Raw genomic sequence first — 72089 nt, 5'->3', positions numbered from 1 at the left:
TTGTTGTGATATTACAGGTCAATGCAATGCTGTGAAAGGCCATGTATACTGAATTCCACAAGCCACTTGCTCAAAATGAGAGACCTATGAAAATAGTTCTTATAAGAAAAAAAATTACAGGACCTATTGCACTTTTATAAATGCAGTTCTGACCTTGGCAGGAAATTTCCGTTTGGTGAATTACTGTGAAGATGTCCTTTGATCCAAAAACTTGACAAAGTTTTTTGCTTATGCCAAGTAGCAGATGCATGGGTTTCAGAGCAGAAGCACTCATCTTTTCTCCCTCAGAAGTTCCACATGGGCTCAGCATATTTTACAGCAATGAAGAAAAAGGAATACATTTTTACACATTTGTTGGGTATACTAAACTCATAGCAAGCAAGACTCCTTTGCATCAGCAAATTCTTTACCACTGATTTTTCTGTGAAGTTTTATCCATTTTATAGCTGATTTACCCTTTTCTTTTAAGAGCACTTAAGCAATATCAAAAAAGGTTTTTTATGGTCTTTTATTAAAAAAAAAAAGTGAACAAAATGTTAGAAGAATGGTTAACCTTTTAAAAGTTAAAAGGTTTAAAAGTTGTCCTAAAACAACAACAGATCATTTAGGATTAGGAATATTTTATTGTACTTCTGATGAAGAAAACGGCATAACAGGACACTGTTTATACTGTTTAAGCAGTGTACTTATGCCTCAAATTACATTCCTCTGGGGAATCTTTGTGGATCTATATTTTGTCTTTTCTCTGGTCCATTTCCATAGCAACATATTTGTTCCTACAGAAATCTGGGTGAATAATTTCAAATTGAGCCTGAAAGTTTTGAAACAAGGTTTCAGTTCTCTATAAAATAACTATGAACAAAAGAAATTTTAAAAAAATGAAAAAATAAGCATAATTTGCCATTGTTTCTTTTACCCTACTCTAGGCATGATTAGCTCTGAACAATCCTTTGATCTCTTTCCCGTGATGTTCAGACTGGGAGCAGGCTTATCCACATGACTTCAGCAGCTGTTATAAAATCTGGTGGGGAATTTTTCATTCCAATTTCAATGGCTCACTGTATTCACTAATTATGTTGTTATATACACACACATTCCAAATCTTTACCCAGAAGTTGGGATCTACACTTAAAGAAACTCCTAATAAATAAAACTCCCATGGAGGGGGGTGGGGATGGAGAAGAACAGGGCGAGATGACTTTAACATCACTTTCAAATTAATAAAGTTCATTTTAGAGGATCTCTTTAAACTCTAGCCACTACCACTTCCTGTTCATATTTGTCACCGTCCACTCTTTCATCTCAGGGAAAGATTTTATAGCTGAAAACCATTTATTGCTACAACATAATAGTTCTAAAATAAGTTTTTAAAAAAAGATAACTGCTCTTTAGCATTAACACTAATGAAACAATTGTTTCTTCATTTCTTCAAATGCATGCACTCAGAGAAATAAACAAAATCTTAAAGTCTGTTGGTTTTGTTTTTTTTTTTTTTAAGAGGATATTTCCATCAGAACTGCTGGAAAATGAAATGAATTTTTTAAAAATCAAAGGAAAGAAAACTAAGAAAAAAAATATCCCTAATTACATATTGTGGGTTTTTTATCATGACTTTTCATAGAGCATAGGTCTCTTAAGTCTAGTTGTAAAATGATCCAGCTGGTTTTTCAGTCAAATAATTTCAGGAATTCTCTTGGAATTGCCAAATTTGTCTGACCAAAGTTACCTTTCCTGCAATGCAAAAAATAACAAGACTGAAAATCCTATGTGTAAACAGGCACATAAAAGAAAGGACCCCTGTTTTACTGGATTGGTCAAATGGTGTAAACCTATTAAATCCAGCTCAGATTATGCCATTCAGACAACTTAGAAAATTACTGATGCAAAGACCGAACAATTTTGCCACATTTTGAGGCAGACCCAACATCTGCATCATCTGGAGATAATGATGCTTTCATTCTCTATGCCAGCAATTCAAGCCTTACATCTGATACTCAGAAAGTTTTCACAGATGGTCCATTCCAACCTGCTCTTTTTCTGCTTTCCCTGGGTTTGTACTTTTTTTAGGCATTTCCCATCTGCCTGCTTTAAAATCTTTAAATAGGTGGAATTTCTGGTGAAAGGAATGAATACTTTTATTCTGCCTCCAAATTCTTTCCCAATGATGCCACATGAACATTAGAGCTGGCACGCCCATACTTTGGAAAGAAGCATAAAGTTAAGAAGAAAAATATGGACCTGTTTTATATAATAGTGAGTCACTGCTGCATTTTAGTCACAGGCTACAGACAATAAAAGAGAAATGAAGTGTCAATGATTGAATTGGGAGTAATAGACAGAAGCTTTCTAGAGACAGCATCATCTCTTTTCAACTGAAATAAAACATGTTCATTTACAGGATAGGTGCCCTGCCATGAGCCAATGGAGACAGCTTTAAAAACCTACATAGCCTAAGTGAACAGCACATACAACCATGGAAGTGGCTCCTGAATATCACTCAGAACAAAATGCTTGACTCATACAAAAATAACTGAGAAACAGCTACAGAGTAAAGAAAGATGGTATCAGTAATTTTTAATAAAAATGTTGAAAGAAATAAATTCCTGTTCCACAGTGGGAAAAAAATATGCAGCAGTATCTGTAACAATTGATTGTTATTAATAAAGCCTACTTTTCCATGTTCAGCTAGGTAAAAAAGGAACACAGAAAAGGATGGCAGCTTTGTTTGGAATTAACTCTGGTTTTCTATAAGAAAAATGGTGTGTGTAACCATCTTCAGACTTCAGATTGCAATCCACTTGGTTTCAGTGAGAACTAGAAAGAAAATCAGCTCCTGTGTAAGCTGGATGTCCAAAATTATGCTGGTCAGTTCCAAAGTACTTTGAATCCAGGCCTTTTTTTGAAAATCTGGGTTCAGTATATCACAGTCCACTCATATTTGTAATTCAGTACTTCTGTTGGAAAACTACATTAACATCTGCAGAAAGAAAGAGAAGCATATTCACCAGAATTGGAGGTACTGAAAACAAATTATTAATCAGGTTTGGGCAGTGTTAGTGTTTTCTGCCCTAAATTCAAGCCAATAAATATATCCTGTCGTGTAAAATCTGTGTACCATGCCACAGTGAAAGCCATGGGCATTCATCAGCTCTGTGGAATATAAATTTAGAAAACAAGACAGTGAAGTACTGAAGTGTTTTTATGTCACACAAAGATAGGAGCATTAACAAGCAAGCCAGGAATAAAACTGAAATGAAATGAAGAAATGTGAGAAAAAACATCAGATTCTTAAATTACAGTAAAAGCTGGAGGATAGATGTGTCAATGGGATGTTATTAAAAGGCTAAAGGCTTTTTCTCAACAAATATCTGGAGACTCCCCATCTAATAGCAAACAGTCATGGATAAATAAGTTCTTCTCTCCAAATCCATGAACTGTCTCTAAATGTGTGGAGCTATCATAGGAAGCCCCCGGGAATACTGTATGTGCTTTTGGTCACATAATAACAATGTGTGGTTATTCTGGTATCTGTGTCATAGTTGAGGTTGTATGAAGCTACAGAGGATAAGATTTAAACAGCTCGTGAATTGAGCAAAATAAACCAGATTACTATTTATCAGTCTTTGGGACTGCATATATTTTGTATATTCTCATCTCTCTCTAAATAAACATTGTGTCCTGTGAAGGACACAGTGGAATGTCATGTTAGAACAGGTTTTTTCCAGAAACATCTTCCTATATATCTGTTAAAGAAAGACAGGCTAGAGAAATGTGCTTTGCTCTTGGAAGATAATGGGAAAATAACTAGTGTTTTAAAACCTGTAGAAGCGAATTCCACCTTTCTTTCACATACATAATTTTTACCTTCAAAGAGTAAAAAGCATTTTATGGAGCCAGCAAAAGGGCACAACTTGCTATATCATTTGTGTACGAGACAGGTAACATTCCCACTTACCAAAATCGTAAACTAGAAGTTGGGGCAATGCTCTAGAATTGGAAACTTGTTAATCTGGGATGTGCCTTAATTACTACATTAGCTTTTCCACCTTGGGTTGGAGAACATTTACCCAGAATGAACTACCCAAGCCTAGGTATTTCCAGAAAATATTCTGGTTTCTAAAGAGGAAAATAATCACAGTTAAGTTCTTGATGGCTCTATGGAATTAAGAGCATGTTACTGACTGCTAGGATCGGACCAAGCTAACTGGGGATAATATTAACAATCAGAAATTAACATAAGGAATTGAAAGCTGAGATGCTATAATATTAATCAGCCAAATGTAAATTTGCATCAATTAGCAAAAAGGATGAACCCCTTAGACTCCTTAACTCTCCTTCAACTCCTCTTGGTTGGCTTTATCGCAGACTTCTCCCAGACTTCTCTCTTCTTCTTATTCAACATTAAGTTGATAGTATGGTTCAAAGTGATGAACATTAGCTATAACATTAACATTTCATACTAAACACAGACACAATCATTAACATAAAATAAAATTCTTTATGTGCACCTTTATATACAGACAAGTAGATTTTATGTGACAAATATATAAGCAGACCAAAATAATAACCATAAATAAATAACCATAAATAAATAAACATGCCAATATAATAACAAAGTTACCTGCTTACAAATTATATCCCTGTCAGCATTCCCTAAGGCCTACACATTTGACTTAGTACATCATGGATCATGCCTTTCTCCACAAATATTCTTCCTCAGCAGTTGTTCCTGAAAGGCTTGCCTAGAAATGTGGATGTAATTTCTGCTTTTTCTATTTCATCACCTCCTCTGCGGCTCTGGCACTCTGTTGTGTTTTGTTTACTGAGTAGGAACACTTGTGCTTTAGTTTTTCCCTCCATTTAATACTGCTGTATAGCAGGCTGAGGGTGTTGTCTAATTTGAAAGCCTTGGCCACTAAAACGTGGCTGTCAGCAGCAGTTGCTAAGAAACTACAACTTAACTGCTTTCAAACATGGTATTGCTAAAGTGCAATTACCCACACCTGCTATTATTATTTATATGAGCTAATGTGTAATTCCTTCTTCACCATACTGGACACGTCCTCTCTTACCTCCCATTTCAATAAGCCCCTTCTTTCTGGTAACTTCTGAGATCATTCCTCATCTCATCCAAACAAACATTTCAAACCACCCCCATATCCCAAATATTCCCTGAGCAGGGAAATGGGCCATAAAATATCTTAGTGTAGCTCAGAACGAGAGCACATAAATGCCCAGCTGGTCAATGTCACTTAGAAAACCATGATTACAAGGCAGAGCCTCAAAATAAGTTTTCCCCCAAGAGAGATCGTGTATTTGAATAGGAGTGGATGGGCATTTTTTACTTCAGGAAAATGTTAATGAAGTAATAAAATATTTAACTAAAAGTAAGTGGATCATTTAATAACTCTGTTTCTATTAAGTCATCCTTCAATGTTTTGATATAGGAACAAAAATGCCAGCAATAAGGAATATACATTCTAGGTGTTGTATGGGTGGAAACTTTTTTCCTTACCTTTTTTATCTTGTAAACATCTGTTGGTGCCTCTTGAATAAAAATGGCATCTTTTACAGTATTTTGGCTGTATTCCACATCAGCTCAGCCTATTCTGTTTACTAAGTAATTTCAACCATGTGAATTAGATGTCGCCTTCTTTGCTTTCTGGAGGTGAATGCAAACCTCTTGGAACCAGTCAAGCAGAGATGTGAATGACTGGAAGTCTGGGCCAGATAATGGGAGTGAAAAATTCAGATGTAAAGAATTTGTAAAGCTTGATGCTTGCCCTTTGTATGCAGCAGTGCATGAGAGTAAGGGGGAACAGCCTCAGGAAAAGCATGGAAACACAGGTGGGAACAGACAGCCTTGCTCTCCACAGGTGGGAACAGACAGCCTTGCTCTCCTCTTTCCTTCCACTCTGTTCCCACTCAGAGAACAGGCTCTGCAGGGAGGCAGCTGTGTTAGCCCCAGTCCAGCTATGCTTTATTGCAGCTGTAAATCTTCTGAAGAGACCCTTGCTGCCACATGAAGATTCAGAAATACTGGAAGTCGGGCTTATGTATGTCTCCAGTCACCCACATGGGCTCACAAAAAATAGAGAATATGAAAAGGAAAAAAAAAAAAAAAGAGTAGGGAAAAGGAAGAAAAAAATAATCTTCTTAGCTAATAAATACACTCAGACAGATCTTACACCTTCACAAACTCCTTAAAAGAAAGTAATATATTCTAATGTAAATCTTGTTAGTCACTGAATCACTAGTCATTTCAGTTAAACTACTTGATCTACTTGATTTTTAACATCTGGTTCACAGTCAGGGTACAATTCCTTGTCTCAGTGCTGTATTTGCGTATTTGTTCTGCACATATGTAGATTTTTGGCACTTTAATTTTGAACATTTGATCCTCTCTGTGGGGTGGTGAGACAATGTATCCTGCATTAGACTGAAGAGGTAAACAACATGATTTGTAGCTGCATGTGATTGTTAATTATGCAAAGAAAAACTTTGGGAACAGTACAGTAAACAAATGAGGTTATTTGTAAATCTCTCACTCTCTAGTTTTAACTTTCAAACTACATAATACAAATGCAGTCATATTTTCCTGTATAAAAATGGCAGTAGCTAAAAAAAAAAAAAAAAAAAAAGGCAAATTCTGAATCAAAAGATATCATTGTGCAGTTATTTAGAAAAACAAAGATGCATTTCTTTCCCTAAAGGAGACCCTTAAGCCTACTGTTTCTTTCGGAGTGTTTTATTTTCACTAAAAAACATTTTGATATCTCTAGGTAATTTCAGAACACATTGTTATATTTCAACACATCTACTCCATAATTGCAGCAATGTAAGCTCAGGATAGTTCATTTCATGAAAAACCAACAACCTGCCATTTTCACAAAGCTCCGATTTAGAGTGGAATGGGAATAATAAGTTGGAGCAATAATTCCTGAAGACACCATTTGAATGACCACCTTCGGAGACGCTCAGGAGGTGTTACTCCGTGGGAGAGGAAGGGGATCAGCAGTCCCCACTGCCCTGCTGTGGTGGCCATGGAACAGAGGATGCACGTGCTAAGGAACCACCAAGGTTTTCCAACCTCCACTCACATCAGCACAAAAATTATCATTCATGTTCTGAGCACAACATGAAGGCACTAGATCGAAAGCCATTTTTATGATAAATTTGTGGATAAGAGTAAGACATTGGGGTTTAAAGTGTGCTTTTAAGAGCTCTTTGAAGGGAACAGAGTTTGGTGGTAGGGCAACAGACTGCAGACAGTCCCAGGTGTACTCCTGTATATCCATATATATCCAGCTTTTTAAAGATTTTTTTTACCTCCATTTTTATTTGTTTTACTTTTTGATGGATTAGAAATTCATTCTTCATCTCATTCTGCTCGCTAACCGAGGCAGAGACAATAAAACACACTACTAATAATTCTAGGGATTCAAACTGCAGCCCTTGGCTGCCACCTAAAGGTCTGCTATGCTCCCTTAGAGGGATACCACCAGATTCCATTCCCGTGTTTGGAATAGAAAAATGCTTGACTACTACCATTACAGGCAACCTCCATGGTCATTATTACTAAAAGAGGTTTAGGGGAAAAATATTTGTTCTAAAAAAAAAAAAAAACCAACCCAAACCAAAAAGCCACACCAAAAAAACCCAAAAAAACAAAAAACCAAAAAAACCCAAAAAACAAAAAACCAAAAAAACCCAAAAAACAAACAAACAAACCCACAGTAGAGTAGTTCAACAGCACTACAGAAAGAATGTTTTCTTGTTTTTGCGTGCATCTTCAGTTTGAAATACAACCTAAAATCTTAAAAAAAAACCAAAAACAAAGCAGGGTACTTGGTTTTGACAAAAGAAGACAGCCAGAACAAAGAAACAATACAAAGTGCTGAGCAATGAACAGCTCAAGAACAAAATAAAGAGGTGGTGTGCCCAGCCACCATTTGGGTAACACAGTGAGGGCAGAGGCAGTTTGTGTAGGTCTTATGCACTCCGCCGAGGAGAGACTGATCTCTCCAAACACTTTGAAAATTCAGGCTGCTTAAAAATAGCAAGAGCTGACATGGAAAAGAAAATCCTGGCCAGGGCTTCTTTTAGCACCAACAGACAAAATTCTGCCTCAATTCTCCAGCTAGGTACAACTATTTGATTGTCATCAATGAACTCAAAATCACTGTTCCTTATTCACAGTGTCTGCACTAGCTGGGCAGTACTGAATTCTTTCAGAGGTGTTTTAAATCTATTATAAAGTTTTCATCTTCAATCAACTATCAGTTTTATACAATTAAATAATTTGTTGGGAAACCTTTTTTTAATGTTTCTAGAATTTTTAGTATTGCATGGTAAATGTTACTTTGCTCCTTGTACGAGGGGACTTTTTTTTTTTTGGTTAGACTTTAGGCTATTGGGTGTGGATCTGAAAGTGAGTGCTCTGAAATGATGTGGCCACCAACCAAAAATGGAAAACTAGCAGAGAACCAGTCTACAGTTTGAAATTAACCTTTTGTATTACTAATGAACTTTTTATGATTTCTGTAATACGTTCATCGTATATGTCTTACATCCTGGAGTACAAACAGCAAACAAAAGAATACATTAAGCAGGAGGTACTTCAAGATAGAAAACTACCCTATACTATCATAGGCTCAAAGAAATTCTGGACAACGAAAACCTATTATTTCCTATTTCTGATCTGTTTTGTTATTGCTTCATCTACTCCTCTTACAGGAATGATACCTCTCATGTTCTTACAGGGATATGGATTGACAAATTGACAATGATGGTCTTGATTGACAATGAAAAATAAACCAAGAATCTACAGAGAACTAGGGTTTTCCACTACACATGGGAAGAAGCTTAGTGACAGCATCATCTTGGCCTCCATTGCAAAAATGAAAACACACAAGTAACCAGTAAACTCCCAACTGTGCATTTTCAAGCTGTGATCACTGTGTATTTGCAGTATTCCCTGGGGGACAGCTAATGATTAAGGGCTAAATATCTAGTCATTCTCTTCTGCCCTTTTGAGTGGCCCATGTGTTTATGTCATCTGTGGCATGCAGTTACATTTGAGGTTATTACTGGATCACATCTCTTGTGATCATAACCTCCCATGGTAGTTATTAGGATAGTTTGTGTGTAGGTAAGGAGCATGTCACTGATGTCCTACCGTACTGCCTATGATGCTGGCTCTTCTGTCTTTTATTTTGGCTTGGCACCTGTATTTTTCTATTCAGCAAGGTGAAGTTTTAGTGTAATTTGATGTAATATAATCTTTACCAAAGTCAGCCAGGACACATCTGCAGATTAACTTCATGCGTTCTGTTTTCTCTTCCAAGGCCAAGTCATATAGTTTTGTTAATCACCTGTAGAAATGTGGACACTTAGAAGACTGATACAATTTAAATCAAGAAAGAATTGTAATGGTACTCTTTTCTGACCTCCTGTGTTGTACAGGCTATACAACTTCACCCAGAAATTTAACATGAACACTTCTGTTTCATCTATAGACTGTCTCTCATATAACCATTGAGTCAAATTCAAGACCACCTGTGATGGAAAATGGTGCCAAAGAATAAGTTTTATCAGAAACATTTTTCCTCTAATACAATTAGGATCACTACATTACTCTGCAATCTCTATTTCCCCTCATTTTCCACTGTTCATTAGTGTCATGTCACACGAGGATTATTTGCTGGCACAATATCACATTATCTAAATTTTAATGTAATAAATTATTAACCAACCTGGCTGTAACTGGACAAGGTCCTGGAGGCCTGGTTTTAGTTCACCATCAGACCTAGAGTTCCATTTGCAATAAAAAGATATGGGCTAGCAAATCCTAAGGCAGCTGTGTACTCTATTCAAGCACATGCTAACAGTGTGGCCTTCATTTTGGTCCTCAGTTCATACTGACTTCATATACTGCTGAACAGTTCAATTACTCTTGACTGCCCCAACTCAGGCTAGAACTGTCTGTCCCCAAAAAAGTATCTGTTCCTTGGCAATATATTAATCCCATAGTCCCTCTCATGCCTTACTCTAACTTTAGTCACAGTTGGTACCAGCTGCTTCAGCAAAGGTGGAAATCATCTTTAAAGGAACGTGTCATGGTGCGGTTGCAGGAGAAATTGCTGTGCAGACTTAGAAAGTGGCCAGTTCTTGTTCTGAGGTATGAAAGTTTACTTTTGTTATGAACTTATATCCTGGCTAATGTAAAGGCACATACAATTTATATAAATATCTCATCTATTTTTAAATTCTACAGATTTCTTATCTACAGCCAATGAATTCCAAGAGTTAATTATATGCTATTTTAAAAAGAATCTTTGCTTTATTATAGCTTAAAGGATGAACAGTAAATGGATCCTGGAATTAGAAAAGAGAAGACTTACTGACATGAAAAAAAAATCAGTAGAGATATCTTTCAGAAGAAGAGATGAATTTGTGTGAGGTGCTGCCCAAACATACATGCTCTTATGCCAAAATGAAAACAGTCTGAGGATAAGCAGGATGTAAAAGGTGAGAAGATATATATGCGGAAACATATTTGAAATAATTACAAAAATCAATAAGCAATAGTTTTGTTACTATTTCTAAATGTCTGCACCTGCCTCAATTCTTTCCTGATTTTGCACTTAAATATTTCTAGATTTATTTTAGTTGTCATTTTAGCAGTGAGTCTTGAGCAGCAATCTGCTGAGAGAAGGGAGTGGATATGCAGGTAAATACTACAGAGAGAGCAAGCAGGCTGTAATGTGCACACAGTGTTTCAAGGCTGAGGGCAAGATCAGATGACATTCCACCAGAGGTGTTCAGAATATTTGATAATTCTGGAAAACCACCCACTTCCCGTCCATTTTCCCCACCCCTCCCACTTCCCCCTTCTGCCACACACAGAGTTTGCCTGTGGGATTTTTCCACTCATCAGTCACTACTCAATGCAGCAGCTTTGCTATGGGCAGGAGAAACGATTTGCACTCATCAGTTACCCAGTTACGAACTTCTGCATTTGAACTGTAGGACACTTTTGAGCTTGATCCATACAGGTTATTTTGAGCTAGAAATGAACTTTAGTTTCTGTTAAACAGCACCAGTGCTATTTATGAACCACATCCTAACTTTCCCTCTCAACCTCTAACACTCAATTTCCTCAAAAGTTTCTCAGGAGGAACTTCAATCTTTCAGAAGTCCCAAGAAATATTTCCTACTTACTATCTACTATATTCTACATACTTTCTACCAGTTCCTTGTAAAACATATCATAGGAAACCTCTGGGAAATAACAAGTGAGCTAATGGTTGTCAGGGGCAAATGTGGGAATTTTCTCTGAAAACTTCCAAAAATGTCAAGCCTACTGTACTATTACAGACTATTTCATCTGGACATTTGGTAACGCAAGGTCTTAAATCCAGGGGACAGAAAAGGGTGAAATTGCTGTGGAAGGAGGATGAGGAAGAAGATGCAATGCTGCTTGAGATAGCTGCAGCAGCAGTCATGACCTTGGGACTCAGGGAAGTGAGAGACACGGAGACGGAGTAGGTGGAGGAAGCAAGAGGCCTGTAAGGATCTGAGGATCCATTCAAAGTGACTGGGCAGAGGGAGGGTGAGAAGAAAGAATAAAAATTTTTTAATGCGGATGAGGAAGAAGGCGGAATGGGAGTAGTAGTATACAATGGAAAAAAATAAAAAAGAGGGGAAAAAAAATTGAGGAAGAAGAAAATGAAAACACCTGACGAATAGTACAGTCACGTGACAGACACCTATGTTGGCTCTCAGCACTAAGTGGAGATTACATACTATTTTCAAGTACTGGAGAGAAAGGTAGGAGACAGGCAACAAGAACAGAAGGAAATGGGTGGAGGTAAAATAAAGAAAAACATATGGTGTGCCTGTGTTCTGTGTTCTGTGGACAGTTTGGGCTTGAAATAATAACAATAAAAAAATTTTTAAAAAGTGTGTGAGAGTGGCTGTTGTTCCTCTGTAGAAATAAAAATGCTATTTGTGCATGTCACAAAATATTCTGTGAAATGTGTGTTTGCAGAGTTCAGTTGACTTGGTGTCTGTGGATCTATATCTACATCTATCAAAATGAACCCTGGCCTTCACCCATCCTCTATGAAGCTGGAAAACAACATAGCTTCAAAGGTGCTATCACTGTTTTGGGGTGAGCTGCAGTCCTTCGTGAACATAAAACTAAACTATATGCACTTCTTTCTCTGTTAGTCACTGAGGGAAGACAGGAAAATGGCACACAGATTGGCAACAAAGGGTCAGGCCTTAGGCCCTCCTGGCCGAAGTCCCACTGAAATAAAGTTAATGAAATAACTCATCTAGCCCACTGTTCTGTCTATTCCTTTCAGAAATCAAGCCATGGTGCCTGTAAGTCCATGAAGTAATATCTGGACAGTATTTAATGACAGCATATAGAAGAATCCCAGGTAAGTTTTATACTTTGATAACAGACCACATGGGAGCTCATCTCTCTGAAGTCAGAAAGACTCAAAATGCAACACAGTGCATTTGTCAAAAGAAAACACTTCTGTCTAAAATACCAGTTCTGTCACAGAAAATGCATAGTGGAAATACCAAAATATCTTAGTGTAACACTCTTCTTTGAAACTCTTCATGTGACAACAACTGAAATGTTCTTCTTTCAGAATACATCTGTTCAACTAAATATACTACTGGGGTTTTTCAGTAATTACTTCCAGAAAGAGATTTTTAGACCATTTCAATAAAAAACTTCAGCTTTGACCACTTGTTACAATACATATTTTTATGGCTTTAAGCATCCTAGGGGGATTGCATAGATAATTTCTTATGCTTCCTTGTCTCTAGAAAACTCATCCTACTCTTTCTTAAACAGAGGACAGGGACACCTTCATTGAGGCCACCTCAGTGCTAATTTACAGATCAGCTGTCTGCACTAGAGATCACTTAGGAAATTAGTGTCTCTATAGAACTTAAAGCATTGAGTTTAACCTAGTAAACCCTAAATAGGGTGATACCTTCTCACCTGTGAAGAGCCTGCTGTGTCTGTCTCAACTGCTTGCTGACCATTTCTGTTGAGAACCCATCAGCACAGGCTTTTTTCTTTTCTTGCAATAGTCTGAAATATCTGAGGTTTATTGTCCTATAACACAGTGGACTTGTCAGAAGCACTGAAGTACACAAGATCACACTCTGAGATTTCAGGAGAATTACACTATTTTTTTAATATAAAAATTTTACAATTCAATTGGTTATATAATCAAGGAAAAAAGTACACCAGCAAGGTATTGCAAGTAAGTTTCTCAGAAAAGCAGAATGCAGAAATTTCTGCCACACAGACCAGAAAAGAAAATTATTTTATAGATAAAGCTTTTCAAATAAATTATGAATAATAACAACATTTAGATGCAGTATACATAAGTCACCAGGCTGAGTATACAGAAAATAAATAGTGGTATTTCACCTGTCTCTGCATGACATTGACCAAACCGTTAGCACTGAGAGGGTAAATGCAAAGAGGTAGTGGTTCAGATGTTGCCACATAATTTCATGCAGGCCTACTGAAGGTGCAAACCTAAGTAAGATTTCTAAACTCCCATAAAATGTCCACCTGGAATCAATGTAAGCCTTCACAAAAAATTAAATAGAGTACTGGACAATTTGGTTTACTGATTTACCTTAAAATGGACAATTTTCTCTTTGTGCCATGTACATCAGGAAGGTTAGGAGCATGGGCTGGTAACTAAGGTAGGTTTTAATGAAAAAAATAATGAAAAATACTGTTTGGGAGAGTAAAGAATTTTCTAGTTTGGAAACTGGCATTACCAGTTCTCACAACAAGAACTGGGCCTAGAAATGAAAATCAGTGTGCACAGTTTTAATATCTTATATGGAAATGTATCACAATTTTTTTCAGAATTACAAAATAAAAGCACATTTTGCTAAAAAAAAGTGTACTGCAGCAGGCAGCTGGAATTATATGTAGACTTTTTCTGAATATAATAAATAGCACAGGTGGATTGTTCATAGTCTGCACTTCTGAGGAAAAGGCCTATGACCTCTTGCCAATTGTTTTTTGGGAATAGTCACTGATTTTGAACTGTTCCATCATTTTTAATTGATAGGTTATAAAGGATTTGCACAATAAACTGACCTTTTTATATGAAACAGATGCAGTTTTAGATTCAAATGTTGTATAAAGAAATTAACCCCAGTGATACCAAATGCAATTGTATCTGACAGACAAGCATGATTCTTTTAGTTATACTGCAAAAAAATTCAAATTGGCATGTCAGTGGGATCAAGTGAAGTCACCAAATCCAAAACAATTCCTGCATTCTTGCAGGATTCTATACAATCAAAATAGGGAAGTTGGAGGAAAGTAAAATTAATTTAACAATACTAAAATGCTTTTTATGGGGATCTTAACAGTGTGTAAGATTCCATGATAATGTAAGAAATCACAAGATTGGATAATGAACACTTTTTACAAAGTTTTGATATTAGAAGTTGTAAAACACCATCAATCTTCCCTTTGCAGTCCTGGTTTGGACTCTCCCCCATGAAATGGCACATGAAAGATGGTTGGAAATATTCAACCAAAAAAGGAACATGGTTTCTGTAGGAAAAGTTTTGGGGTTTTTAACCAGCTCTAGTTAACATTCATTGCAGATGCAATATTTTCAAAGCTGTTTCCTGAAAAGAGAGACTATTCACCAACAAGGTGATAGACAATTGCATTTTGTTTCAATAAAGCAAATGTAAATACTGGAAAGAAGCCACAGTTACAACACTTCAAGAAATTTAGGATACATGTAATATAATAACACACTTTCCACCACAAAAATTCGTAGAAAAACTTAGGTTGGAAAAAGCCCCCTGAGGCCCAACCATCCCTCTGCTCAAAACAGGTCCGATTAGTTCAGTCTGCTTGGGAACATGTTCAGCTGAGTTTCAACTCTCTCCAAGGACAGAGATTCCAAAACACATTGCTTCAAGGTTTATGGCCCTATGGATAGGACAATAGATTGAGACTTTAAATCCATTTCCAGTGATGTTAAATTCCTTGTTACAGGAGTTTGAGAGTTACATATTCTCTTATGTGACCTTGGATGAGTCAGTTTCTCCACTTGCAAGCCTAGAATTATTATTCAAAACTCTTGCCTAATTATATTATTGCATAATAAACACTGTCTAAATAACAATATACTTAAACGTGCTATGACTGCAAAGTACATGTTTCCAAGACCTTGGATTCCACCATGGGAAGAATGAAGCTAAAGAAATAGGGTATTTTATATAAACCAGCAGACTATACCTTAAACTCTTACAGCAGCCTCTACATATTGAGGCCTAAATTATTGGCATCTTCAGCTCTTGGCTTTTTTACTGGTGACTTAATTCAGGATGCATAGTTCTCACCCAATTACGACAACCTTTTCATTATTTTTTCAGGGTTTAAGTTAATGACCAGAGTGGTTTCCTTTTGGTTATCTTATTATCAGATTTTATATGAAAATTATCCATTTTTTTTCTTCCACATTAAACTTTAGGTATTATCTTTCTGCCCAGAATATAAAATCCTTGCATGATGTTCTCATCAGGAGTAGTGCACGAAATGACTAATTCCTATTTGTACGATGAACAACCTTTGATTAGAAAATCAGAAGATAATTCATGCTGTCAAGGACACAGCCATTTTATTTATGCTCCTTAAGATAATTTACATTCTGTCTAATAAATAGTTTCATACACAATATATCTGTATGGGATATTTAGTGTATCCTTCCTCCCATCAGCACCACTTAAACTATGCAGGTGAAAAATCCAAAATTCCAATTTCAGTCACTTTTGCTTCTGCTGGCATTTTGTTTAAAGATATTTTCTTGAATTTCTTAATGTATCATATGCATCAATTTTTTTTCAGATACATTTGAATCACCATAAACTTCCAACATCATGTTCTACAAATTAGAGATTACAGTACCCAACAGGAGTAAACTGAGTTTAGTTCACCCATCACCAATGTATCTTATTTCAAACAGCACCCAACTGAGTTCTCAAGGGACATGTAGCTCTCCACCTATAGTGTTTGAGACTGTGAGCTGTGAAATCATAGAGCTTTTAGCTTAAGAATGCCACAATATTTGAAGTCCTGTAGATGCTACACTTCTTTCTGAATGTCATTGCATATGGCTTTCTCACATCCCATATCCCCATTTGGGCTGTGACCACTCAAGGAATGATAGTCAGATGTCTGAGGGATTTTTCCAAAATGAAGCAAAAAAAGAGATGATACATCATTTAAAAAATCCCAAGAGTGGGACCACGGGATTGCTTCATTGCCAACTCTTCCTCAGCACTCTTAAACAAACCTACCGTGTCTAGTTTCTGACCTCTGACATTCAGATGCTAAACCATACATAGCTCCTCAAGGCTTAGCACAGGATCTGAAAAGGCTTCCGCAGTCCTTCATTCCTAAAGACAGTGAATCAGTCCATTATTTACACTGGTAGCATTTGCAGGATTTATTAACGCTGTACCCTGCATAGGCAGACTTGGGTGCGCCACAGAGATCCTTTTAGGATCCTGCGTGCACTGTCCTCTCTTGCCGGTATCAGAAACGAAGGATGCCATAGGGCTGGCCATCGGAGACCCGAGGTCGCCACACCTACCCCGTAACGCAGCCGGGCGAGTGCCCGGCTACCGGCGTGTGACAGGGCGAGGTACCCAGGCGAGTTTTACCTGCCGGGAAAACGCCTCCGCCCACAGCCTCCCGGGGGAGCGGAGCCCTCCAGAGGAGCGCAGCGGCATGAGCCGCGGGAAGCCGGGCCGGGCCGGGCGGGGCGGCGGCCGGAGGTCGCACCTTGGCCCGGCGGGGCTTTCCTGGCCCGCACGGCGCGGTACTTTCCGGGCACGGTTAACCTTTGCGTTACTCCCACTGCGCCCGGAGGGGTGGAAACTCCGGGCAGAAATAGTTCGGGGAGGGCGGTAAAGGAGGGAAGGTGTTTTTTAGGTGACATGAAGTGACAGGGGGCGTTCTGCCGGTCCGCTCCGGGGCCGCCGCGCTGCTGCCAGGGGGACGCCCCGGCGCAAACGGCGGCGTTGCCGGGTCCTGGGGCAGCGCCGCGGGGCGCGGAGGTGGTGACGGGGCGAGGGTGGCAGGAGCAAGCGGCGGCGGGGTCACATGGAGCGAGGGCCGGCCCCGCCGGCGGGGCAGGGCAGAGCGGCCGCCACGGGGCCGAGGCGGCGGGCGAGGTGCAGCGGGGGCAGGCGGCGCAGCGCCGTGCCCGCGGCCTTCGCCCGCTTCCCCGCCTGGGGGCACGGCCGTAACGAGCTCAGGCAGCCGCGGCCGGGGCCGCTGCCGAACAAAGGCACGGGTGGGGGCAGTGACTTCACCGCCGGGCCCGCCCCCGCACTCCCGCCCGCGGAACCTGCCCCGCTGCCGTCTCCTGGCAACCCCGGGCACCCGCGGGCCCGGGACGCACCCTCCGCGCCGGGGCCGGACAGCGCCGCGCAGCGCCGCCGGCCGCGGTCTCCTGCCCTTCCCTCCCGTCCTCAGCAGACCCCGTCCCCCCGGCGCCGAGAGGCGGCCGCGGCGGCGGCTCGGGACGGCGGCGGGCAGCGCCCACCTGGCCCCGGCGGGGGCGGGCAGGGGGCGGCCGTCCCCGCCCCTCGCGGCAGCCGCCCTCTTCGCCCGAGGGAGGTGCGGAGCCGCGGCCGCCGCTCTCCGCGCGGTGCCAGCAGCCTCCCCGCACCCCTCGGGCAGGGCGGGCGGCAAGGCGCCCCTGGCGCGCCGGGCTGGAGACGGATGGGGGGAGCCAAGCTCCGCGCCCGGCCGGGGCGCCGCTGCTGCCGGGGAGGGCCGGCCCTGGCGGGGCGCGGGGGCGCGGCAGGCGCTGCCCCCGGGATGCGGCGTCCCCCGCCCGCCCCGCCGAGAGCCCTACCTGTGCCGGGCCCGCCGCCGCCCCTCCCTCGGCCCCGCCGCCGCCGCCCCCGCGGGGGCCGGGACTGAGCGCGCCGCGGCGCCGAGACACGGCCCCGAGAAGAGGGCGAGGGAGCGGGAGCGGTGCCGGCCGCGGCGCATGATGTGGGTGCCGCTGCTGGCGTGCCTCACCGCGGGGATCGTCTCCGTGCCCAGGTGCCAGCGCGGCCCCGGAGCCTTCCTCGGCGCGGCCCGGCTGCTGGCGGCCGTGCCGGGACTCTGCCAGCGCTGTAAGTGTCCGAGCGCCTGGGGCCGCTCGCCGTGCCCCGGCTGGTGGGGCTGAGGCTGGGTTTGGTTCTGGCGCGGGGTCGTGTGTGGGCGGGGGGCTTGCCCGGGCCCGGCGGCTGCCTTGGGGCGCAGCGCTGACAGCTGGGACCGCCCGGCGCCACCGGCACTCGCCGGCCGGGCGGGCCGAGCTGGCGGAGGGACCGTACCTTCAGGGAGAGCCGGGCTGGAGCGGCCGCCCCGGCCCAACCCTCACTCCGCCGGGGCCAGCCCGTGATTGAGCTGTGCACGCCGGGGGCGTCCCGCCTGTAGGGAGCCGGCGGGAGGATCGCACTCCAGGGCGCTCCGGGTCCTGAAGTGCACCCTCCGCAACACTCCGTGAAGAGGCACCCGGACCCGCCCGGGGGACCCAAGCTAGGGATGGACAGTTCTTGGGGATGGTAACACTCTGTTTTACGTCCTTTATATGGCATGCAGTGGCAGGGTTAAATAGGGATAGAGCTACGAGAAGATTGTCTTCTGTTTACCTTGGGATAACTGCCTGTTGACAGTTCCCTGGGAGCCACGGTCCTCGGGTGAAAAAGGCTCTGGTAAATGTGGGTAACCCTTCGCGCTGTGGACTTGCTTCCCAAAGCCCCGGGCATCAGTTTTAATGTGTGCAGGCTGAGGGGAGTTTGTGCAAATGTACCTTAGTGCAGCAGTTGACAGAGCAAGCAGGTTAGTCAAGTATTTTATAAAGGTTATTTAGCTAGCAGTGGTCATAAAAGCAGATCTGGTTGTCAATCATCTTTCTGTATTTTTTTCTTCTTGTGGAATAATTGACATTTCCCAGCTTAAGCCTGGAGCTGATTTAAAATGTAACCTCTAAAAGTATGATTTACAATGGGAACAATGTATTAGTCTTAAGTTCTTTATTGCATATGTGACAAATTCATGCTTAATTCAGTAGGATTTGCCCCGTGCTATTAAAAACAATGGAATAATTTGTTAACTTTCATAGGATAATTTATTTTGCATTTTTGGCTTTGTATTTTGAATTCAGAACCAAACAAAATGTCAATAGGAAAAATAAAATATATTATTAAATTTCTTATGAAACATGACATCTTGTATGTAGTATCCCAGATTCTTTTTTATGCAGTGCAATTGAGTTGAAAGGCTAATTGAAACTTTATGAAGAGGATGGTTCTGTGCCTGAATGCAGTGTTGTGCTTGCTCATGAGTGTAGTTCCTGGGTAGACACTAGTGCAAATAATGCATCAGAACAGAATGCCACAGGGGGGAGGTTGTGCATGGGGCTTTTGTGCCAAAGGATGCTTGCTGTCTTTGTTGTGCTTCATAGTGAAAATATATATGGGCAATGCGTCATGGGTTATGTGTTTATTGTGACAACAACTCTCAGATTGGACAGACTATAACTCAGATAGTCCTTGTTGTTTCCTTTTCATTTGAAATCTCTGCTAATTCATGAAAGCTGAAAGGCACACTGAATTCTTTCCTTCATACATAATCACTTTACAGGCTACAGCCACAGTTAAAGTAAGAAGAGTGTTCTGTTTTGTTTTTCTGTGAATGAACATGTGATTTTTGTTTGTTGTTATTAATGTTGTTCGAGATTTTTACATTTGGTTGTGATAGTCAGTGCAGAACCACCTGGATTCTTTGAATGTCTGCAGGCTGCTTTGAGAGAGACTGGGCAGCAGCTCCATGTACAGATACTTGGCAGCAAGGCTTTGTGCAAGCAGCCACTCCTCTTTGCTTCTGCATCGCCAGTGCTGGGCATGGAGAAAAGCATCGTGCTGTTCCCGTGCCATCAGCCAGTCCAGTTTATTTATGTGCAGAGTTGGCAGAACCTGCATATCTGTTGCATTGACTCTCCAGTTCTAAAAGAAACTGGAAATAATATGAAATGTCCACAGAGCTCAAATTTATTTCATTCTTGTTGGAGCATCTTTGGCTCTTCTAATTGAAAAATGGAGAGCTTGATACTACCTGAGGTATTTGTTCTGCAAACTGCATTTTGAGATGTGTCATTGCTTGGGGATAAGTAAAGGTAGAATTTGGCACAGGGTTTGAAGTTACAAGGAGCGCAAAAGGAAATCTCACAATGCTGTAAATTTGCAATTCCCAAATTACAGGTTCTGTAAGCTCAGATAAAAAGAGTAGTGTTACTGCCTTCTACAAAGAGCCCCTTGTTCAATAAGTCTCACCAAAAGGAAATTTACAGTTCAGTAAGCCAAGTATAACAAATACCTGACATAAGAATAAAGCTAGTTCTATAGGGATTTCTACAGATCCCTACATTTATGTTTGAGCATTAAAACCTGACAAACTCCTGAAGATGTAAACCAGTGAATTGAATAAAAGCTGGATTCTACAGCAAGAGCATGTGTATGCATTGTGCTGACCAGTTGAGTAAGTGCTCACTTAGTGAATACAGTTCCCTTGCCTTCTTCAGAAACCAACTGCTGAAAATTTATTTTTTATCTACTGTATAAGCCCATGGGTAATGTGGGGCTTAAATACTGAAGAAAGACTGATTGGTCAGAGTTAACAGAGGACATTGGTTCAAATCTCAGCAGTGTCCCAGAACCAGTTATAATTAATATTAAAATCTGAAAACTAAGGTATTTGGTGTTTTCCAAAATACCTAGGGAGTTATACCTCTATGAAGCTCAAGTAAACAGAGTGTACTTGTGATGTGCAAACAGGGATGGGATGGAATGAAAATCTTTATCTCAGATTTAAAAGTTGGAGAACAGTCACTCCTCAGTTATCTCAGACAGTTGTGATTGACAGGTCTCTTTAAATACCAACTTTAAAAGTTTGTGTTTTCAGTCTTCTGGAGAATGTCATTTGGAAAGACCACTGGGGAAAGTGGGGGATCTGTGATCATGAGGGGGGCTGTTGTTAATTGTTTTATGCCAATAACATGACTTCTGATTCATTCTTTTTCTCCCATCAAGATCTTTGGTGCTTCGCTGGTCTTGTCACATCAGATTTCCATGTATTACCTCTAGTAAGAAAGTTTTATAAACCATTACTGTGTTTTACTTCTCAAAGGAATAAGAGAAGCTGTTCAAACCACCCCTGGAAGTTTTTGAAGAGAGGTGATCAGTAAATGTCCCATGACACACACACAAGCACACAAAAAATTCTCAAATAAAAGATACATCATGATAGCTTTAACTGGTGTTTGTCTGTTAATTCTCTTGTCTACCAATGCTGCTCATTTCTTTTGAGACTCAGTGGAAGAAGCTGAGTTGTATGGAATACCCAACACTGAACCAGTTTGGCTTTTCCTGAGGCTTAAAACAATCCAAGAAGAAGAGAAAACACATTTTTCATTTCCTGAGTCTGCGTGGATGATCTGCTCCCTAGGGGTAATGGACCATCTTTGGGAAAGCCAACCTTTGGGGAACCTTTGGGAGCCAGTCTTTGGGAAAAACAGCCTGAGTGTTTGAAAGGGCTGTAAGTTGCAGTTCTGAGGAATAGCGAGGGAGAGGTTAGTTTACGTGTGCCTTGCTCAAGGAGCATATTTTGCCATATACATGCATACAGTTGCTTTGCAAATTGTGCACTTCTCACAATCCGTTGCAATTTCATGTCTCTTTGGGGGGCTTATGTGGTAAGGGTTTTTTTTTATTTTATAGTTTTTACTAGTTGAATGAAACTCATAGTTGCATGTATAGTATTTACAGTGTTTTCATGCTACAGCTGTTTGAGATGAGACTGGGAGAAGAGAGGAGAGGGACAGTTGATGAACTAAAGGAGCAATAACCATACTCTTGATTCTCTGGGAAGGTTGTCTGTCATTTTGGCTGTGCTGTTGCTGAGGAAACTTGTCAAGGCAGTCTGAAGGTTACATGCAGCAGAAATACTCTATACAGTTTGAAGACGCAGTTGCTTCTTTTCGAGTGTTTAAACTTTCAAGGACTGGAACTGCAATAACTGAAAAAGCAAAAATTACACCCCATTAGTCAAGAGGCCTGAATATATTTGATTTTCCATTAAATACAATCTAAGTTTACCTCCCCAGACTATCAGAAAGATATCAGAATGTCAACTTCATGAAAGCTAAAGTCTTCATTACATGACCTTCCTTCCACAAGCAGACATTAAATTGTCAGATTATAACCTCTCATATACTTAATAGAGCACATAAATGCTGGTAATATTTTTCAAATCCTTATGAAGAATATGTGATGACTTGTCCATGTTGTGTCTTGAGTTTGAGACAATTAGAACTAAGTATTAATTACTGTAGTGGAAGAAAAATTGAAGATATTTTATTTACAAATTGTGTAAATTGACATGGGCTGCTGATATTTATTAAGACTTTTTCAGAAAGTCAGAATCATCATCACATCATCACTTTTGTAAGTTCTTACTTAGAAACTAGGGACTTCACATTTCTGTGTGCCTTCTCCCGAGTAACAAGTTGTTGGATGAGAGGAAATAGCCTCAGGTTCTGCCAGGGAAGGTTTAGATGGGATATCAGGAAAAATGTCTTCACTGAAAGGGCTGTCAAGCCTTGGAACAGGCTGCCCAGGGAAATGGAGGAGTCACCATCCCTGGGAAGATTTAAAAGACACACAGATGTCACGCTTAGGAACAGCTGACTCAACATGGGCCAGCAGTGTGCCCTGGTGGCCAAGAAGGCCAATGGCCTCCTGGCCTGGATCAGGAATGGTGTGGCCAGCAGGAGCAGGGAGGTCATTCTTCCCTTGTACATGGCACTGGTCAGGCCACACCTTGAGTGCTGTGTCCACTTCTGGCCCCTCAGTTTAAGAAGGACATTGAGATGCTTGAGCGCGTCCAGAGGAGGGCAACAAATTGGTGAGGGTGTTTGAACACAAGCCTTATGAGGAACAGCTGAGGGAGCTGGGGTTGTTTAGTCTGGAGAAAAGGAGACTCAGAGGTGACCTTATTGCTCTCTACAACTTCCTGAAAGGTGGCTGTAGTCGAGTGGGGGTCGGTCTCTTTCTCCAGGCAACAACTGACAGAACGAGAGGACGCTGCATCAAGGAAAATATAAGTTGGATATTAAGAAGATTTGCACAGAGACAGTAATAAAGTACTGGAATAGCCTGCCTGGGGAGGTGGTGGAGTCGCCATCCCTGGATGTGTTTAAAAAAAGACTGGATGTGGCACACGGTGCCATGGTTTAGTTGAGGTGTTAGGGCATGGGTTGGACCCAATGATCTTGAGGGTATCTTCCAACCAACTAATTCTGTGATTCTGTGATTCTGTGAACATGTTGTAGTGGTGTACTTGTGCTGGGTTAACAGTTGGACTAGAGGATTTAGTCTTTTCCAGCCTAAATGATTCTATGATTCAAAGAGATACTCCTGAGCCTCCATGTGCCTTTCTTACCCTCATCTCTGAGAAGTTCCATCACTTATATGAAGGTGGAATCATTCAGGACAAAAACTTGAAGAACAGAAGCCTCAGATAGGGGCATATAAACTCAAGTTTTTTCATGTAAATATATATGAATGTAGAGGATTAGTGGTGGACTTGGCAGTATTGGCTTAAGCACTGGTCTAGGTGATGTTAGCGGTCCTTTCCAACCTAAATCACTCTGATTCTCTCCTATGATTCTATTAATAGATATGGTGTAAGAAACATTAACGTTAACATACAAATTAAATCTACATTACCTACATGACTTTTTTTCAACAATGTATCTTTTAAAAACTGCATATAGAAAAACTGTACTTGTTTAGATCAGGATAGGTGTGTCTTAGGCAGTGATTGGGATTTCATGAGTTCTGTCAGAGTAAGAAGGACGAATGGAAAAGCTTAGTATTCTGACCTTTAAGGTTTGTTCAGTGTTCATAAAATATATTAATGGCACTAAAGTCATATGTTGAAAACTTACGTATGTGAACTATTTAGTGCTTTACTGTAACTGGCAATCCAGACATCTTGGTATAAATTTGACTTCTGATGAATTTACTGAAAACAGGACAAGAAAATCAGTTCCATTTTGTTAATAAACTTTTTCTGGTTTTTGTTTGGTTTGTTTGTTTGTTTGTTTGTTTAAATAAAATCCTTAAGACCTCGGTGCTTCTCATTCTACTTGCATTCTCCTTTTCGGCAAACTCATTTTCAGAGTTCCTGTATCTCCAGTACTAATTGCTGATTTCTGTCTAACCAGTGGAAAGATGTAATAATTCTTTCTTATTTGCTTAAGCAAACATAATTTTTGATGGACAAAGTAGACTATGGTCTGTTATTCCTTTCTAAGTACTTGAACTTTATTTTTTTCCTTTTGGCAGTTTACTTAAATAGACTTGGGCTATTTAGTTTAACTTCTGGGAAGGAAGTGGGGCTCTAATGAATTAATTCACTATACACTGTAATGGAACCTTTCTCCAAGAAGAAAAGTAAGCTTCTTGCCAGCCATTCAGGATTCCCCATGTTCTGGTGGCAGAACAAGAATAACCCCTTGAGCAAAATGTAAGTGTTTCAGGATGATTGGAATTTACAGCATTAGAAAGCTGCCAAAAAAGCAACTTCTAGCTGAGGCTAAATTGGCCTAAATTGAAAACTTTGTAAAGCTCATAATTGACTTTTTTCTTTATATGTTTCTCTGCTTCCCATGACTTCATTGTCATATGCCTGTGGTGACTTCTTGGTATTTACCCATGGTGACAGTAATAATGAGTCTGAAGTATTTACAGTCATCAGAAGATACTGAGACAAATATTTAAACTATGATTATTGGAGGAGGAAATTTCTGTAGGTTCAGGCAGGTAGAATGATGTTCCTGGATGTTTGATTTTTATTCTACTTCAGGCCTCTTCTCTCCTCACTGATTTGGGAGTTGTCAGCAGCAGCGGTTCTTTGGGTTCAGATATTGAAGACTTTAATATTTATGGTGTTTTGCAGTTGGAGCAATGTTATGAATACAGCTTCATGATGTATGGTGGCATCACAAAAGTAGTCCAAGTGTGATTAAACAAGTAGCTCTCCTTTCCAAAATAAATCCAGTTCCTTCTCGATGTTCAAGGGAATTAGGCTAAGTGAATTCTGTTTGTTCTATACTTGAGAATACAATTTATTTCCATCTTATCTCTACAGGGTAGAAAGGGTTAGTACTGTGCTGAGGACAACTTGCTTCCCTCAGAGAGGAGCTTCTTCTTGGAAACAACCAAGTTCCCATCTTTTTGTTCAAACAAGACTACCAGGAAATAAGAAAACTTGTAAGAACTTACACACTGGCACAAATAGCACAAAATAACTAAATAAAACTAATGACATCAGCAAGCAGGCTCTTCCAATCTAAGCAAAATTGTTGGAGTGCATTTTGCTGTTAAAAATGTTGTGGCAATACTTCAGAACATTAAATAAACCACTACCTGTTTAAAACCTAGAATTTGCACGTTTGTAGTCTGTCCTTTAGAGAGTATTTAAGCTGCACCTGCAGACCATACACATATGTGAATACTTCCTTGAAGGAGCAGAAGCAGAAGCTTGCATTCAATCAGTCTGTGTGCACCTGTAGTTTAGTTATAGTTAGTATGTGAGTCTGCGTATTTTATAGCCCTCAGTCATGTTTTGTGTAATCTTTGCCCCCAGATTATAAAAATTTAACAGGCTAAACCTAAAATAGAGGTTGGCCAGTGTCTGTTCCTGGACAGGTGGTCAGGTTTTGAGGTTTTTAGTTACGAAATAATCCCAGAAAGTTTTTTACTAATTTGTCTCAGGGACAATAACCATCTTTGGAGATTGAAAATCCTATGGAAAAGCAAATTACTGAAATAGCAAATACAAAAGACTTGGTATTCTAGAAAACAGTAACATTTTTAAAATAGCCCTCTTGAATAAATGTTCCTCCCAATTTTGTGGACTACATACAAGTCCTTAGGGAGTGGTGGTTATTCTCTCTGATACCAGTCTTGGCTTTTATTTAATATTCTTGAGGTTTTCTTATTGCGAGTGTAAACTATGTATTATGCATTCAATGTTTTGTTTCAAGTCTGACCTGTCTCCCTAATCCACACATGCACAGTTTTGGTTTGGGGCTTTTGGTTTGTTTCAGGAAAATCTTCTGTAAAAGCACAATTCAGTTTATCATTTTTGTGTTCAGAACTGAGAGATTTGTTCCTCTAAGTTGTCAGCTTTGGGAATTTCAGTCTAAAATGCAGAGTAGGTTTGTTCCAAACCACCATGTATGCCAATAAAAGAGTGAAGTAAGCTGTTTGCATTGCTATGGACTAAGAACCTATCAGGTAGTCTTTGGTGACACTATGTAGGAAGAAATAGTTCTGAGCTGTTCTTAGCAGTTGCCAATCCTCTGCACTGCTGCTGGGTATGTGGATGAAGACACAGTGCCAGGATGAGGTCATACTCCTATGGGGCGGAAAGCAACAATTTGGTGATGAATAGATATGAAATTTAAAGGTACATTAGAGAAACAATTGGGGTTGGAGGCCTAGTGTGAGGAGGTAGAGCTATTTAGGACAGGTGGGAGATAAAGCTTGGGCTTATCTTCTATTCAAGGGTGAACTTCTTAAGCAGGCAGAAAATAGTCATTTTTATCTACCTTTATAACCATCACGACGTCCTAATTAGGTAAGATTTTATAGACTACGCAGGAACATACCAACCATTCAGGGCTGTTGATTGGTTACTTGCCAGCAGTACTTACTAATACACAAGATATTAAATTAGCAGTGATATGTGGCAGTAGCCATTCCAGGCTTTGCTTGAGCAGCATGACTATTCAATCCAGTCAGCTCTTAGCAAGCTTCTAGCAGCTGTAGGTGACTGGAGTATAACAATTTCTATGCCTATGTTCCATCCTAGGACACAGAATTAACGCAGCTCCACATATTTGAAGATTCCTTGAAATGGACTTAATTAAAAAAAAAAAAAAATTAAGCTCTCTGTTTCAATATACTTTGCATTTTTGTTGGTGTAAAGCTGTGCAAACAGGACCACCGAACCTGTGCCATAGAAGCATTAGCTTTTATGACTGTGCAAAATGATTCTCTTCTAATGATATAATCCAGGTAAATTTTCCTCTATGTTTTTATTTGTAAGAGACAGGTTAGTTTCTGAAGCCAAGTAGTCTTTGACTTATTATTTGCAGCCATGACTTGCATCAACATAATGCAAGAAATTATGTTGATTTCTGCTCGCAGAAAAGCAGGAAGTTTCATAGAAAGGAGAGGCTACAAGTAAAGTTGGCCAAGAAACAAAAATTGTGTTGTGAAAAATTTCAAGGTTGCAGTGCTTGTTTTCATTCTGTATTGTGGCTTGGGAACAAAGTCAGACCAGAGTAGTCAATAGCTCTGTCTCTCGTAGTCAAGGCCATGTCTGAGGCTGTGGTTTGAACATCGTGTTTTTGAATCCTAACTGCGATACCAGTAGCTGCTATGGGTAGTATCTTTTCCAAAATGCTGTTATATACATCTTTCTGAAAAAAAACCCTTCAAAAATGATATTTATACATGAAAAACTTGAGTTGCTACGCATCTGTCTGAAGCTTATGTTCCCCAAGTCTTCATTTTGAATGATCTGCAACCTTCATGTAAGGGCCGGAACTTTTCAGAGATAAGGATAAGAAAGACACATGTAAGCTCAGAGAATGTCAGGAGTATCTCCTTGAATCGTAGCATCATTTAGGCAGGAGAAGACCCTTAAGATTCTCTTGTCCAACTGTTAATCCAGCACAAGCCCACCACTAAAACATGTTCCTAAGCATGGCATCTTCATGTCTTTTAAATACCTCCAGAGGATGGCGACTCTACCACTTCCCGGGGTGGCCTGTTCCAAGGCTTAACAGCCCTTTCAGTGAAGATATTTTTCCTGATAACCAATCTAAACCTTCCCTGGCACATCTTGAGGCCATTTCCTTTTGTCTTATTGCTTGTTAGCTAGGAAAAGAGGCCAACACACGCCTTGCTGTCACGTCCTTTTCAGTTACTTGTAGAGTGTGATAAGGCCCCCCCTGAGCCTCCTTTTCTCTACTCTCATAAGACTTGTGCCAGACCCTTCCCCAGCTCCATTGCCTTTCTCTGGACATGCTCCAGAACCTCAATGTCTTTTCCACTTGCAGCTTTCCAGCCCCTTTTCCCCCCAACCCGTAGCGCCAAATGGGGTTGCTCTGACTGAAATGCTGAACCTGCCACTTCCCTTTTTTGAGCCTTATATAATTGGCTCAAAGCCTTATTACAGAACTAATTAGATAATGATATTCAATAATTGCACTTCTTGGGAACTCCATGTCTATGTGCCATTACAGAGCAGACTTATGATCCATTTTCTATCCTCCAGCATCATCTGGGACTATTTTCTGCCGGGGCTTCCCTAATGTTAATGTTGACAGAGGTGTGCTCCCCTTTTGTCTGCACTGTTCAGCTGAAATCCAGCGTCAGCTCTCTCCAGTGGCATCGCTCAGACCTTGCACAATATGCAAAAAAGGTGTTTTATGCTGCATACTTTGCAAAGGCACAAACTCACAGAGGGCAGACTGCTGCATTGCTTTGCATTTCAATGCATTTTTAAATCACCTGTGTAGCTCTCACTAATGACCCTCATGTTTAAAAGTACTGTTTTCATACGGTAATGCATATTAATTTGGGAACCCCAGAACTCTCAGGGGGTGTATATTGGCAGAGTTAGGAATGGAAAGTCCCTATCAGTTATCAGGACTTGTTCACTAGTGATTCTTTTCACTGCATCTATTTAGATATGCAAAGACTTATTCAATTCTCACCTCTACTTCTTACCATCTCCATAACTACATTATGGTTTATATCTTCCAGTTCCATTTCTCTTTTTAGGAACACTGTAACAGTTGATTAGTTTGCGGGGAGTGTAGCTTGTTTGTTTGTTCAGAAAGGTGTTTTTACTCACTTGGCAGGTTTACAGAAATTTTTTGAGAGCTCAGAATTTAACAATGTTTTGCACCTTTCTTTTACACATCATTATTTTCTTAGCAAAAACATGTCTCTTCCATGCAGAGTTTTAGTTTACTCTTTCTTCTGTTGCTGGCATAAAAACATTTTAAAATCGTTGTATGGCTTAGCTTCTTTTTGGCTGAATAGTAAAACTAAAGTGCATTAATGGAGAAGTGAAACAAATTAACAAATCCCATATGTAATAGGAAAAAAGGGAGAGGAAAGAAAAGTTGTTTGGTATTGTCAAGTAATCTTAGGATTTTATTATAAAGCATAAAAAGTGTACAATATTCAAGTTGAAATCTCCTTGACTGGGCAAGATTGAGTACCTCTTAAAGCTAATTTTGAGGCATACCTTGTAATCTTCTTGGAAAATCTGGTGATGACATAGTGTGTTTTCAAAGCATGGCACCAAAGGCAAAGAGAATTATTTCTTGTTTAAAAAAAAAAAAAAAAAAAAGGGGAAAAATCCCTAATTCCAGGACTGGGTTTTAGCATTGGCAGTTAAAGCACAGACACTCGTTTTTTTCCTGTAATCTGGGCAAATAGCCGTCCAACACAATAATGATGGAAAAATAATCCTTCCTCTGTAGCATTTTTGTAGTGCTTTTCATTGTACCTGCACGCTCAGCCAAAGTGAATCGGGAAGCCATGTGTTAGGAGGGACAGTCACTGTCTGTCCCCTCTGCAGGGTCATGTTGCTCTGCTCTGAAGACAGAAAGGTGAAGGTAACTGCAGGATACTGCATAAAAGCTGCAGCTTTCCTCATAAATTACTGAAGGCCTCATCTATTATCTATGCAGAGGGATAGCCTGGCTGATTGCTGCCCTAGAACAAGATTAGATGCACAATTGAAGGAAAACCAGCCCTGTAGAAGCTGGATAATTTCCTATCTTCTTGCCTTAATGAGTGTCCACCAGTCTGAGGGCCGTGAAAAGGGAGTATAAGCTGTAAGCTCTGTTTTGACTTTCTCTTTTAAGCAAGTGGTACACCCTCCAAAACCAGCAGAAGCATGTACCAACTGTGAAGCTGATACCAATCCCAATTCTTGGCTGTACTTGAATAAAGTGCTGTCTGTTTGAAAACCTGTTTAACATCCCCTCTGAGATGCCAGAGTGCTGTATTGCTATTTCATCTCTTAGATAAATACCCTGATTGTGATAAGGTTACCTTCATAATGAGGAGGCAGGATATGATTATAATATATATGATGTTTGTCTTGCCTTGATCCCTCTTGTTCTAGAGAGTTTAGGCTTGCCACACCTGTGATCACTGTAAATAGCTGCAGTTGTTGAAGCATGGTTGTAATTTTGTGGAGTAAGCTGGAAAAGTGTAGTTTAACCTGATGCACTTTTTATTACATGCATATGCCTGTGCCGTTCCCAGCACAGAATTTGGCCCTTGTCGAAAATACCTTTTGGCATACATCAGTTCAAACAAAGCCAGTAGAAACTAGCCCTTAGCTTTGGCTAAACAGTAACTCAGTCTTGTCTGGACTCTGATTTTGGTGAAGTGGCAGGAAAAATCTCAGTTCTTTTTGAAGTCAACTCATAAAAAAATATTTCTTGCTTTACCATGATTTTTTTAAAGCAACTGAAAAGTTTATACTTAAACAGTTATGGTTTTAGAGCAGGCTAACTACTAAATAATAAATATTTGATGAATGAAAGCATGTCCATAAATGTTACTGTTGTAATGGACTATGTATTTGGGAACCAGAGTACTGATGTTGACAGAATAATAAATAAAGAAGTTAATTCAACTTTTTTCAGTTTCTCTTTGTAAATAAAATTCAACCTTTTGCTTCAATGGTACCAAACTTGTCTATTGCCAGCCTGTGACTTCATGTTGTGAAAATGGAGCTCTTGAGACTGGAGAGTTATCAGCAAAGAGATTTGCATCCAACAGTACTGTATATTCATTTGTTAAAGGGTTTTATCTGCTGTGATCACACTGAAACTGGATTTTAAGATTTTTTTTTTTTCTGTCTTAGCAGTCTGCAAAGGCACACAGACCCCCCCCCCATGTTTTACTAGACAGGCTGTATTAATAAACTAAGTAATGTTTCAATAGATTCAATAAACTACCCATACAGAAAAAAATTGGGACAGGTATTTTTCAGTGTTGTCCAATGCGTCTGGAAAATGGCACATAGAGACATATTGATGTTTTTTTTGCAATTTTTGCTTTTTAAAAAAAGGTGTTAATATTTTGTTATCTGGTCAATGGCATTTAAGTTCAAGTATGTGTTTTGCAGATGGGATTATATGTCTTAAGAAAGGAGTCTGAGATATCATTGCAGGAAATTAATTAGGCCATACTTATAATTTGGCTTATTTGGTTTACTGATTGCAATGACAAGGAATTAATCTTCCTTATTCCTTATCTGAATAGCTAGAAACATAGGTTTCTGTTTTTTTCATGTCAGCTATTTATTCTTATCAAAACAGCTCTGTCTTTTACAATGGTTCTTAACTTGAATGGGTAACTTCAAAGTTCGTGTAATTTTCTCCCTATTTTGCTCCATGGTGGTCTTAAAACAACTATTATACTTAATACAACTATTATAGATCAGCATCTTATATTTTTCCTCATCCTTTGACACTTTTACTGAATCTATCACTCTTTTTCTTGTAACACCTTTCATTTCTGCTCTCTTTCATATCCATTTGAAGGTGGGAGGGATGTTTGTGTGTCAAGAACAATTACATTCCTTTTATTTTTCCTTCTTCAACTTTTCATTCTGAGTCTTTACACTTTATGAATACTGCCTAGAAAGGGATCTGTGGCAAGGTCTATAACTCTATGCATGTCAGTACCTACCTAAAATCTTCATACTTTTTTCCCTCTCCTGCACTATGTCTTAACATTTTCTGTGGCCTCTAGGTCTGCTCTTTCAAACTGCAGAACACAAAGTGCAGTTGCTATCTTCTTATAAATGTAAAAAAAATTTATTTTGTTAGTGCTGAATGAGCTTGCTCTCATTTGACATCCAAGTAAAGCTTGGATGTGAAATTTTTATTTTTATAACAGAAAAAGACCAAACAAAAACCTTTTGGATTTTGTCTTGTTCTTTTCTCTCTCCTTAGCAACTCCTCCTTTATTTACCCCTACCAACCTCTCCCACCCTTTAATCAGTTTTCCCTGCATTCCAGCACCTTCCTGGGCTGCTTTTCAACTTACTGTTTATATCATACCTGTAGCTCTCCTTTTCACTTATACTTCTTTTTCTCACTTTGCTTTCATGGCAAAAATTGTCAGCAGCAGTTGAAATGAAATAAAAGTATAGGTCTGACCTTTGAAATTATATAAATTGCCATTAACCTACACATTATCAATATAATGCTACAAAGGTACTGCATTAGGCTTGTTAATACCGATAATGGTATGTGTGTTGTTGATACTGTGCAAACTGTGATTAGTGCCTTGCATCAGCCATCGTTCTAAGTGACCTGTTGAAAAGTAGCTGTTTATATGATATAGGATCTCATCTTAGAATCCATAGCTGAAATCAGCAAAATAAAATTTAAAAAAGATATTTTAGTACATATTTTCCTAATACAGCTGTTCACTGTGAGAAGTTTGTCTCATTACCTAAAAATAGAGATAGTTTGCATTATTATTATAGGTTGGAAAGAAATAATCTCAGAGACAGTGCATGTAGCCAAAACTTCGGATGAAAAACAAACCTGTCATCAAACTGTTTTGATATGATGATGCACGCTATCACCATGGACCAATTAACATATGTAGCCTTTTGTTGTATACAGAAATTAAATTTATTTTGTTCCCTGTATATTTTCTAATATGGCAAGCTGAACATGCCACAAAGCAGTGTTGTTAAACAGCACTACTACCAAGCTGTGCATTTTGTGCCCTCCATATAACTCTTAGCAGGTGACTTCTGTCTTGTTTAGAGGTGCATGGGTGTGCAAGAGACTTGTGCTCAACATGCTGAAAGGATACACTAATGCTGGCATTCAAGCTGAGCTGGCCAAGTCCCTTGGAAAAGCTCTTCTTCTCAACACCAACTGCCAAAGTTTCATAGGAAAGAGTAGTAACTTAAGCAATGATCTATAAAACAAAGATGTGAAAAGGATACAAAGGACTTTGCTGGTAGACATGTAAGTAGGCACAATTTTTGCAATTGTTGGTACAGAAAGATGTGTATTCAATCTGTGACACATGTAGTGTTGGATACATTTCTATTTGCTTCTGGAAAAGAAAATCCTCCTCTTCTGGGAAACTATTCATTGCAAAAATGAATATGCAGAGGGGGAATATTTATAGAAGGTGAGAAAATACTTTGGGTTTCATGAGGAGTGAATAATGAATAATTCAGTCAAGTGTAAATGACTTAAAGGGAAAATGTCTGTAAAGAGATAAGCTACCTAGTAAATTTTTTTCTCTTAGGCAGTAAATCAGCAAGATACGTGCCAAAGATAAACTTGCATTTCAAAATTATTGTAAATCGGGATCTTGAAAATTTGGCCTTGTGAATTATGAATGGAGTTTATTTAATCTGTGCATATAGTTCTAGACTGTAAATAAAAGAAAATGGTATTCCCTTGCCACAGTGCCTTTCTTCTGATTTACTTCTGTTTTAATAGATTGTCATCGCTCTTAATCTGGAGAAGTAATTTTTGAAATCTTGGTTTAAAATTAGGTATTTTACAATTTCACATATCATCATAAATCATGAATGTTTGGGTTTGTATTTCATTGCAGCGGAAAACAGATGTGCCACTTCAAATGCAGTAACGTGCACAAAGTGTCTTGCTTTGGGTCCAGAGTGTGGATGGTGTGCTCAAGAGGTATGACATTTTCCTTAATTATATTTGACTTTATATTTTAGCTCCTTCTGATCTTTATAAAGATAAAGACTTTTAAACTGAGAAAATTATAGTGAGAAATAGCAAGAAAATCTTTAAATGATCCCTAGAGACAGAACCTGAGAAATCATGTGAAATATATTTTGTTTCCAAAGGAGAAAATGCAATCTTTTATTTGGAAAATTGCAGTAATTTTAACTAAAGTGAGACCTTTTTAATGCATTCCATCTGCTTTGTAGACAGCTTTGGCAGACTTACAGTAGCTTTGAGAGTTTAACAGTTTTTGGCTTCAAAAGCAAAATTACTTATCAGTATTTTATATTATAAAGTCTTCACAATATATGAAAACAAGTCTATACATATGTGTCTGCTGCATTTAGCAAAAGGCTGTGCTAACAGTGGAATTGACTTCAACTTCACCTTATATTATGATCCTATCACAAATGGAAAAAATGATGCTTTTCTCATTTTGACACTTGAAACTCTCAGTTCTGAGACTTAGCACAGAAGATAGATCTTAGGTAGCAAGAATTATTCTGAAATTATTGTTACTTTGCAAACTGTAAGAATATGGGAATATCTGGTTTTGTTTGACAGAAAATAACCGTGTTGATAGCATGATTTTGGGTGATCACTTCAGAGGAGCAAATCACTGACCATAGCAAGCTTGTACGCTCTTTAAGCTCACGTGGAAATTACCAGTAAGAGCTTTCAGGTTAGCAGAGAAGGTAGATAAATTCCTGGGGTGTGTCTGGCAGAGATAAGGAGTGTAAGGCACTGGCAATATCTGAGATATTTTGTCTTGGAATCATTAACTTACTCTGCCAAAGGTACAAAGCTAAGTAATGCAAGGATGGGTAGAGGCATGCAGGGCTGGTTTTTCCAGAGGAAGCTTAGCATGTGCAGATGGCACAATGGATTACAGTGTGGAGGGGTTCATTATTCTGGCCCCGTGTCCTGTCTTACAAAGGGCAAAGCTTTATCCTCCCCCCTCTGCATTTATCATGGAACAGCATTTGCTAAGTTTCCAGGGCTATGGAGTTGCAGGGGTCCCCTTCTAGGTATGCACATGTACTTGGCCAGTTTCTCTTCTGCTCTGCTTGTCTTGCTTCACTTCTCAAGTCAATCATGAGAGCTGTTCATGGACACCAGGGCTTTGTCAAACCCTCTTAAATCGCTGGCTCACCTACACACCATCCATGGTCATGGAAAGGCAAAACCCATATTATTGCAGATGGAAATATTGCAGTGCAGCTTAGCCTGCCTGCTTCATGAGAACAATATTTTTAATAAGATAGTCGGCCCTGAGGAACTCTTGAGATGTCTTGAATTTATACCCACACACAGTGGACTTCAGAAAACACTACAAATCTATTAGTCATTACTAGTTGTGAAAGTAGCTAAATTCTCTACACATTTAAAAATCTAGCTTTTTGAAAAGTATGCACTACAAAGAGTGTATAAATAGCAATAACCTAAAAAGTAGTCTCTGTTGTTTTTTAATAAAGAAGGTTATAGAAAAAATGCATCAGAGATACACTACAAAAATAAGCTGGAATTTGAAAAACAAGATACAGGCCTGTCATATTTAATTCTTCAGGGGTTTCTCTAGTCTTTACAGGGTCTACATGACTATTTATTATCTAATATACAGTTGACTGTATTTTAGATTGCTTATTTTCCCTATTTGCATCTGAAAGATCAGAGATTGTCCTTTGTTTGGTTGGTCTCCAGCTTTGACTCAGATGGACCAATACTTCGAAAGACTACAAAAGAGCTTGTCTTTTTTTTCTTTCTTTTTTTTTTCCCTGCATGTTCAGACTCATATTAATCATCAGATTAGTGGTCAGGAAAGAATTTTGTGTTGGATCATTTTGGCACTATTTTTTGACAACTTTTTCAGTGTGGCAAAGGAGGCTGCTTCTGACATCATCTTTCTATTAATCACTTTTCTGTTGCTACAAAGCCTTTTTTATGTTGGTGGCATCTTAAACTGTCCACTCCTGTAATAATGCATGGCTTCCTCTTTCCGGGAATTGAAATGATGTTCTTCAGCAGGACTTTGGATTTCGTGTAGTGGGATAGACAAATTCAGGTTGGCTAAATCTAGAGCTGACCTCTGGTGTTCCTAATAAATATCAGCCTTAGTAACATTACCAGTGGATTCTTCTGAAAACTAAACTGTTTTGATGTTGAGGGACTGACACTTTCATGCTGAAACAAGCTCATAGCACAGCACAGAACTTTTTTTTTTGTGACATAATAACAGTGTGTAATTTCCTTTTTTCTCCAAAGTCAGCTTGTTCTGATTGTGCAAGATCTTATTTCTCGTTAAAAAGTTTTTCTGTGTAGAAAAGGGTCAATGTGGCAATTAGGTTTAACTTCTAATTAAAGATTCCATCATTGCCGTTATTAAAAACATATGGCTTTATGAACTTGTTCTATATTTTATGCAATTATAGTAGCATATTTTATTGTTTCAAAGACTATTATTTTGGTTTTCTTCATCCTTTGAAGGTAGTACAGGGTTTTTTTCAGCTCACATTGTTTTGTACTTTTTGTTTCTTATTAAACAGGATTTCATGGCTGGCACAACACAGAAGGGACGCTGTGACACTGTTTTCAACTTAATGAAAAGAGGCTGCCAATCAGATTTGGTTGAAAACCCCACGGTTCATGTCACAATACCTAGTGACCATGAAACAAATACACAAGTGACACCAGGAAAAGTTTCAGTCCAACTGCGTCCAGGTTGGGTTGTCTCTAACACGTTGATGTTAAAATAAATTCAAAATAAAAACAATACTTCTAAGTACAGATATTTTGTGAAGAGGCATCTGGAATAATTATTTAGAACAATGATGCTATAGCATTGTATTATATAGAACAGTGATGATGTTGCTCCCATATTCAAGTATCATCTTCACCAAGAATTGTTTCTGTCAAACACAGCTGAAGTCAGAAAAATGCAAGTAATAAGTGGAAAGGGAATTTTAGGTAGTCTTTCCTGTTTTATTATGTGGTTTCTTGATTCTTTCGCGATTTACCACTTTCGCCTTACATGTGTATAAACTGCTCCTTCTGAAAGGAAATAGAGTTATAATTCCTAAATTCATAGTTTGATAAACTTCTTGATTATTTCTTATTTCAAGTGCATTGACTAGACAACTAGAAAAAAACCAAAACCATTGTATGAGAAAAGACTAAATTCCTAAAGAAGGCTTAGTTGTTCACTGTCTGAATTTTTTATAACTGGTATATCTCCATTTGCCCTCAGCTCAAGTCTAGTTAAGTCAGTGTTCATTCTCTGTCTCTAAAAAAGCTGTAGGCAACAGCAAAGTGAAGGTGATATAAAGGGATGCAGGGTTACCTTCCACTCAATTAAAAATTATTTATTTATTTATTTATTTTGCAAAGAATAATTGGAGAAAGAAATATGTGAGATGGATCAACCTTTGTCAGGAAAACATTAAGTGTTTAGGAGAAGCATTTTGCTGATCTTCACTGTAGAAATTATAATCTTCTGTCAATTACAAGGGAAAAGAGAAGGATCTGCATGAGTAAAGCACAAAGGAGCTCTATTTTTCACTCTTTATAATAATAAAACAGTCAAAGTAACATCACCACTTCTCCTTTCCTCACTTTCCTTCCAAAGCAGTGACTGATACTCTGATTTGTACAGAGAAATGGTTTCAGAAACTGAGCTACCTCTAAGCTCTCTCTGTAATCACATTTATTTCCAAAAGCATGATGGACTCATAGGAAGAAAGTTAGCTTTCTAAAATTGTTTTCTTTAACCTTTTTTCCAGTAAATAATGAAATTAAGTTTGGAGTTCCTTATGCTTTGCAGGAGTTTTTGCATCAGGGAGGCAGAAGAATGAAGTTTCAAGGACTCCAGAAGAAGAACTTTTTATATAAAGATATCTTGCCCATATATTCTGCCTCAGGGAAACACACAAATATACAACTGTAATGTTTCCTCAAAACAGACATTTGATACGGTATAATCACACAGACAAACATGCTTTTGTTTTGATACTGGGGGGTTTTGTCACTGTTTACATATACTCATCATTTAGGATTTATGTGGGAAAAAATAAAAGCTGCACTCAGTATCTCACTATATGCAAACTGGAGACCTGCAAGGATCGTTTACAAAAAGTAATTCAATTTGGCAAAGAGGAAACATAAATTACAGCACACTGAAATTGTTTTCTCATGCAAGACCTAATACAGACAAATCCTGACATTTTCAGATGGATTACGTTCAAAGACCATTGGAAGAAAGTACTTCACATATTTAATTTTTCTGAGTCAGATTTCTGTGTTGGATGTACTTTTTGATAGTTTTTATTGGAAACCTGTATAGTTCTTCTGTAACACCTTCCTTCCTTCTGTCCTTTGTTGTACCTTCATTGCACAATACTGGGTTAGATTCTCCACTCACCAGATGAAGATCCTGAACTGATTTCTGCTGTGAGCTCACAGTTTGGGTGACATGAAATGATGGCTAATTTGAAACTCTGCATTACTGTACCTGCTTTGCCCATGCAAATCACTTGTTTTGCTGCCATTCTACAATATTAGGCAAGCAAAAATGTGAGGACTAGTTTTAGCAGCTTCCAAAGCATTCATGATTTTATTACATATGAGAGTATGTTTGGGGTTTGCAGGAGACCCATACATCTATCATCCTGAAATAAGGGTTCTTTTGTTTGGTGTGTGTTTTGTGTATGCCAAAAGAAAGAATATTTTTTATATTGAAACCTTTTTTTTTAAAAATATATATTTTGATCCTATGGCGTTTTCTCATCAAATCTTTGAAAGCAGTTTGGGATAAACTTGTATCATTATTTATGTGAGTTTTTCAGGCTGTGCTGCCCTTGTGGTGTGTATGTAGTTTTAGATTCTGTCATATGACAAACTATTTGCAGGATACATTTACATACTTTGAAGTGACAACCTTGAAGTGACTGACCCCAATTTGTATGCAGGTCTGTGTCCTTTGTGAGCCACAACTGCTTTTTGTTATAATGCCAAAGGGATTGCATAACCATGAATTTAAAACAAAATGAGGAGAAGTCAGATTTTTTACAATAAATTGCACAGTACTGCTGCAAGAAAAAAACCCCAAGATGTTCTACAAAACAACCCTTTATGGCTTATTTTTGAATGCTTCTTCAAGATTTTATTTACCCTTGGGAGATTTTCTTGTTTGTTTGTTTTTTCTCTTTGCTGACACAAACAACTTTGTGCTGAGGTTGCTACAAAACAAATGTATTTTTAAGCATGTCCATTCAGAAATAGTAAATAACATGTTTGTTTCTTTTTTTAATCAGGAAGTGAAGCAAACTTTATGTTAAAAGTTCGTCCTTTAGAGAAATACCCTGTGGATCTTTACTATTTAGTTGATGTCTCAGCCTCTATGCACAACAATATAGAAAAGTTAAATTCCGTTGGATTTGCTTTATCTAAAAAGATGGAGAATATTTCTCTTGACTTTCGACTTGGATTTGGATCCTATGTGGATAAAACTGTGTCACCATATATTAGCATTCATCCAGGTAGAATCCATAACCAGTGCAGGTATGTAGTCTTTTTACATTTATTGTAACACTGAAATGTGTATTTAATGACAGAAATATGCATTACACATATATATTTTTAAAATTCTTCAGAATTTAACTTTGTTTCCTTTTACCATGGTTCTTTGACAAAGTTCCTAAGGAAATGCTGAAGATTTTTTTACAATGATTGCTTCTAGTGAGTGATTTCAGAAAAACTGTTTCTGTATCAGAAAAAATGTGCCGTATTTTCTCTAGCAAAATAAGCCAAAACCCATGCTGCTTTGGAATATTTGGGTATGTTTAAAGTCAACTGTTGTGGTTTTGGTTATTTTGGATATGTTACCTAGATTCATCACAAAGTTTTTACTTTCTGAGCTACGTACTTTCTAATGTATGGTCATGTATTCATTAACTCTTTCCTGAAAATTCTACTTTTGTCGACATGATGTGGTTTGTTTCAGCTCATTTAATGAACGTAAGCGATCCTCTGATATACAGTTCTAATGTGAAGGAACTCCTCTTTTAAAAAGATATTCTAGCCTGCATTTCTTTTTTCATGCCATGCCTTTTTTGTATACCTTGGGTTCAACACATATAAAGGAGAGGGATCACTTCCAAAACCCCTGGAGAACAACAAATTCAGAGGTATATAAATTATAGTAGTTGGAAAAGCAAATATTAATGCTTCATACTTTCTTGCTTGCCTTTCCTGGGAAGACATGATCTGAAGTTCTGTGAAGTTCCTAAGTACCTTTTGTGATTTCAGTGGGTTTTGAATTGGTTCCTGGTAGTGGAATTCATTCTAGAGATGTGACTGTCTATGGAAAAAACAGTCATCTAGACCATCTATATATAGTGAGTGGATATTGATTGGCATGTCTAGGTCACGATCTATTTTGCCTAAGAGGAGACATCTGCAGAGGTATTAATCCTTTCAATGCCAGTTTCTCTTCTTTGACTGTACCTTGATTTGGAGGAGGGCAGGTTACAGTCTTGATGCAGTGGAAATTAAGAGAATTGAAACCTGCTCAGCATTTCTGAAATGGATGAGCTCTTCAACCTGTGCCATAAATCATATCTGTGAATGGGTCCCAGATCAATGACTTGTATGAGTGCTGTTTCCGTAGCTTACCTTTGACAAAAATCAGACTTTCTCCCTTGTGCATAATTTGAGAAAGTATCATTTGCTGTTACATTACTGAAAATGGATTTTCTCATCTCTTTGATAAGGTAATTATTATTTATATCAATATTAATTTTATGTACATTTATGTAACACTAGTGGATATAGGAATTATAGGAACTTAGATTTTGTTATAGTTTGATTCAGTAGTCTGTGTAGCAACCTATTATAAAACCTTACTGTTTCAGTGTGATAGTCCTTTCTCAGAATAATGAAAAGCAAAGCTGTACCACACTGTAGATACTCCAGAAGGGTTTATATACTCCCTGAGATCATGGCATCCCTCTTGTTGCATTTTTGTTCTTTACGAATCACTACATATATTGTTAATATATTAAGTTTTTATATACACAATTCCATAAAATACAAGATAATGTACATTTTTTGTAGTTAATTACGACTACTTCCCACTGAACTTAATTTCACATGGAATTACTCTTTTTTACAGTGTTTCTTATTCTGTGCCACATACATCTTAATTAGTAAAAGGATTTTATGGGTTAATAGGAATGCAATATTTACATCTCTTTCAAAAGAAAAAATGAGGCTTTTTGTTTGTTTTGTTTTTGTACAGTGATTACAATTTAGATTGTATGCCTCCTCATGGTTATATTCATGTGCTATCCCTGACTGACAATATAGCAGAATTCAAAAATGCAGTGAATAAACAAAAAATTTCTGGGAATATTGATACACCTGAAGGGGGTTTCGATGCGATGCTCCAAGCAGCTGTGTGCCAGGTAAGGAAGGAGCTTATTTACAAAAGAGTACAGAAATAGTAATTCAGGCACTCTCTCTCTCTCTCTCTCTCTCTATATATATATATATATATTTGTGTGTGTATAGATACACTGGTGGTGAGTGTTCCTGAATTCAAATGCCAGGGCTATGCCTGGTAATAATAAGATTTTTTTCTCCTTTTCCATTTTTTCCCCTTAACTATACATTTCCAATTGTAACTGAAAATGGGGAGCGTGAGGGAACATCTTTCAGTATTGGTTACGGATCTTCAATTTCTGACTTTAACCAGCCTAACCAATATAGGATGGATGATGAAAGCAACTGCTTCTTGTTTGAACAGACATATGTATTAGTTTCAGTCAATTACATAATTAGTTTTAAAAATCATTAAGGCACTGCTTGTGTTCCTCAATTAAGACATACATTTTGACATTTCTTCTTAAGAACTTGAGAGTTGAGTGAAATCTTTACATAGCCGCTTGTGTAGATAAGGAAAACAGAAGAACTTCTATGTTCTCAGCTTTAAAGATTTCAAATTTTAAAACAGTACAAATCAACTAAAAATTAACTTTTGTATATTGATAAAATTTCCTCACAGTCTGTCCCATGCAGAAAAGGGTGGAAAAGATCTACATAAATATGTCTCAAGGTGTAAGAATATTAGATAAAGTGTTTGTTTTGCTCTAGAGAGCTATTTTGGTGTTGGTTTTCTTCTTATGCATATTAATGCAATACAAATTCTGAAGTTTGGCTAATTCATGCGTTTGGTAATGCTCTATAAAATATTCAACTGCCATTGAAATCACAGGCTTGGCGTGTTTCTCATCTGTTAGAATGATGTCAGGACAATTCTTTTATCTTGTCCATCTTCACACTATTTTTCTGAGTAGTACAACATCTCAAGTAATCCAAACTATGCTAAAAATTAATAGTTTGGTCCAATTTTATTTTCAAATTTTGATGAACAGGTATGTAAAAACCACTCTTCATAAACACTGTGATCGAAGCTGTTACAAAAAAATTTTCTGGAACTTTGGAAAAATTCCTAAAATTTCAGTGTATCTCACTGGACACATTCCACACTTATGACATGTGAGTTCTAGAATAATATATGCTTCCAAGAACAATAGAATGGAAACATTGATGAGAATGTGGAGGCTTTCCTGTTTAGTGAATTGTGAACTGAAATGGATGGGAAAAATGTGCAGTTCATAATGACCATCAAGAACTATAAATTATGTTAATATGCACTCATTGTGCCTACAATAGACCTTTATAACTTGCTCCGTCTTGCTTTAAACAGTACATCAGAGCTGCAAAAGGTACAGGTTAGGACATGGAGCTACTTTAAAATTTTGATTGCTGTGACATATGTAGGAAGGAATCACAGAATCACAGAACATGTCAAGTCAGAAGGGACCCATAAGGATCACCGAGTCCAACTCCCTGCTCCTCACAGGTTTACCTAAAACTAAACAAGTCCCAAAGTGACTAAGTCAAATGATGAGTCTTAGAAGAAGAGCTTTTTACAGTGCTGGCAGAGAATTTGGAATTATTCAAAACAAAACCTGTTTACAAATAGAACTTAAAATACTCTGTCTTTAGAGGAATACTGTCTAGGAGTGTCCTAGGGAGACTGATGCCTAAAGTATAAGTTGGTAAAGACATGATACCCCTCTGTAATTGTTATTCTTGCTGGCTTGAGATATTTAATCCCCATTCAGAGATAGTAGAGAGAGCCTGAGAAGGGAGCTGTAGCCCTCTCTGTGAAGAAATGAAGGCAGAGAGTAAGTCCCAAAGTGTGGCTGAGTACATGGACTGTATTGCAGGTAAGTTTCACATGAGAATGGTAGAGATTCTGTGTCATAGGAAGGAGATAAAATGGAAGCAGTGAAAAAGAAGATGGAATTATCAAGAGAGGGAATAATGCAAAAGCATATGATATGTTTTCTGTGCGCCTCAGAAATTTGAATATAATCAGGGAGACAAATGTTTTGAAAATGGCATCTAAATCAATTTAGATATAAGCTTACCCTGCTGCATCCTTCACATCATCAGATTCCTAAAAGACATTCAATTCACCCTTGAGGCTGCCACTCTGCTATCAATCCCTTAAGATGGTGGATAAATGTGGCATTTTACTGCATAATAAGGAATTTCTCAATTTGTAATTGCATGAAGACCTTCAAACTTCAGTTTATTGATTTGTGATTGCATACTAATGTACTTTCCTGAAATTTGTGTAGGAAAAGGAAATTATAGAGTGATGAGAATATAAAGTAATTAAAGTAAAAATACAACAGAGTGCCAAGAGTCAATATGGATGAGTGCATATTTACTGGTTGTAATGCTTCCTTGGACCCCAGAGGATTTTACAAACCATGTGCTTTGTATTTGTACGTAAAAGTGACACACACAGTGTGACAGCTGTTATCAAGCCCACTAATATAAAGCATAACTGGCATGTATAGTGGGACATCATTCTTTAAAAAGCAAAGAAAATGGTAAATAGGAAAAAGCAAAGAAATCGGTGGTTTTCAGATGTAGTGCATTACATCTATTTCCACACCAAATGCTTTAATTAGCTGGGTTTAAACACAGTGCTGCCAGGCAGTGTAACATCTGAAAGTGGTCTTTCATGTTAATTTTTCATTTTTTTTGTTGATTGTTTTAGAAAATAGGTAGCTACTGCTTTCTTATGCCTAATTTTGTTTTCTTTGTAGAGCCATATTGGATGGCGTAAAGAAGCAAAGCGACTGCTTCTTGTGATGACAGATCAAACTTCCCATCTGGCCCTTGATAGTAAATTAGCAGGAATTGTAATTCCCCATGATGGAAACTGTCACTTGAAAGATAATGTGTACATCAAAGCTACGAGTATGGTAAGGTATATGTCATAGATTTTGCCTTCAGAGAGGCAGTGCAAAACTGTGTGAGGAGGTTTTTAGACTGCTCTCAAAGCATTCTTTTTATTTCAGTTATTAGAATAGTATATTTCCAGGTAGGCAAGTTGTGAAATGAAGCACTGGATACTTGGCATATTGGCATTCTTTTTGTGTGGACTGAAGTATTCTGGAGCCTGAAAAAACCAGTACACAGCAAAGGAGGCTATGTTATGGTTTTCGTATGGGTTTTTATTAGCATCTCATAAAAATCACACACATTTTGTATAAAATATAAGAAGTGTGTGGTGTGATATTTTGCACAAGTAGAAGCTGGTAATATGTAAGAGAAGTACAATCCTGCTCACAAGACAAAGGTAGTGGTTATGGTTTATGGTCAGAGGATGCACAGGGGCATTGGTTGAAACGGCTTGGTAAGAGTAAACCAGAGGGCATACAACAGCAATGAGCTACCTCAAATGGAAGGACTAGCATTAAATGCATTCAGATTTCACAGTAGAAAGCCAATATGTGCTAATACGCACCTCTGCAAAAAGTTGCATCAAATCTACTGTAGCAAAATAAGATGCTTTCAACAGATATTTTTAGCTTTCAAAATATTTTCTTCGGCAATAGATAAAGTAGTCATAAGTGACTGAAGATAGGAATTTTTGCCTAAGAATTGTAGGTTTCAACTGCTTTCTGTATTTTCTTAAATAAATATGAATTGTTTATTTAGGAAACGTGAATCACTCCTTAATTGTGATGTAATTCCCAGAAAGCAGAAGTATGAATTGGGGTACAGTTAAACACGTTGAAATTTTGTTCCCAGTGCAGGCTGCACTTAGTTAAAGTGCACTGCCTGTGTTCAGCCAGAGCCAGCAATGTGCAAGTGAAGGGCTTGGGAGAGCTTGTGTGAGGTTAGACCTGAATGTAATCCCGGCAACTGTTGTTTGCAAGGATGGTGGAGCAGCAGGAAGAGGCTGCTGGCTGTAGTGTGATCATGAAATACGGGAGCTTTCTGGGAAGCGGTGAGTGTTTGGGACCTTGCTGAGCGGAGGAGGGAGATCAGTATGTGCTCACAGGAAGGTTATTTAGATTTCTGATTATCTGACATTCTCGCATTCATACACTCCCTCTGTCACCTCCTGGATATTTCCTCACAGATGTCGGAAATTTTTTTTCTATTCTAATCAGTTTATTCTACTTAGAGCAAATAATCCTGAAACTTTTGTTTCCCAAAGCAGAACATTCTCTGTCTTTCTTTCTTTCTTTTTAGATTTTCTAGTTGGAATGCTATAACTCAGAGGATATTTACTCTGCTTATTAAATAATTTCTAAAGGTACAAATCTTTTTCTGGTGTTCAGGATTCCTTTAATAATAAATATGTTGTCTGTTTCAAAAAAAACCCCAACAAACTATATTTATTTTTTGTCCAACTTCGAAAATTAATTTCTCCTGCAACTCCAGAAACTCACCAATGGAAAATATAGACAAAATTAATTAATATCTTTCTAAGCAGCTATTATGGATTGATAGCTGACTGAAAAAATGGTGTTTTAACTGATATTCTGCATTCTGTTTTGAAAGATCATAATTTTACTGTCCCATATGGAAAAAAAAATCCATAATGACTACTGTTGATATATTTTATGAAATTGGGTTTTTTAGCCACTCAAATTAAATGACCTTGAAAGGCACTTAGATCTGTGGTGGCACATTTAGGTCCATGTGTTTTCTGGCTGCTAACCCCTTTTTTTAAAATATGGGCTAAATTTGCATGTGCACATGTTAACAGTAGGCATGCACTTCATAGCAGGAATTGCATTTTCTGGACCAGATTTGATGACAACACAATAGTGTCTGTAAGGGAAAGTGTGCTGGTTTCTTGCTTTTTTGTTCTCATCCATGGTATATGCGCTTATTTTATTCACTGATATCCATAATGAAACTTCAAATGAATGAATGAAATCAACGGGCTAGGAAGACTATTTGATATTTTAATGAAATATCATGAAAGTTTTAGAAAACATAATATGAAACCTATTTTTGGGTTTTTTTCACATCAATACAATTTTGTGTGGCTCTGCTAAATTAAAGTCTTCTGCAATCACATTGTTTTTATGCATTGATTCTTAGCTTTGGGTAGTCATGAGAAGATTGTATTTTGGCCTATTTTTGTTTTTCTTACTTGTGACAGTTAAGAGGACTTTGCTTTATTTATTTGAATAAAACTTAGCCTTTACATCAGAAATGTTTCCACTTAGGCATTTTTCTGCGTGTTTCTTTCTAACTTTTGCTAAGCAGTCACAGAAAGGTCAGCAAAAAAAATGTATGACAGGAAAGAAATCTAGTCTCTTTATTTAGATCTGTGCTTGGTTAACTCCCTTTCTGAAACACTTAACATTTGTGTTAGTTATTTTCTCAGCTTAACACAGTAGGTTAAAATAATAAAATGAGTGATGTAATTGGAACAAGAAAGATGATCTAAAATTAAAGTGCATTTATCTGAGCACGAGTGGGAAGAGGTAAGATAAAAATACATAAAGTAGAGCAAGGTTTTCACAGCAAGCAAAGTGATGCTCCATGAGTGACCACTGGTACGTTATGTCCTCTCTTTACATGCTTAAAATTTAAAAGCTTGTGCGGGTCTGTTGATGCTTTTGGCTTTTTTTTTTTAAAAAAAAACTCCATTCTAATAAAAAGGAGCAAGAAGCTGGACATTCTAGAGAGTTATTGATGACAAGTACATGGAAGTTCAGCCTTCCTTGTGAGGAGAGGTAGGCTGGGGATCCTGTTCCTGCAGCACTTGTATGTCTATGGTGTCATCTCTTGACTTTAGTAAGCTCCCTCTGATTAAGCTTTTGTTTTATGAAGGCTTGGACAGCTATTTCTGATACTCCTGATTCCAGAGTTCAGCTTGTTGTTGCAGAGTTGTTGAGGGGCCACTCTGCTGGAATTCAGACAGCTCTAGTATGCTGTGCTAAGCAGGACGACTGACTTATGTTGCCACCATCTCATGATGCCTTGGTGCTGCCACTGTCACTCCCACATTTACGGTGCAGGAGGTGTTTGCAGAACATCTGGCTTCACTCGTGTCCTGGGACCACTTGGTGTGTCTGTGGTCTGCCAGCCAATTGCACGTGGCCTGTGGGGTTGTGCAGCGCAGTGGAGGCCCCACCACTGTGCTCTGTGCCGTGGAGAAGGAACGAGGGCTTAGCACTGTGTAGGAGGAGGCTACTCTCTCCAGCTGGAGCTGTAAGAAGGCCTGTTTAATACTGTGCTATCTACCTTTCGTCAGTTATCTTAAGGGATATAATCTTTTACAAAGCACTGAAATGTTGAGAGAGGCATGTACTCTGGCTAATATCAAACTGCACCTAGAAACTCTTCAGTTCTCTCTGGACAAAGCTCTTTATAATGGTGCAATATGATGGAAAATGGATTTTGCTCCCTTGCATAACTTTGTCTCAGTTGTCTTGCTATTCACATTATCTCTAGGAGAGCTGCTGACTTGCAGGGTAGCTTAAGTAACAAGGGACAATCTGAGGAGAAAGGAATTGTTCAGGGTAACAGACTGTTTCTGCAAGAGGGAGACAATATGGGGCAGATGGTGAAAACTACCAGGAAAAGAAAGACAACAAAAGTATCTGGGTCATAAAGGTTTAAGTACCTAAGTGGAAATATCCAGATGAAATCTCTTTAAGTGGAATCACAGGCCAAGGCCACAGTCACTTCCTTCTTTTTAGTAATGAATTTTAAGTGTTGAATTTACTTCTTGAGAACTACTCACTTAAGGCTGATTAATAAGTGGTTAATAGTTTTCAGATACAGTTTGGTTTAGAGTACTGGAGCTGCAGGGATCTCACCTAACCCCGGTGTACAAAGCCCATTGGGACCACACAGACACCCTTGAAGTTCCCCAGATTTGGATGAAGAGATAAGAACATGGCTCTTGTTCTCAAATCCATGTCAGATCTCTCAATGAGAAGTGTAGAAGGAGCAGGTCATTGGCAGGGGACTTGCTGTCATAGGTACTCCACCAAATAGAACAATGCATCACTGAGAAGAGCTGTGAAACTCTTGCCATCTTCTTCGTGCATAGGTGTGGTTAAGAAAATGTAGCAGGTCATCATGGTGAGGACTGGAGTCATCAATCCTTAAATCAGTCTTGAACACGAAGAGGAGAAAGCTGTGAGTCCAAAGTCAGATAAGCATAGAATACTGACACTGCCAGAACCTGATCTAGTGACTGCATTTGATGCTAAAATACACATCTGAGAATTAAACATTTTAATTACCCTCCTTGCTGTTCCCAAAAGCACACCTCATCTCAGTGCTTCATGTTGTACACTTTCTCCCTGACTTTTGCACAAGAACCCACCTATCATTCCCTGTTCTTCTAGGGGGACAATGGACCACATCATATCCATATTTCTTAAGCATCAGACTCAAAACAACAAAATAGTACTGTGGAGTTAGTCTTCCTACTGTGCAGCAGATCTACATAATTGGCAACAGATAGGCCTGGTTGATGCCCCTATGATTTTTTTTTTATTGTTTATTTGGCTGGCTCCATCATGGTTTTGATGTCGGTCTGGCATTCTCAGTACATTTAGAAGTTAAGATTGGATTGGTTTTGGAAATCTATAATGTGCCATATATGAAATATAAGATTTTTCCCTACTAATCTGCAATCTTCTCTTTCCTGTTGTATTTTGCAGGAGCATCCATCTCTTGGGCAGCTCTCTGAAAAATTGATTGACAATAACATCAATGTTATTTTTGCTGTTCAAGGAAGCCAGTTTCATTGGTATAAAGTAGGTTAGAAACTTGATTTCTTTCTTCAATTTTGAAGGCACAATATTGATACTTAAGATTAAAACTGTGCATCAATTGTCTTTTTCATAGGATCTGTTACCTCTGTTGCCTGGTACTGTTGCAAGACAAATAGAATCACAAGCAGCAAATCTCAATGATTTGGTGGTAGAAGCTTATCAGGTATGATGAGAGTGACAATGATGTATGCAATATTTGTACATTTTTCATCTTTCATTGCCTGAAGTTGGAATTTCCAGGATCTTGTCTTCCATCTGAAATCCACAAGGATACATTCCCTACTTTTCCAAATGTACAGGTGGATAGGTGATACTGTCTTATGAGAACTCTTAAAGTCCCAGGCTGTCAGGGTCTCAAAGCCAAGAGCTACTGGTTTTTAATTTCTAAGGATGCTCCTAAATATTGTTTGATTCTCTGCACCTGTTGCTATGTCACTTCAAAAGATGGTTTATTTATTTGAATTTTGGTATCTCAGATTTTTAGTTACAGACCAGACACCACTGTCTAGGCACCATATAAATTCAGAGCAAAAACCCAATGCAGTATCTGGAGAGGACTGCAGCATAATTTTTATAAAACAGACAAGAGATGGGAATTCACAAGGAGGTAGTTTGTCAACAGTGGATATAGTGAAAAGCAGTATCTATACTGTATAAAGCAGTGTAATGACTTTGGGGTTTGAGGCATGGAAGTGAAGAAGGATTTTGATAGAGATTTGGGAGAAAACAATAGAAATGGCTTTGTGAACTCTTGCTTGGAGTCATCAATTGTAGCATACAATAGTATGCTACAAACACAATAGTTTGGGAAAGAAAAAGTAATAGTAAGGGAAATAGCATAAAATCATTTTCCACACATGATTGGCACAGAATAGCAGTTTGGAACTGAAACAGGCCTGTTAGTGAAGGAAAGAGGATATAAACAGCTTTGAAAAGGAAGCCAAGAAATAGATATTTGAGGTTCTTCAGCATGGAGAGCCCATAGAGCAGCATCTAAATGAATGTGATGAGTTACAGGGTTGAATGCTGTTAAGTTGTGCAGTTACACACAAGCATTCAGGTTCAGAAAGTCAAAAATCCAACTACAAAAGTATATGCAAGGTATTCACAGGTATCACTTTTTCTTTTGAATTAATTGGATTTGGGAGGCTGAAGTTATCCATTTTACTTGCTTAACCACAGAATCAAACAGTTTGCTTGCAGCAAATTTACTATAATGAAGAGCCAACCCCCATGTCTGTTTCTAGTCCATCGAGTGCTTCTGCATACATTTTTCTCACTGTCGCATTGGAGACACTGGGAAAAAGGCAAACACTTTCGAAAGCAGAGGAGTTTAGAGGTAGTCAAATTTCAGAGAAGTTCTCACTGGTATTGTACTTCCTCTTATAACGTCAAGAGATCTCATTTTGAATATGGGGGTTTGGGGGGAGTTTCTGGCATAAAATCTTGAAAATTGTAGTTCTTTTGTGTGACGGCTTTACACAGTCCATCCTAAATGGAAACACAGTTCTTATCCAGTGCAGGGCAAACAATCAAGGGGAGGAAATGAAATTTTATGGAACAATTATTTAGTTCAATACAAGATTCAGTGGGACTTTCCTGGTCCAGCCACCCCCAGTTTGCTTTTGCTTTATTTTCATTTTTTAGACACTTTCCTCCCATCCTAACCTTCATTGGATTTTACAATTTGAGATTTTTATCATAGTTTTAGGGGCTTTTTAATATATAAACACATGGTGAACAGGTCTTGAATGTGTTGCATTCTAGAAAAAAAAGGACTTAGATAAGAAAATAAATTTTGTATTGATATTCAGTGACAGTGGGCCTCTTGCACTCTTGTTCCAGGCAGGAAAACCGTAGGCTTAGCTATGGAAAACCCTGGCTGAAAATCCCTGGCTAAAAAGCCAAAGATGAGTCACTAATTTTCAAAGTTACTAAGATAAACATGTGTTAAGATTCATATAATTGCATTTCCATTTGTAGCAGTAAAAAATGTCCCAGTAAACTCAGTTTTTAATAGCAATATGCAGGAATTTTAAAAATCCCTTGGTGAAATTTTCAGCTCATAAGTCTGTACAGAGATTTAATAAATTTTTAAAGGGTCAAGGAGCAGTATTTTTTCCTTGAAGGAAGCAGTATTTTAGGTCATGTAGTACATACATGTTACAAAGTAGTTACTTTTTCATTATTTTTTATTGCAAAATGCCCTAATGGGATCAACCAATTGTTGGCTTATATAGTCTTAACTAACCCAGAAAAATCAGTAAGAATAATCCCAATAGCCTTTAGGTCACTTTAAGGTTTGTTCACAGAAAACTTTTTTAAGACAGATGCAAAATATCAGAAGGTTTTAAAGTGTCAAGTCAATTAGGAAACTTTTCTGCTGGATAACAGTGGTTGTATGTATGTTTCTTGCTGGATTTTAGGTGTGTGGCTAAAAGGCAGCATAAGACTCAAACAATGAGCAGTTTTTGCTGCGCGTGGTTGTTGGAGTAGATTTTCAAATTGTGAAAAATGCAGTCTCAAAACCATGTTAGCAAAGCTGAAAACATTTTTATCTGGAAAACCTAATCCTCTTTATCAGAATTACCAGTTCACTGGTTGTGTATATTTGGAATGTAATTGGGTCTCTACATGGGAAACAATGCTTTAATTCATTCCTTTATTCACACAGACAAGCTTTCTTCATTTTTAATCAGACACAGGAGCTGTACTTGGTGTTAGTCACTAATGTACAATATATTTTGAGATGCAATGCAATTAAAATTTGTTTTTTGGTTACAGAAGCTTATCTCTGAAGTGAAAATTCAAGTGGATAACCAGATCCAAGGTCTTCATTTCAATATCACTGCAATTTGTCCTGATGGAAGTAAAAAAACTGGCATGGAAGGATGTAAAAATGTGGGATATAATAAAGAAGTATGTTGATAGTTCTCATTCTTCAAGGAACTGGAATACTTATTTTTCTGTTTGGTTGGGTTTCAATGGTGTGAAATCTTCTAAGGATTTACTTAAACTGAAAATGGATTTATGTGATTAATGATCACAGGCTCTCTATTATTCTCTGGGTTTATTTTTCCTGAATCTTATTTTAATTCTCACTAATCCCATGGAACTAAGGCTCAAAGCTTTTCCTGAAAGCTAACGTCCATTAAAACTTTCCTTCTTTGTCCTCCACTGGGCACAACCACCACATCCATTGTGATGAAATCTGTATGTAAATAGATTGAAAGATAATCACCCAGTGGAAAAAAATCACCGGAATTTGTGTTCCTTGGGTCTACTAGATGTCACCTTTCTCTCTTCTTGCTTTAGAAGTCTTCCTGCACAATCAGAGTTGTTATTGTTAATAAACAAATTATTTTATTTTATAAATCAAATTAATAAAATACTTTATTCCCATTTGAATTGGTGCCACCTACTGAATGAAACAGAGCATCATGCACCATGACAGTGCAGGGGAAGATGTCTAGCTGATGTAAAGAACATCGTTTCCTTCCCAGAAAACTTCTCTGTGCCTTGATATATTTATTTAATTGCTTGGACTGCTGGAGTAATTCTTTTTGCTTGCCAGGAAGAGGTCTGTAGAGAGCAGGGTCAAGGAGTTCTTTCCTGCTTGACATGTGCATGTGTCTCAGCTAGTGTGAGAAATAGCTTGTATCTGTGCGTAGAAATAGCAAAACAAATTAAATGTGTGAACTGTAATGTAAATTGGAATTTATTTTATGCTGTTCTAAATTTTGTCTGCCTGCTGCTGCTTGTAGCTTCTACAGTTTACGGGGGATTTGCTGTTTTTGTTCTTAACACATCTTTTGCCCACTGTTGCTCTCTGGGCATGTCATAAGAAACAGGACTGGAATTTGTTCTGTTTAATGAAAAGAAAAATATTTATGTCTGTTTCTTTTTAATAAAAATCCAAGCCTGTTGATTGTAATATACTGCATGTGGTCCTAAACCTCTACAACTGTTGAAAATGAGCCATCCTTAAGAGATTAATTTATTTTAACCGTAAATCCTTCTTTCAGTATTTGTTTACAGACAAAATGCTTTTCCTTAATTCTCACATTCCTTTCATTGTCTGATCTTTCTTCCTTCCTTTTCTTACCAAAACACAAAGTGGATTAAATTCTGGAAGAATCCTGTGGCCTCATCAGGGTGCAAAACTTACTTTGGCTATTAGCAAGTGTCATGGTGTTGTAATTATTTAGTCACCACAGGTTTAATTTATCTGCTGCTGTGTTCAGAATCAAATTTCACGACTCATATGCACGATGTGATTTTCCCTTCCCTCCCATTTCCCTTCCATTCTTCCAATACTGTTTGGTACACGAAGATGATGTTTTCTGGCAGGGCTCTGAATAAAAAGCACATTCCCTAGCTGCAGCCCGTCCTCCCCGCGTGATACGCACCTGCTGTATGAATCAATTTCTCTACAGCCACACTTCTGCCCTGCAACCCGAGGGAAGGCATCTCAATGCATGGAGGGTGTGGGCTACTGAGGGGTTATGTGTATAGTGGCACATTTGAGAAATGAGAAGGAGAAAAGCAAAGGGTGAGACAAAGCCTGTGTGCCCCCTCAATAAGACATTAAGTGCAAGTTTCTGCACAGCATTCTTCTCCTGTTGTCCGTGTAGGCAGCCGCAGCCCCACTTGCCACAAAGCCACCATTGTCCCCTGGGGCTGGGTTGTTCTCGTGTGGGGGCGCAGCGGGAGGGTGAGACAGTGATGAGAGATGAATGGCCTTAGTATTTGCGGGTAGTTTCAACCTCATATGTAATCGGTTTCTCGGGGTTTCTCCTTTTTTTATTTGGAAATCTTTATTTCTTGGTAGTAAAGATTAAAGGTACTTGCTTCTCTTAGGTTCCTTTCTAACTTTTTCCTCCTGGTTGTATTTTCTTTGTGAGGAGACAAGAAAGAGTTGTTTTACATCAGGAAGCTGAAAAAATTCAAAACCTTAGAGAGAATACCCTATCAGAAAGGTACTGGTCAAAAAAAAACAAAGCAAAAAAAATCGGAAAATATAAGGTTGATATCTAGTGTGTCACACATCAGAGCTGTCAAAAACTTTTAAAGGTGACCGATGGAAACTCTATGGCAATCACCTAACCACCAAAATGATCTTTAGTCCTGTGCCAGGGCTACAGAAAGCCTTGGGAGCTGTAGTGAGCACTGCTGGGATGAGGACCTGGAGGATGGTGGTGATGACCATGACATGGCCTGGGGCTAGGCACTGGGTCCACAGAATTGGGAAAAGTAACTGCTAACATGTGAGCCATTTCTGTGTTTTAGTAGTCATAGCCAGGGCCATCCAAAAACCTGTGTGGTTTCTATGTGAATGACCAATTCTGCAGCAGGACATTCATTATAGATCCTTTCTATGAAGAGTATCTCTGCTTCTGTTTGTGTACTGTCTTGCTCAATCTAGTCCCAATTCCTACTTGAGTACTCCTGTGATATAACAGAATATACAGACTAAATAACAGCAGGAGAATGGCAACGATATTTCTGTTTCCATTTAATTTGTATTAAACTTGTCTTTTGCAACTATGCTTTCTTAACTTGAAAAGTAGTCTTTTGTCAATCCTCTATTCTTAGGATTTTACCTGTATTTGTGATGCCTATCATTACAAATATATCATGTTTGGCAAGTGACTACTGTGTATTTTGCTCTTATCAGCTACTGCACATTCATAAACAATGTAAGATTCTGCTTTACATATGTGTTGAAAATTTTAAGCAAATGTAAGCAAGAAAATAATAATAATGTTAAAGCCGTCTTTATTCCTTCTTAGGTACTTTTCAATGTATCAGTTACAATGGAAGGATGTCATAGAACTGGAGGAAGAAAATATGCCGTACTTAAGCCCATTGGTTTCAATGAAACTGCCATTGTCAATGTGCAGCAAAGCTGTGCCTGCCAGTATGGAGACAGCACAGGGCACAGAAGAGTGTGGGCTGATGAAACTTCTGACAGCAAGCAGTCCCAGTGCAGTGACAATAACTGTAGCTCTGACAGAGACACTCTTCCCTCAGAGACGTGCAGGCAACACCAGGACCAACCCATCTGCAGTGGTCAAGGAAATTGTGTAGATGGCAAATGTTTCTGCTACAAAAACAAGCTAGGCAAGGTGTATGGCAAGTACTGTGAAATGGATGACTTTTCCTGCCCATATCACCAGGGAAACTTATGTTCTGGTAAGTTGCAGCAATTGTGTCTGTATTTTCTTGGTTTGTTTTGTTTTTGGAGGCTACTGTACATGATGCAGCTGAAAATAATGATATAAGGCTGTCAAGAACAAGAATTGTTTGTGCAGAATTAGTGTGGGAAGTGTTCTGAACATCCTGTTAGGAATTAATACTCCTGGGCTCTCTTCACCACGGACATACACACGGTCTTCTTAATTTCACCACCATTTTCTAGGAGATACATTGATTCTTTTCCTAAGTTTAGCTATTTTAATATGTAAATCTCAAAATTCTTAATCGGTAATGATACTGATTTCTTGAACAAAAAATAACATTATTCCAGAAAGCTAGTTGATACATTTCAGTCTAAAGGGAGTATGAGATACTGAGATATTAGGAAGGGATCATAGCTTCCAGATGAGGTTCTGATTTTCTACCACCCTAAATCAGTCCTGTGAGAGATACAGTGGCACTTGATTTCAAATGTTGGTATAAACATGAACCCTATATGGAATGTCTGCTTCAGAAAGGAGACTCTAAGTGAAACAGAATTGTTAGAAATTCTTATTCTTTTTGCAGTCCACTTTATGGTAGGGAAGAAAAAAAAAAAAAAAAAGGAAAAAAGGGACAAGAAAAAAGAAATGGAAATGGAAAATCAAAAGGAAGGAAAGAACCTGGCCTGTGCACATGAACTTTATACTCGTTCTTCCACTGAATATTCTTTATTTGAATGGAATGTTTTCTTACTAAAGAGAAGTTTGTTTTGTTTGCCTGAAGACTATTTTCCTGGTCATTGTGTAATTCCTAATCTCTATTTTTTTGATACAGAGCAAAAGAGAAAAATTTTATTAAAAGGTTTTAGGGTGACATCATAGTAGCAACTTTTGCTCAACAGCAGCCTTCAATATTGATCATGCCAGTAACTTCAGTCCAAGCTGTTAACTTAAAGACTAATTAGAAAGTCCAGGTCTGAATTTTCTCTGTTTAAGGTAAAGCAAAAGCAATAGAAATGTATCCATCTAAAATTAATATTCTGTGTTTTCATGGAAGCATATGACTCCAGACTCTCTATGTTGTAGGTAATGGTGAATGTGAAGGTGGTAAATGCAAATGCTTTGCTGGCTGGGAAGGTGATCGTTGCGAGTGCTCATCACAATCAGCAAAGCACTGCCTGAATTCAAAGGGCCAAATTTGCAGTGGAAGAGGAAAATGTGTATGTGGAAAGTGTGAGTGCACAGATCCAAGAAGCTTTGGCCGTTTCTGTGAATATTGCCCTACTTGTAACAAAGCCTGTGAAGAAAACTGGTATGTTTCTTGTGCTAGACTTGACTTTTTCGCTCCCTGGTGTTGAAACATGAAGAAATATTTTTGCTTGGCTAGATACTATATTTCTTAGCTATTTAGATTGTAGGAAATTGGTACAACTCATACTTGATACTTCTCTGTGTAGTTGGATTCACATTGGCAATTAAGAGAATTGCATGTCAGCATCTATTTTAACCATTCTTCATATAAGATCTCCTGGGTAGGAAATAAAACCCTGAATTTGTACTTTTAAAAATGGAAAACAAATCTTACTTTTGAATGCCATCAAGTCCAGTATTATTCTCCATGTTTGTTTTTGCACACTCCTTGTGCTTCTCAGCTAAAAGAAAGAGGTGTGGAACTAGAGCAGGACTTGTGCATTGTCACTGCCGTTGATGAGCACAGCAGAAGTGGTCTTAGCCAGAGAACAACCTTCATTGATCAGTTTTAAAACACTTAGTCTTTGCCTTGATGATGCTAAAGCAAGGCATTTTTCCTTACTCATGCAAAGGAAGGGACAGTGTGGGGGTCGAAATGAGCAAGCCTCAGAGGAGAGGAGAGACGCTGGTCCAGACTCTCAGTGGTGCACTGTGTGGTCCTGACAAAGAGAGCAAATGCAGCCCTTTCCTTGGGCACGGCTCTTCTGCGCCCTCTCGTCACCCGTGTGATGTTCTGCATCTCACTGTGATGCAGAGGGTGAAAGATCAGTCTTTCATTAGAAAGGTCATTGTGCTCAAAACAGAACCATTGTTCATTTGTATTTATTTCAATTATAGCTCATCTGGTGAAAATGCTACGTCTGGAAAGGTTGTTGCTAAGATTTCACTAGATACAATGCAAGTAATCTTTCTGGCTTACACTTGTTCAAGGTCACTGTGAAATGTGTGCCTTTAATAAATTCAGAAGATGGCAAATCTTCATTAAAAATTCAGTGAGGACTTCTTTTGGGATCTCTTGTGATGTCTGTCTCCTTCAGGGCTATACAGTGAAGTAAGTTAAGACTGAGAGCATTGCATCCCACTTTTAGTGCCCTCTCTCTAAACAGCCCAGCAGTGCAGACTGACTCGGCTTTGTCTTAATACAGCATCCAAAAATTATTGACAAAGCTGTGTTTCCTCTCTCTACCTCTACCCTTCAGTGCCAGCCTGCATCCAAATGAGATTGATCAGTAAGGAAAGACTAGAAAGGAACTGGAAAGGGCTGAAAGCTGAAGAAGGCTGGACCTTAGCTACGCCATCACAGGACGGTCTCTCATCACAAAAGGCAGAGCAGGGATTGCATGAAGGTGGCTCGAAGCCAAAGACATGTTTTAGTTTGCAACTTCTGACTAGTGGGTTCTGAGAAGCATCAGAGGGATAAAATGCTGAGAGCGGTATCACATTTCAGAAAAAAATAAATAAATGTTGCAATGTTTTTACTAACAGGAAAACATTATGTGCAAGCAATACGTCAGCCTGTTGATACAATCTCTTAAAGGGGAGGGCAGGAAAGACAGAGGTTTTTAATTATACTTTTTATTTTACAGGAACTGTGTTCAGTGCTATCATTCTAACAATGCATCTCACATAGTACTTGACCAGTGCACAACCTCATGTGCTTATCTACTGCATTATATTGACAATACTTCAGGTAAGTTGCATTTTCTAGGTGATTTTAATAAGAGATTAAAATCTACTATTAGCAATTGAATTTGCCGGTGTTAGAATGTCTTTCAGAAGTATATCAGATTGTTACAATAACAAAAAAAAAAAGCAGGAAAAAGAGAAAAATCATTCATAGCTTTAGGGAAAGTAAATGATAAATAATTACAGGAAATAAGATTGTCAAGCATTGCTGAGTTCAGTTTTCCCAGCTCCTCAAGAAGTCACGTCAAATAATGATGAATCCTGCCTGAGCAATGCTTAAAGAAATACTTATAAAAATTTGTTATGGCATCTGTATGTTTTATTACTTTGAACATGCTTATATTATTTGACATTACCAGAAACAAGAAAGAAGGAAGTAGAATGCTTACCTTGAGTTCAGTAATATTTAAATGTTCCTTTCAAATATAAAAAACTGCAGTTATGAGGGCCGTGGAAGAATTAATTTTTTTTAAATAAAGTCTCATAAAGTTTAATCACTCCATGCAGCCACAAAAGTGCAGGTAAATGGTTACCTTTTGTCACTTAACATTTATATAAATCTTTTTATACTACAGTTCATAAATGAGGAAACTAATTGTGAATACTTTTTTCATACCTTTAGTATTAAAGAAACCTTACTGCGTTAATCTACCACTGAGGAGAGCACTGGACAAGGATTCAATAAAACACATTTTCTTTCAATTCTTACCAGTGATCTTCACTGTCGCCTTGGGAAAATTAAATTAACTCTGGCCCAAGCATCTCTAATATTTCATCCTCTCTGCTTCAGCTCTAAACTCACTTGTCTACAGAGAATTTATGGTGGCCAGTACAATGAAGCCTGAGTCTTAGTTCCGTAAATTAAAGGAATAATAGTTTCATTATTTTTCTACAATGGAGCTTGATCTGAATTGCCTTTCTTGATATGCCCAACATTAAAAGCTTGCATATGGCAACTTTTCCTCTTAATTTCCCTTAATTTCTTTTCCCTTAATTTTTATCAGGCTTGTATTATATTTATGCAGCTTTCCTAAGCAGTGGTGGATGTGCCTATGCTAGAGGGATGTGCCTGTTCCATACATTAGGCTTTACCCTTGTGTTTTCCTTTCATTGCAGATTGTTTCTCTGGACGAAACTACTTTAGAGTCTTTTCCATAATCGTTATAGTTACCTTTCTGATCGGGTTGCTTGTCGTCCTTATCATCAGGCAGATAATTCTGCAGGGGAGTAGCAATAAAGTTAAATCATCTGATTACAGAGTATCTACAACAAAGAAGGTAATTGATTTCAGAGCCATCTCTTCAGTAATCTTTTTCTTTCATATAAAAGTTAGCTAATTGCTGATAAAAATTGTATCTTCTCCCTCAAGGATAAGATGTTTTTGCCTACAGTTTGTACAAGAACAGTAACATACAGACGTGACAAACCAGAGGAAATAAATATCGACATCAGCAAGTTGCGATTAAACGAAACTTTCAAGTGTGAATTCTGAAGACTGCAAGTGTCGATTTCCATCAAGCTCGACTTTTAAAAAATTACCATTTATACTCTGTGGGAGTCTTGACTGTTGCCATATGGTTTTTTGTTGTGCATTTTGTTGAATACTGTAACAAAGTGAGATGTAAACATATTCACATTATGTGATTATGTTTGGAACTATAGCTGCTGTATTTTTTTAAATTCTTTTGAAAGAGAAATGTGCGTTACTACTGTTCAGAAACATTAGTGTTGATGTAGCACTTTAGCATATTCTAATTTATTTAGTTATGGCCTAGAATGTAGATACATACCGGTCTGACAAAGCACTGACCTCACTCTACATGTAGCTAGTACTGATGTGCTCTGTGGGAATGGACAAAAGCTGTGACTGAAGTATCAACATTGCTGTATATTATAGCAATAGATGAAACTATTGAAATGCTCTTAAATAGAGTAAATGGTACCTTTAGAGTTCTCTCAGTTGACAGATTCCACTGATTTGTCTGCTTATGCCTCTTATCTTTTCCTCATGAAAATGATGGGATTAAATGAGTGTTTAGTTCCTGGTATGGGTGTATCTTGTGTGTCTATACACACACATATGCATGCATACACAGGTAAATTATATATATGTATTGGGGTTTTTGTACGGATGATATCACTTAAGGATAATTTATATCTGATTAAGAGTAATTTTTAGCTTTTTTACATGTTTAAATATAACCTTCCCCATTTTATACAAAATTTAAGGTGTTTGGAAACTGAGTGGCTACAGAAAATGAGAGTTTCTCTATTCAGCAGCATAGTCTACATGATGATCACTGCCAGCAGACTACACCTTTAGAGTCAGCAGCACCAATTCCATTGCAAATAGATAAATTACATCAGAACTGTGTTTGGTCTGCTAGCTACATGTCAGTGTTTTGCCAAATAAGAACTTGGATTTTTTTTTTTTATGGTGTCAGGCATAAGTCTGATTTTACATGTGCTCTTTTTCTCTGTGTAAATTAGTTGATGAGATTAGGTTTTCTATGTTTTTTTGTAACCACTTCAGTTTTTTGTGACTGTGCATTGAGAAATGTGTGATGGAGAAAGAACCTGCAATTTAGAAGAAAGTGAGGAAAATAGGAGTCTTTTTCTCAAGAGAATACATGAATTGACTTTATAAATATGGATCAGATTCTGCTTTCAGAAATCAGGCAAACTCTTCCAAACATGATCGGACCAATATAAGCTTGTCTGAGAGCAGAATGTGAGCTACAAAGTCAAGCAGCAGCATCTTTTTTTTATCCCTGAAACCATCTAGAGTGTTAGAAAATGTTATTGTTATATGCTCATTGGAAGCGTCTGTCTGATTTACTAACTCTATGCTGCTGAAACCCTATGAAAATCTGATCAACCTCTAATGCACTAAAACCTTGCTGCCAAAAAGAAAAATTATCTCAGAAGACAGTGTATCATGTTAACATTTATTACTAATACTAAATATTATCACAATTTGTCAGATAGAGTTACAGAAACAAAGCAGGTCTTCCTTATGTGCAGTCTTTAGAAATAACTTGTATTTCCTATTCTGTATTTCTTCTGTAAATTCCCACAAAAACCTGAGGACTGTGAGGATTTAAAGGAAGGCAGGATGTAGAAAAATGATGAGTGTTTTATGAGTGTTAAGTTTCTTGGATAATGGATCAAGGGGGATTGAGAAAAATAATATACAGACAATGGGCCTTTCATTAGTCATAAAAGCTCTAGACCTTGGGGACTTTTTTTTTTTTTAAAAAACCCTGTAAATTAGACTATTAAATATTTTTAAAGCAGTCTCCAAAGCAGATTCTGAGCTTTCTGCCACACAGGTAAAAGCATCTCATTTAACAAACAGAGTCTTTCTTTGCACTAAACCTGACTTTAGTGATAGCTTAATTGTAGAACCTTAATTATAGATTAATTCTATAATCTATCAAGTACACCTTAAACGCTCATTTTCTTTTAAAGTGAATAGGGCCATTTTCCTCCTGTGTAAATCAAAAGATTCGAAACAATTGGTTTTCGTGGGATAAAAGATAAAAGATTGATAAAGGTTGGCCTGCTGTTACCCTTGTCACAATTCATGGCTGTTTGTGAGTGGGAAACAATCTCTGGTTGTCTATTTCACCTAAACAACAACAACAAAAAAACTTAGTGGAGTATATCTAAGTATATAAAAAAGAAGCTAATTATGTTCTTTAAACAGTGGGATAAACCCTTAAAAAAAGATTCCTCAGAATGTATTTTCACTCCATAATAGCCTTTAAAGCATGTACTAAAGTATTTGCTATCTTTTTTCATTAGAAACTCAAAAGATTAGAAACTTTCATTGATAACTATCTTTTTTCATTAGACGTGACTTTTCACTGTTAGAAGGAGTTTGATTTTCTGGGTAGGGGATAATGGAACTGAGCTCTTGCTGGAAGAAAGACTTGAGCTGTAATACCCATCTTCCAGAAACATCGTGCTGCTACTGCTTTTCTTCTGTAGCACTTGGCGTTGGAGTGCTGCCTGTGAAGGGGCACGGCCAGTATTTCCTTATCAGACACCTGCCAGAATGTTTAAAATGCTCTGGTTAAATAGAGCAGGCTCACAGGACAAATTGCACTTTAAGCTCCTCACTGTCCTGAGATTTAAAAACATATATAAATAAATTAAAAAAAAAAAAAAAAAAAAAAAAAAAAAAAAAAAAAAAAAAAAAAAAAAAAAGCTTTTTTACATTTCCCTCATGGTTTTGCTGTATTGTGGAAGAGGCTGGTGAAAGAGAATAAGCTGCTGCTAATGTGACAGGTCAAGGCTTTTAGAAGGCCCGTGGGGAGCTTATACAGAGCAGGATTCTTGGGAGGAGGCTTTGTTTCTAGGGATGGAATCTATCCATGAGAAACTCTGGCTTTGCTTGGTACTTGTTTCCCTCTGCCTTTGACCATGTTTTTCAGAAGAGCTGCTGCAGGAGATGAATAGCTCAACAAAAGCCTCACTATTTAGGGAGCTGTGTTCCCTCAGCACATGACCTTAAATGAGAAAGCAGCCTTTAATTCACAAGGAATTTCTTCAGTGATTGCAGAAGGACTGTGCTTCCTATAGTGCTTAATATGGGAGATATTAAAGACGAATTAGTTCATATTAGTTTTCAATGTATTGTGCATCAAAGATGCTCATTAAAATAGGGGAAAAAATAACTAACCTCAGAATAGAACTTTCCAAAGTTCCCAAATAAACCTTCTTATACTGGGCTTCTTCAAAAAAAAAATTAAAAAGAAGTCAAATAATCCTACTGCATGCTTATATCCAAAAATATACCAGCAGATACTGCTGTGCCTCATCACTGGTTTGGGGAATTGTTTTTAGATTTGATCCCACAAATGGAGTATGTGAATGACTTTTCACATCATATTTGTTACTATTAAAATCCGTATGTATATTTTTCAAATTCTAGTCCCCTTTTTTAGCCTTTGACTTGTTATTTGCCTGACACTTCAGAACTCGCATGTTTATGTAATTTAAAACTATGTATTTTACTTCAGTTTTTTTGAGTACTATAAAATGAAGAAATGCTATGAAATAGTTATTTCTAAACATCATGACTACACTAATAAGATTGCTGCAGAAGTGTGTGGGAAAATAGCTGTTTCATCCAGAAAACGTGCACATGGTATGCAAGGAATTTTCATTGTGCCCAGCTGAAATTCCCTTACATTTGCAAGGACGTTAAAAATGAACCTTAAAAAGGAAGGATGTTCGTATGGGCATAGTTGACATTTTAGCTATTATTTACAACTGGATTTATTTTTTCCTCTCTATGATGTCATGAAAACCTGCTATGTAAAGCATTCTTCAGACTGCAATGGAAAATATTATTTTCCCAGTCTGATCATATATAATATTTATTTCCTGCTTAGTGTGCATGTTTTGCAAACCATGGGAGTAAATGTGTGAAACAGCTTGAAGCAACCCTCCATCCTAATATAGACATAGGGTCCGGTGATGCCCAGGGCAGACACATGCAAGAGCATGGCTGCTTTTGTGGAAATTTCAAGAGGGACAGTGCTGGGACTTCCCCCAGCATCCCTGCAGAAATGGTGCTCTGAGATCTCGCTTTGCCTTTTGTCAGGGCAGGAAACCTCTTCAAACTAGATTGGTGTGGCAGCAGTGGTGTCCTAGGTTTGCATGGCAGGCACTTGGCCCCACCCTGGGACTGCATGATGTGCAGCTTGAACCTTAATTCTGTGGGCTTTTCACATCTTCACTCATCAAAAATGCCTGCACACAACCCAGCAAGGACAGCCCGTAAATGTGGATGCTGCAGACCCCCGTTAAATCTCCTAGGGAGCATTTGGGCACCTGCCCATTGACTTGCTCCCAGCCCTGGGATCTCCACCAGGCAGCCTTAAGGAGTGTGAGCAGTAGCTGTGGAGGGCACTTCTCACAGAGGCGTTGGTGCTGAGTCAGGGCTGGGTGACTCCTGCTCTGCCCGGCTGACTGCGAGTGACACATGGTGGCAATGTCCTGGCTGCCATCTCGAACACAGGGGAAAGCACAAATGAAGCAACACTGAACAGAAACACTAATTTTTGATTCTGATCTTGAGACTGCTCTGATGTACAGGTATCTGTTGGCTCTTACAGAGAATTGAAATTCATGGAGGGGATGAGGGGGAAAGGTTAGAGTTAACCAGTGGGAATGCATCTTTACAGCAAGTCAAATCAGTGGGGTTTCACTGAGAGCCAGCCAGCTTGGAATGGTTGGCCTGTCTGGGGAGGGGGCAGAGGAAAGAAAAAACCTAAAATTTCTAGATTCTTAAGCTTTAGAAATGCTGTTCTGAATTGCATGTTCTCTTTGTTTCCTTTTCTGAACATGCTTTAAAAAAAAGGTACCTATTAAAAAAATTAAAATATCTGGCATTTGTTAAAATAATTACTTTTGTCAAAATTCTGTCATTTCATCCTCATACCTATATTGTATTTGGGCTGTTTCAGTTATATTTTGAAGGGAGATGTTGAAAAATGAGTCTTTTGCAGAGGCATTAGTAGAGGCATCACATGTTGTGCTGACATCTTCACTCTTACCTACTACTGCTTCAAAAACAATGCTACTTACTTAGTGATTGTGTGACAGCTATTAATAATAGTACAGTTTTAAACTTTCTATTTAACATATACTACCTTTTGTAAAAAAGAAATATAGAGAGATAAATAATGTGTCTCGATTTTATGCATAGAGAATGTTAGTAAGGGAAGAGGTTTTAAATTTGATAACTTCTTACTGCTCATTTGACATTTTAAATGATACTTTAAAATCACTACTTTTGTTCATCTGGAAATATACTGAATGTTTTATTATTTAAAATAGCATACTTTTTTAGCTGTTTGATTAATTTCAGTTGACTACTAACTTCTATTGTGATATTTATTAATGAGTTACACTGTAGCATATTGAGATGTTTATTTTTCTATCAGAGCTGTAACAACTATGACATAGCATTATTTTAATGCAGCATCATTGTACTTGCTCTCTAAAAATAAAATCAATATTTAATCTATGTGGATTTTTCATATTTTTAATATTAAGTATGCCTGTGGCAAGGAAGAGATGTTCACCTCCATTTAAAAGTGTAAAGCACATTTACTGAGGTGCACCAATATCTGCAAAGGGAAGAATATGATTGTGGTTATTTTAAGACTGAACAATACTGTGTCCAGAGAAATAAAATACAAAGAATATCATCTTTATCAGATGTAGGCAAATGGGTAGATGCACATTTGGGATGAAATTTGAAAAGATGGGAAGGAACAAAACACTATTTATCAATTGGAGGTGCAGCTGGTTTACCTTGCCCAAGCCATCTGAAAACTGAATGCACCAGGAGGTGCTAGTACTTTGCAGAGGACAAGAAGATACTTCCTGTGTAAATACAGTCTCTAGATTGGTAAGTGGTTGTGATAGCCTCTCTTCCCCCTTGCTCTGTTGGGTGCTGGAGGATCTGGATTTCTGGGAATGGGTAAATCTCTGCGGATGCCTTATCTGTGCCACCCACTGCACAGTTGGGTCACTTCACGAGTGCTGGTGAAAACATGGCACTGGTGAGAAAGGTGACACATTCTGTCCTTGTACAGATTCACAGCATTTTCTTTGCACAGGGGCACAAAATCGCTCTTGAAAAGGGCTTCAGATATGCCCTATATAAGGACATTTAAAGTTTGCCATGATACCTCAGTAAGAGACAGACATCACTGGTGAAATTACTTGTCCATGCTGCTAACATGATCCAATTTTTGCTTTAGGAGTGAGAGGGCTGGAACCAAGTGCAACTGATATGTTCTCAATCATCCTGTAACTTAGTGTCCAGGATTTAACAATAAAAGAGGAACACTAAGAAAACTGGAAGAAAAAAACCAAAAAGTTAATATCACAGGGAAAATCTGTCAATCTTTTTTGCTGCTTCTATCAAAGCAAGGAAAATCATCCTAATATATGCATGGTGAGACTTTGAGAAGTTTCCTTTCGCAGATGCCATAAGCAACCTTCACTGACACCCAGAGCAAGCAGCAGCAACTAGTCCTATAAACAGAAATACACATTTTTCCTTGAAAGCTCTTTATGAAGAAAACATGAATGTTACCATTACTCAGAGTAAACATAAACCTAGATCTGAATTTCAGACAGAGAATTCAAGTGTATAAATTGAGCCAGAGCTACGGGGCTCCATTTTGCCACTTGGCAGTGTTGGTTCATCTGAGGTTTTGCTACCACTTAAGTCTCCCATAGCCAGTGATCCTGGCACCGAGCCGTGTTGCATGTCCTGTATGTTGTGAAATGATGGTAAGTGCTCCATTTAAAATTTTTCTTTCTCTCTTTTTGCCTATGTTCTGTAATCCAGTAACTAATTCATGCCTATGTACCTTTAAATACCCAGGTAATGACAGGGGTTTTGACACTGCATTGTATTTAGCCAATTTATACCTGTATACACACAGTTGTCCACCAGGGTAGAACAAGACCAAAATGTGTTTCTAACATAACACAACTGCTATTTTGTTGCAGATGCCATTGCCAAGGAAAAGGCTTGCTGCCCAGACTCTCCAAAGAGAAAAGAAACCTAAATTACATCTTCTAAAGCCGGAGCAGGAAAGAGATCCTGATTTCAGCCACTTTTTTGACACTAGTCATGTAGGTGTATGCTATTACAGAATTTCTCTGCATGATTCCTTTTATGGTAGCTGCAGAATTTGATCCAATATTCAGAGAGAATGGGAGAATTGATTTGAGTGAGTATCTGAATATGCCTGATGACAATCTGAAGATAATGATTAGAACTAAGAATGAAAACTTTGTTAATAGACTAGTTAACAATTTTGACTAGTAAGGAGTTAATCTGACAAGTGGGTGGTTTCTTTTGCTTTCAGGTCTGCAACAAAGACAAGAACCTTTGAAATGCAGTCCTGCTACCCTGGGTTTAAAACCAAGCAGTGTAATGTATTGTATAAAGTAAATAAAAATCTAGTTTTACACAAACTCAAGTGTTCTGAAGCTGCAATTAGAACACAGGTGCTGTCAGTTCGGCTGCTCATCTTCTGCGTGGGAATCTTGGAGGGGTCAAAGTTGAATTGAACTGTACAGAATTCATATAAAGTACATAGGTTACTAGTCTGATTTATTAGTACTCAAGAGGCCCCCACATCATCTGGTTCCACATTCCAGGAAAACTGTGGTGGGTGGCAGAAAGCAGAGTTTTCCTTATTTTTTGCAAACCACTCTATCTCCTCAGCACAGAGCATAGCATGGTCTCTGATTATTTTCTTGGCCTTGAACTGCATGATTCATGAAGGACAGTTAGTGTTTAATAAAGATGATGTGTATGCAAGCAGATAAAACTAAATTATTAACCACAAAAGCATAATAACGCCAAGTTATGTTACATATGCTTATTGAAATCAGTACATGTGATGTGTTTTTTCTTTCAGCACTGCAGCTTGCCAAGTCCCCCTTTTGGGGCTCTAAACCTCATCCTAAGCCTCTTATTTATGCCTGAGAAATCTGGAAAGCCTAGGACCTGTTTCTGAGTGGTGTTCCTCTCTCTCAAAACTTCTCACTGGAGAAACCTTTCTCACAAACCCCTTCTGACTTTTTGGGCTTTGACCATAGCTTTACCACAGGCATTCTGAAAGCATCACTGAGGCTGTAAGATGTGTGACCTGCTGAGGAGACTGGAGACATGACAGTGGATGGGTTTTTCACAAAGTTTTTAGACACACTTTTGCTTTACTCTGCTCTAGACAAAGCAGGAATTTCAAAGACTTATACAACTTAATCGTGGTGTTCTCTAGATTGTCCTTGTCTTCAGGAGTGTTTATGGTTGGCTTCTTTCCTTGAATCATTCTGCAGCTGCACCCAGGCTCCTGAATAAAAAATAAAACACAAAAACCAAAAACCACAGCTAAAATAAATACTTCCTGTCTTTCTCTTCTTTTCTCCTCTTCTTGTGCATCTCTCTGTATCTAAGTTGAGATCTACCTGTGTCTTCTTTGAAAATTGCAGTCACGGGATCAGAGGGCTTCATCAGGAAACAGTTGATAAGGAAAGCTTTTTTACTTTTGGGCAGAAAGGAGCAAGATAAAGTTTGTCGTTCAAAGATAAATAGAGCATCTCGGAACTTGGTCAGAGGAATCCCATTTTCCTGCTCCTTTCCAGAGTTAAGAGGTTGGGGCTTTTTCTTGGTGTACTAGCCAGCCCTCAGATTCCCACAGGAATTCTCCTGCTTGAAGCTTTAAATCACAGCTTCTGCAAGGTGTATGCAACATACAAACCCCAGAGACATATTTCTCCTCTAATATCCCCATTCTGATGACAACTTTTTTCATTTGTAAATATTTCTTTCTGTATAACTTTGGGTGTGTATGTATGTATGTGTGTGTCTGTCTGCATATTCCATCCAAATTAACTTTTCCCCAGCATCAAGAAGTCCATCTCTGATTGCTAAGCAGCCTGTCAGTCTGTATTCAGACATAGTTTCACACACCCTTTTTGTATGTGCTTCAAATAGGATTCTTCCCCTAATTTCTTATGCATAGCAGGAACTCCCTTTTAAAATTCCTGCTTCTGTTAATGGCTAGGCTGCTATCATGTTGAAACTGTCACTTGAAGTGTTCCCTGGTGTCTTTATTTATTCTTTGTGCTTTTTATCCTTTTTGGCTGCTGCCTACCACATTAAACCTGAAATACAGAAGACAGATGCAACACTTTACTCAGGGATTTTTGGTTCGCAAATAGGTCCTACCCACAATGTCAAAAATAATAAATGAATGTTTCCTTAGCCAGTTTTTGTCCCCTGCCTTTGAAAGCAGAAGTTTTTTCTTCATGCCTTTGATTTCTTTAAAAAGAAAGAATCATTTGGCCCAAAGAAAGAAAAGATAATGTGTCAGACCATTTTGCAAATCCAAAAAGTGTCATTCTTGGAAGGAAGATTTATTATTGTGTGACAGACTGAAAGTGTTTCATGCTGTCTAAAATGAAAACCGAGTAGATTAATTTCCAGACCCCAAACCAAACAAATCTGGTTTTCAACAATTTTGTCCAAGGTTCACTTCTGTGAAATTGCTGGGCCCTGGTGGTTCAGCTGAAGACTGTGTTAGAAGTGAACATGCTGAGCATCTTTAAATATCAAATCCATAAGATCTCCTTTGATATCAGATATATAGCAATTTAAGATTGTAATGTAATATGTTATATTCCTTCTTTTAAAAAAACACAACCTTTTACAGAACTTGTATGGTAATCCAAAGCATAAGAAGCTTTATTTATTGTCTTAGCTGATGTTCTGTCTTGGATCACAAAGAATTTCTGCTAGCAAATATTACGGAGTATTCTTACATTTTCTATTTGTCCCCCTTTTATCTAAAAAAAAAAAAAAAAAAAAAGTAGTTTGGATTTAAATTATCTGAAAATAATGCAATGCATAATTTACTGTAATTTCCTGTACTAAGAACTTTGCTTGTCTAATTACCTGGCTTTTTGTCAAGTGTGTTATTGTACTCAGTTACTTTTTTTCCCTTCTTTTCCTTTTTTTATGTCAGGAAGAAAAATTCAACAAAAATCTGTCAGCATCACTTGAAATGTCTCAAAGGAAAGTGCATTACCCAGTGTAATTGCTATTATTTGAGTGATTTGATACATTTGGTGCCCTAATTCCTATGGAATTCAAGAGTTTTTACCTTGCCAAGTTTTACTCCCTTACTTGGTCAGTGCTTGGTTCCTGCTTCTTCCTTAGGTCAATGCAAGTGCTTGCCAGCAATGTCTGCAATTGTCCTTTGAACTAATGAAATAAGGGAAGCAAGCTTGGCAAAGAGGACAGTATTGTAATTTTTACATGATTACAACACCTGGGCTATTGAAGTTTATGGGATATAAAATGTATAGTCAATTTATATGCAGCTGACCCAAAGTCAGCAGTATAACATACCTGAAATTTTGCTAATTCTAAGGGTTATGATGTAAGGGACTTTCTTGAAGAACATTTTTTTTTCCAAGTATTTTTGAGATCCCCCTTGGAATGATATGTTTAGATGCATTATTTCCCCATGGTACCTCCCTAGAGGTCATTAAAATAGGATTGAATTTACAGTATTCACAAGGAAGAAGAATGATGTTGTGCCCTCCTCACCTTAGCAGTATGGAAGTGACAAGTGCTATCACAGCACCAGAACCATGTTCCAACAAGAGTCCTTTTTCTATGAGTACCCCATGAGAATAGTCAGGTTTTTTCAAACCTGGAGTCCATCTAGCATGGTGTATCTGTCTCCACTAGTTGAGACAAGCTGCCACGAGAAGTATAAGCACACTCCAACTGTATATTATTTCCATGAGGTCCTCTAGCCTCAAGTCATTTTTCAGCAAGGGGAAATTCCTATATAAATTCCTATATCTAATTACTGTGGTAAATCAGTAACCCTCACTTTCACAGGTATGTGTCATTTAGCTTACTTTAAAAAATATTAAAAAGAAAAAAAGTCAGCCTCCAAGCCTGGAACTGCTGCATGAAGAAGAGCTTCCTCTGGTTTTGAATGCAGCACTTGGAGTGCAGGAGCTATGGGCAGCCAAGCAAACAGAGTGGACATTGAACCCCAGCCACTCTTCTCTGGAAAACTTGTCATGTGTCCCCAGGTCACCTTTCCCAGACTGTGAAGTCCAAGCATACAGAGTCATTTATACCAAAGCCTGTCCTTATCCTTGATCAGCTTTGCAGCACTTTTCAGATCCTGTCCTATCACTGACATTCTCCTTTCCTTCATTAGGGATGAAGGAATAGAGCTGTTTTCAAAATTCAGAATGTATACAACCCACCTGTTTACTAGGGACATATTGATATTTCTTCTTCCTTTTTATTTTATAACGCTCCCAAACATTTTAATGTCTTCATTTGACATAGAATTTTCCTGTCTTTCTCCTTAACAGCATTTTATCCTGAATTATGCCATACTTTTCTGTTTAGCTCTGAAGCCACTGAGTAAAGGAAAGATGATTCCTCACAGCTCTCTTGCATACAAGTGCTAGAAGTTCAGTTCCCTTTTGGCTCAAGAAGAATCTCTTTCTCCCTCTCTTTTTTCTCTCTCCTTCATAGCTTCTGCTTTTTCTGCACATGGCATATTTCCTGGTGAAGTAGAAATCTCTGCCAGATGCCCCCCCTCCAGTATTACAGCTCTTCCTTTCTACTTCTGTCTCCAGTTCTGCACAGGCTATAGTAAAGGCTTCACAGAAAGTTCCCACCAAAGTCCTTGTTTCCAGCTTTTTTTCCCATCATGAAAATATTTTCATCTATAATTCCCTATCTTTTGTCTTCTATTTGTGATTGATGGTTACCTAAATACTACCCACTGCTACCCACTGTCTCTGAGGTTAACCAGCTTTGCACTTAGTAAGCAAATTGTATGTTTGCCTATATGTCTGATCCTTGAGCTGTATCAGAGCATTTGACTCCCCTTCCTGCTGGACATGCTAACTCCAGAAGGGCATTTGCATGAAGAGAGAGCACACACAATCCAGTTAAGAGAAACTTATTACCAGAGTCATGTTTCCTTTCACTTGCCAATATGACATTCCTGGTTATCTCGTCTTCCAGCCTAGGTCTCAGCAGAAGTACACAGGTTTTTTTAAGACAAAATATTCAGCAACTGCAATGTGTCCTCAATGAATGTCTCCATTAGCCCACTTCCCTCTGGGTCAGGTGTCTAACTCTGATACCCATACACACACATGCTGGCTTTTCCACAGAGGCAATACTTACACGAGTCTCCCTCTCTCCCTGC

At 38.4% G+C, this 72089-nt stretch overlaps 1 protein-coding gene across 1 annotated transcript; it reads left to right on the top strand.

The window, feature by feature from the left end:
* Positions 1 to 17940: 17940 nt before the first annotated feature.
* On the top strand, positions 17941 to 65329 carry ITGB8 (integrin subunit beta 8). The gene is made up of 14 exons (XM_063411029.1): positions 17941 to 18216; positions 33856 to 33941; positions 36536 to 36710; positions 39299 to 39545; positions 41284 to 41449; positions 44174 to 44332; positions 49058 to 49153; positions 49245 to 49334; positions 51956 to 52090; positions 54964 to 55366; positions 56437 to 56662; positions 58188 to 58291; positions 59404 to 59564; positions 59657 to 65329. The coding sequence occupies exons 1-14, from the start codon at positions 18087 to 18089 to the stop codon at positions 59777 to 59779; spliced, it is 2301 nt and encodes a 766-aa protein (XP_063267099.1). The 5' UTR covers positions 17941 to 18086; the 3' UTR covers positions 59780 to 65329.
* The last annotated feature ends 6760 nt before the right edge of the window (positions 65330 to 72089 follow it).

This window comes from Prinia subflava, chromosome 1, assembly GCF_021018805.1.
Source record: "Prinia subflava isolate CZ2003 ecotype Zambia chromosome 1, Cam_Psub_1.2, whole genome shotgun sequence".
Classification (NCBI taxonomy): domain Eukaryota; kingdom Metazoa; phylum Chordata; class Aves; order Passeriformes; family Cisticolidae; genus Prinia; species Prinia subflava.
The sequence above is the reverse complement of the archived record's forward strand: the minus strand, read 5'-3'. Positions and strand labels throughout refer to the sequence as shown.

Bases quoted from the DNA above. Each gene is read 5' to 3' on its own strand.
- ITGB8 (XM_063411029.1), top strand. From the start codon at position 18,087: ATGATGTGGGTGCCGCTGCTGGCGTGCCTCACCGCGGGGATCGTCTCC. The intron at 49,154-49,244 runs GTAGGTTAGAAA...TCTTTTTCATAG, and splicing joins GCCAGTTTCATTGGTATAAA to GATCTGTTACCTCTGTTGCC. The intron at 49,335-51,955 runs GTATGATGAGAG...TTTTGGTTACAG, and splicing joins TGGTGGTAGAAGCTTATCAG to AAGCTTATCTCTGAAGTGAA.